Source organism: Tinamus guttatus, unplaced genomic scaffold (assembly GCF_059628265.1).
Source record: "Tinamus guttatus ecotype Peru unplaced genomic scaffold, ASM5962826v1 Tinamus_guttatus_pri_ptg000048l, whole genome shotgun sequence".
NCBI classification, from domain to species: domain Eukaryota; kingdom Metazoa; phylum Chordata; class Aves; order Tinamiformes; family Tinamidae; genus Tinamus; species Tinamus guttatus.
Genome location: NW_028288582.1, coordinates 13,524,298 through 13,596,386, shown reverse-complemented (window position 1 = coordinate 13,596,386; position 72,089 = coordinate 13,524,298). Strand labels below are relative to the sequence as shown.

Sequence of the window (72,089 nt, the reverse complement as noted above, 5' to 3'; positions counted from 1 at the left end):
TGTTCTCCTTCCCATAAGGCTGCTATGCTATAAAATGTGTGTCTCTCCTCTCACTGCTGTAAGACTATTTTATTTTAGCAGAAGTCACAGATTCAGCTCCATTAAACATAATGGCATCAGACTGACATGAATGAGCTTTTCAGTTATCTGGTAAGTGCAATTGCCTTTGAGCAGGGGAATCCTCTTTGTAAAAACATCCGTGCTCCATGTTGTGCCAATGGATGGTCCTGGTAGCTGCCATGTAGCTACATTTGGGGGGTGGGAAGGGGGCTCAGAAATTGCTGTTCCCTTCTTGGCCTGCCAGCCCCTACCCCAGCTCCAGAGCTCTGCAGCAGAACTTAAATTTTCCTCCAAAGTTTAAGGAGATCTAGAAACTTGGTAAAATTACGCAGAACAGGGCTGTCTTTCAAGCATCACTAGCTTATTTTTGAGCAGTTTAATCTCTGTGAAAAGAAAGCAATAAGAAACTGCATCGTAGCATGTTGTGAGGGTCACATACGTTGTGGAGCAGCTGGGGATCTGGGGTGCAAGGTGAGCAAGGCAGGGCGGCCCCAGGGCTGTGAGGCTGCTCCGTCCACCCCCCGGCTTTGCTCTCCCAAGGCTCTCCCTGGCACCGGTGCGAGCAGCGGCCGCAGAGCAGCACATAGGGCTGTACCTGTGCTAACTCCTCGGAGCGATTTCCGGAGGTATGGAAGAGACAGAGGTCTGGAAATGGCTTCAGTGCAGCCAGCCCTGAAGCCCTCGCGCAGGGTGGGAGTGTCGGCCCTGCGCTGCGCTCCAGTGTTGCCTTAGGGTCACTGTCCTTTGGATGGCCAGTTACGAGGATACTTCTGCGGCACACTGGGTGCCCCTGTGCTTTCCTTGCAGTGTAGGGGGATTTGGGGATCGTTGCTCATCTTTCCATCGTTTTTCTCTGCAGGGTTCAGTTACCTCCTGACAGACTGCATGAGATGCAGAGGGAACATTTGAAGCCCACTCAAGTGATCGCAGGGAGCGGGAGCCGGGGGTTCCTGACTGGGAGTTCGGAGATGTTCTTTGGAATCGGGAGCAGGTGACAGGAGCTGCGGCGTTTGCTACCGACCTTGTTTCAAACATCCTTCCTGAGCTCCAGACAAATCAATAGGAGCAAGGTATTGCTAAGTACCACAGAGCCTCAGAATGTCTTTGACATTTGGTTTGATTTCAATTTTTCATTCTTAAAAAAGAACTAGTGTAGTTTTCATTTGATCTCTTTCATTTGATCTTAGAGATTAACATGCACCACTTGTGCTAGGAGCTGTAGACTTAGTAGAATAGGATAAATTGGTAGGGTATTAATTAGCAACACGCCCTGTTTCTCTCACTTGTGGATGCGGTTTCTGGCTGTGGCTTTGTATGAGAAACCAGATTAAATGCCAGTAAAGAAGCTGCTAGAGTTTTCAGTCAGAAGTTCTTGGGGGAGAACCTGTGAGAACCAACTAGTAGCACAAAGGCAGCACCAGGCCTGCAACAGCCACAAAACCGTATGTTATGAAGGATGGGTGCTGTTCCAGGGAGAAAACATTCCCTGGAATTCCCTATCCTCAAGAGATAAAAGGATGAAAACCCCAACAGAAGGGTCAATGTGAGGAGCTGCAAGGAAGGGGCTCGCCTGAGCAAGCCCACGCATGTTCATTGCATGCTTGCCTCAGGCTGCAGTGACCAGCTCTCCTGACTCAGGTGGTCCCTTACACTTTTGGAGCTTTTTGGAATATGTTACTTGCTTGGTAGCTCTTGATTTTAATACCGAAAAGTATCAAAAGTGCAGAGAGCTGCTTGATTCTAGATTTACATTTCCTGAGGAGAGAGGCCTGGCTGCATCTGCAGCTCTGCTCTGAACTGATGCTGTTGTGACATACGGGAGCACTTATCTCACTGCCTATGAGGTGAAGGGACCAGACCACTTTACCTTCTCCTCATAAACCTGCACGGGAGGAGCTGGTGTTATTTTTCCTCCTTTCTTTTGTGTAAGTACAATGTTTTAGTATGAAACCAGGCCACTGGGGCCACAAAAGCATTTTGTTGCCTCCTGCCTCATGAGTTCTGCACCTCGAAAGACATCTCTGAATCCAAGGACATCTTGAGGCTTCCTGGAGTCCTGGAGACTGCAGAGGCCTCACTCAAACACTGCTTGCATCTCTACTCCCAGCGGTGGAATAACGTGCAAGAAATCCAAGAAAGCAAATTAGCAAGCTTTGTTTAACAAACTGCCCAAGGTGAATTCCTGAAGCAATTTACACATTAGGTATATAGCGCTAAGGAAGTAAAAGTTCATGTTAGCTCTTTATCAGGGATAAAATGGCAGGAGATTTGTAACAAAGAGGAAGAATGACTTGGTAATTAGATAGGAAACAAATAACTGAACTAAAAGCAGAGTTCAGATGATCTGAAATAGGCTTTAAAGAGGATTTTTCTATTAAGTTTAAGCTGTTCAATAACACAGTCTTCAAGCTGCATGAAAAGCTTCTGGTCTCATTCACGTAGGCCTAGCAAAAACAATTTACATGAATGTAATGAACATGTACTTTTTTAAGTGAGGAAACTTCAAATATTTTTATGAGTGCTGCTTCTGGAGTTTCATCGAAGCCCTTAGCACTAGCCATAACTTGAAGACAAAGCTCCTACTCTGATCCCTGGCTTAGGCTTGCTTTCAGCATGTTTAATTATCCTAATATGCTCTTACATGCTCTAGGGGTCCCTGCTGGAGCAGGGGGGTTGGACTAGATGATCTGCAGAGGTCCCTTCCAACCTTAAGCATTCTGTGATTCTGTGATTCTAACAGCTAAAACCAGCTCTGGTTCTGAGTGTTGTCTTCATGCTCAGGCAGTGGTGGTTTGTTTTCAATTATCCTGTGTAGAGAAAGGACTTGAGAGCCTCTCCTCGGTGCCTGGGGTAATCTGGAGTTGGCAGAGAAGACAACTGGTAAACAGGACACGGTTCCAAGCAGGTTCAATGTTTATATACTAAAGTAGATGCTGACCTGACACCTTCTATGGTCTCACAGCCAGGGTTGTGAGTACCAGAAGGAGAGCTCATCTCCTTTCTCCACTGCGCACCAATGAAAATGTGATCAGGAACTGGTACCTTTGTGCAGCAAATGGTCCAGCTGTACATATATGCATGTCAGAAAGGTTAAAAAGGGATAAAGTCATGAAAATCAACCCCTTCCTCACGTTTGGCAATGCAGCACAAGTGGGGATGAAATCCGTCTGTCTTCCACATGTATAGAAATCTTTAGTTATCAGACCAGTATATTCAACAATGATGCATGCATGGAGAAAGGAAGAAGCCTTCCTGGTGTGTCTGCTCACTTGGCCACTCACTTTCTCTGTGTGTGCAACACTGTCGTTAGCTGCCCCAAGGGAACTGCAGAGCTCCTCAGAGGGCCCGTGTACCCGGTGGTGCCTGCGCGGCTCCGCAGGGGCTGCTGCTGTTGGCCGCAGGCAGGCGCCGGGTGTCAGCAGGACAGCTCACCCCAGAGCTGAAAGCTGGCGGATCCTTCGTCTTCTTTAACGTCTCTGTTACCAGAGGAGAAATAAAATTGCTTGCAGACTTGAGACATTTTAACACTAGTTAAAGTTACAGCTTTCTCCAGAAATATTATCTTCCTCCAAGGAGTCTGACAGCATAGCCAGACAGAGAAATCATATCCCTCTTATATTTATTCTTTTCATGTCAGATCTCTGCCTGCCCGACACTCCTTTTTTATTTGGGGTACATGTAAACTGTCTTTCCAAGGTTCCCTCTGCAGGTAAGTGATGGAAAAGAAGCAATGTTTGTTATATTTGCTGTTAGGCATCACCTCTAGACTGCCGCTTTCTTCTTTTGGAAGTTCCTTCTCTGGCAGCTGGTGACAGGATTTAATTGAAACCCGCTCCTTCCTCAACCAGGCACCAAACTGCCATAAAGCTCCGCTCCTGCCGCACGGTTCCTCGCTTGGGCTATTGCTGGGCCTAGCCATGCTTTTCTTAGTGTCTCATCCATGCTTTGCAAGGTCACCACTTTGCTCCTGGAGTGGTCAGTAATCATCACTGCTGTCACCACTGCTGATTTTATTATGTACTGAGGATATTGAACACTTTCCTTGGAAATCCCAGGCCCTGCATTACGGTGATCCAGTAGCACCTCAGCTTTCTTTAAGACAGTATGCTCTCATGCAAAGAAAAGCTCAAAGAGGCTCTGGTGCACTCTGTGGGATTACAAAGCAGGAGGCAGAGAGACCATTAAAATGTGTTTTTAAAAGTCATAGAAAAAATCATCATTCTCATTTTGTTTTTTACAGCCTCGCTGTGGGATTTTCGTTCGGCAGTGCTGTGAACATCACACTCAAGCCCTGCAGCCCACAGTCGTTAGAGTGGGGTTGGGCTGTCAGCAGCCTCCACACACATACCCTGAGGAGGTGGAGAGAACAGAAAGCTCTGGGAAGCTTGCTGAAACCCGGGCTCTGCAAACTGACAGGAAGGGAAGGTACCCCGAGCTACAGTCCTGTAGAGCCTGCAGCCAGTGCTGCCGGCTGCCCTCACTGGAGACCGCATTGCCCCGGGCCAAAGCCTTGGCCTGCTTGGCACGGGGTGCTGGTGACTTCTGCGTGCTGCAACTCGCATCTGGTGGCTGCCCAGAACAGCTGTTGCACCAATCTCCCACGGCTGGTCCAGTAACTGAATTATTTCACTGCAGATTCAGGCCAGATACCTCACTTAGTGATAATCTAGCTCTGCTATTTTACCTCACGGGGCTGGACTCTTCACCAAGTCTGACTGTCACTTTTCACAGCAGCGTGCAGGACAAAATGACAAGAGAACTGCCGGTACGGACGTATTCAGAGCAAGAAAAATAGGTGAAATGATAGTTTTCTTGGAACTGCTATTTTGGGATGCTTTGTGGCCTTTTCATTTGACAAGCTTAATAAGAAAGTTTATGTCGTACAGGAAATCTGGTTAGTCTCCATGAATGGACTTCTCAATTGTTAATCTCATTTGTGCCAGAGACTGAAATCTGGCTACCATGATTGTTTCAGCCCTTTGATCTAATATTCGTAATCATATCCGTAATTACATAGGCCAATCACTTTTTAACTGGCAGTAGGATCTCTACAAGATGGATCTGGCTGGAGAAGTAAATCCACCTCCTCAGGAGACTCCTGCTTCCAGTTTGTCTTGTGCGGTGTTGAACAATTTCCAGACTTTCAATGAAATCCACACAAGCCAGTGCTACCATTCACTCCACACATTTATCATTTGTATACTATTTATTTTGCACCATTTATCTGATTGTGACATTACCAATAATCTTTGTAAAGTTAGTCATGAAGTCAAAGACAAATCAGCTACCAATTACCTTGGGGAGACATGGAGTGCAGTTAGTTAATTAAAACATACGCAGTCTCCTTACAAAGCAATGAATCATTTTAGATTCTACAAAAATTTTCTTTTATTTTAAAGAGAGCATATTAGTAGTTGGAGATCGAGCATCAGTGAAAAGGACTGCGGCTATACAGGCTACAGATTATTTTGACTAAAGAACACACAATCTCCTAAGAATTGTAGCTAATTATCATAATTATGTGCAATAACATTTCCAGTTCTTTTTTGCCTGTATAATATTTGTATTAGTTTGTATTAGTGACTACTAGGCAATTTGTAGTTGCTGTCAATACAAAGGCCATAAATCTAGATCTGCAGAGGAGCACAGAGGGAAATGTCAAGTTTAGATTCAGACATCCACAAAAATCTTCAGAAATGACAATTTCTTGTCAACTGCTGGAAATCATGATATTGAATTAGGTGTGTGTCAGGAGAATAAAGGCAAACAATGTCTGATTATCAAGTAGTTGTAACAAAGAGATAACTGAATGTTATTTATTATCCATATGGTAGAGAAAAACAGTCCATCTCCACCAGAAGATCTCTTTTCAGAGTTGAGTGGAGATGGAAATCAGAAACAATTGGAGAAGGGTCTAGGGAAACAGCAGTAGTTGTCATTTAATTGCTATAATACCAACTTTAAAGTACTTCTAATTTACGAAGTAGTTCTTACCAGTCCAGTGAAGCTTCAAAGCTTGTATTGGGCAGGAGAATGAAGTATGAAGCAGGTTGACAGTGTTGGTAACAACAAACATCAAATGCAGTAGGTTCCTCTTGACTCATGTTCTTTGACCCTCTCCCTCTGTTCAAGGTTGCACAGCTCTTATCCCTGGTGCAGCCATTCAATGCCAGGCCAAGAATGTGACTAACAGCAAGTGCCCCCAGATTTGGCCCATTATCCTTTTAAATATCTTTAGGATATAGATTTCCAATACTCTTGTTTGTAAGACTCATCTCTGCCTATTTTTTTCAGGCAGTAAAATTACATCCTCCTTTCTGTCATGACAGTATTCCTAGTTAAATATCACCTCTCCCTTCTTTGGGGCTGTATTTTTCAAGTGTTTGCAAACTATTATTCTGCTTTTCCCAAGCCCCTGCCACACAGATACCCAGACATACTTAGACCCTGCTTAGTTATTTCTCCTATTTCAGTATTACTGGGTTTTGTGATGTTAATTATTTTCTCCTTGTTGATTTGTATTGTCACCTCTGCTGTCATTGTTCAGTCTCTCACGTTAATCATGTAGCAAGGACGGTCCAAGGCTGACCTGTATTTTATAAGGGTCTCAAGTTTTCTGTGCCGCTGTGACTTTTCTATTTGAGGAGACAGTTTACCTGGATTGTAAGGCTGCTGCAGAGGTCTGCACTGTCCGTAAGAGCACATCAAACAGTAAACGAGCAATGACGAGGACATACATGAGGAACAGGAGGAAAGCACATCTCTTTGCGAGGACAGACACACAAAATCTCTGCTGGTGAGTGCTATTTGAGAATCGCTGGAAGCTGAATGAGAGCCTAGAACTTTTAAACCATTTAGTTAATTTTAGTTCTAGCCCCCCTCTCTCTGCCCACCTTCCCTGAAAACTCTCACCTGTGTCTGCCAATGCTGGACAAATATTGTCAGGTTGTCCTGGCACTCTTTCTTACAATGCATGATTTGTTCTTAGTGCTGTTTTCCTACCATAATATAGTGCTAATCTAATTTGGAAAGTCTAGGCAGTTGTTTTCCATTGCTTCCCTAGCAATACAGAGCCTACTCATTGCTACTGTTTTCCCTGCTACTTGCCTGCCATGAGCCCATTCTCAGATTCCACCCCTGGGCTCTCCATTGCACAGTTATCTTATCTTTTGCACACATATGCACATATTCAGTGTATCTGTATGAACTGAGTTATTAATCTTTCTTCAAATCAAGTATTTGGATTTTTTTTGTCAGAATTGTCTTTGGTATGCCAAGTATAAAATGTTGTTGTCTTTCAACTCCATCTGGTGAAAGTAGAAGACTAATCTTACAGACAGATCCTGTCCTTGATACTTCCAGATCTTGTTTTTATTCTCTACAGCATAAAACAAAAATGTATTTGGAGTCAATTAAGGCTGTTGTGATAGACTGGATTTGGGAGAGATGTAGAGAGGCATGGTACTTATTTTACTTTTGGCCCTGAGCTGAGTTTGGAGCCAGACCTTCAGGAAATTCAACAGAAGCAACTTAATTAAATCTGACATTCAAAACCAGACAATTTTCAAAATGGCAAATGCTTTTCCACTCTGAATCCTTCCTCACTAGGCTGATGATACATGGTAAACACCATGTTATCTCTGAAACTAATCTTGGGGAAGCGGAGGTGGATAGAGCACGCAAAAAGACAGATATTGAAAAAATACTGTTGGTGAAGGAAAGACATTAATTTTCCAAATTAAATTACGCTCTTAGATCCAATGATAGATCCAGTCCTGTGTAATTATTTCCAATGCTGCAACACGTTGTGTTTAACCATTTGAGCTGGTCTTCTCTTAGCTCTGCAAAGAACTGCTGTTCCTCGGAGTGGGCATCTGCTTTGCTCATTCTTGAGCGGGGGAGGCTGGGTTTACTGAGGGCTAACGAGCTCTCCTTTTGGGAGCTGACAGCAGAATGTGTTGACATTGCTAAAACCTATTATCCCTGTTTCATGTTTAATTAACTGAAACCTTTCCAGGAGGTGTCTGCAGCTATGGTGGTTCTGTGATCCTATTGCATTTCACCTGCCAGTGTGCCTGGGCTAGATCATTATGTGGATATGAGACCTCCCAGCAGCAGAAAGTTGCCATTTGGTGTTAAGAGAGGGATGAAAGGAGCAGGACAACAGCCTGGAGAACTTTGCATCTTGCTGCTGATTCACATGGAGCTTATGTGAGTAAAGGGTGAAAGAGCTCACAGAAAAGAGACTGGTTTGAAATTAATTGTAATACACATTTCCCTGAGTGGAGATAACCAAACCCGTGGCCCGTGGCAGCAGGTTGTGCCTCGAGCCCTAGGAGCAGCTCCCCGGTGGCACCGGCTCCAGTGACACTGGGCACGTCAGCCTGGGCGCTCTCACAGGTTACCCCACATCTACTGCTGACATGTTAACCAGCCACATCCAGCTCTTTCTGCACATGGAGAAACTGCTGCAAAAAGTGAGGCTCTACTACCTTGGCTTGTAGAATTTCTTCTAGCCCTTCTCTTTTGCTAGGGGAAAAATATGCAAATCCTGCAAAATGATCACAGCATAAACTTACGTTCCTTGTGCTGATGTGGTGCAATCCTTGTGGACATGAAGAACTACGGACATCAGCCACTTGCAAAGGCTCTACGAGCACTTCATGTTCCCATTCAACAAGCCATTAACACAACAGGCAATTCAACGTGTTTCAAACAAGGTTAAGAATAAATTGCATGGCTTTCAAAGAAAAATATAATGAAAGTGTGATAAACAAAATGCCACAATGTGACCCCGTACTTTGGTGTTAATGAAAAGCAGTGAAAATGAAAATCCTAGAATGTATCATCCTGATAGATGTAATATTTAAGTACTACAGTGTGAAGGAAACCGAAGTGGAAAGCTATATTTACAGGACAAAATAAAGATAATTACACTAGCTACAAACCTTTTTCTGAAATCGTTGGCCAAGGCTACCTTTAAATGGAATCTGCATCTGACAAAGGTTTTTCAACAGGCTTCTTTGTAAAAGACAGTGCAGCCTCAGAGCCACAGCAGCCCTGCCTGATCCTTCTGCGCCTCTTGAGCTTTTCCAGATGAGACTGTGGCATCTCCACATAGTCTTGCATTAATCATCCTGCCCATTACTAGAAAAGGCCAAATGAAGCAATACCCAAAGCAAGCAGGAATTCATGCACTTCGCATCGCTCACTATAAAAAGCAGGACCATATTCATTTCACTGAAACCAGTACCTTCTCCAGCTGTTTTGGATAGGCAAGAAGCTCTGTGTTGTCTGTATAGTAAGCACTAACATTTCCAGGGTTTTTAGCTCCTGTGTGTGCAGATTTCCTTCAATAAGACTAGCCTTTCAGAGAGTGAGCAAAGTAGAACTAGAGAAAAGAAAAAAAACTTTCCCAGCAGCTGAAAAAATTAGCTGTTAGAAACTGCTGCTTGCAAGCGGGGATGACTGATTCGACTAACTCAACAGATGCCATTTGCATTATTAAGAGTAAACATAATTACATAGGTGTATCTAACATAGCTTTGGAGAGCACTGCAATTAGAGACTGATTGAATAGACAGTGCATCATGAAACTGAAGCCACAATTATTCAATAGAGGACGTGAACACGGTGAGATGCCAGCGCTGTATTAGATTACAATGTTGCAGGAAATGACAGACAGGAGTGATTATGTTTTAGCCAGCAGATTAATGCAGAGCCAGTGCTTCACTGGGCAGCAATTAAAGCCAACATATTTTCAGCTTAATTACAGTGGCGAGGTGGTGAAATTACTGACTCCTAGCTATAAGGGGCATGATAGATATCTCAGGCAATGCCTCCTCATGCTTCAACACCAGTTCTGTCCGTTCTCTCCTTTCTGCTGCTTGTTACTCCCCGGTGCCTTCCGTCCGCTTAAGCTCTTCATTCTGAGGTCCAGCCTTTCCTTCCATCTGCTTCAGTGAGCTTTGGATCTGTCCCCACGTGCTCTCTGACTTCAAGCCGCTTGTCAGAACTGCTGTCTTTAATGAACCCCTCACGGGTGTGTGTGAGCAATGTGCTCTGCCCGCTTCCTCCCGCCTGCAGCCGTCCGGGCCGGGAGGATATAATTCCTGTGAGCACTTACACTTGGTGCCCTGCACGAACGCTGCAAAGCGGGAGCACTTACAGCACTAGATAAGCAATTACAACAACTCTGCCCTTTCAGGGAAAAAACATGCACATCATTAGTGGTTGATAACTAAATGGAGCACACAGACTTGGCAAGCAGCTGTTACTCTCGAAGAATTTCATGCAGCCTGAGTAGTGAGCACAATTTTTAGAAAGCATTCATATGTGTCTTTAGAAATACTACTTTCTGGGAAATGAGGGAAAAGAAGATTTCATTTTTTTCCTCTTTCTATGGAGATTATTTCACTGTCTCTGTTCGTCAGCATAACTGAATTGTACAAAGTGGCTCTGGAACAAACTCAATTTATGTGGATGTTGATGCAACTAATGAAGAAATATTCAGTTTGTTAAAACCATCCTAGACTAATAGTGTTATCAGGGATTGAATCTGAGGAGCATGGGCTGCAGGCACCTTTGCAACATCAGCAACAGGCCAGGTGAGGAACTCTGCACTCTCTTTAGTTTACTTCCCTTCATATTTCATCAGTTCTTTTTTCTCCTTTCCCCAGATTTGGCAATTTTCTCTGCCAGTAGTCCTTTGTATTACCTGTTATAAAACTATCAAAACCCTAAAAAATATAGATTGGCAAGTATGTAAGAATATATGAACAAATCAATTGGTCATTATGCTTGCCTGCCATACAAAGGTCACCCTAGCAACATAGTTCTTTGCTTGCTGCTGAAGTACAAAGCAGCTTTTCTTACAGAAATACAAGAGCTAATAGCACAGAACACCTAGTATTTTGCCAATGACTGTTTCAAACATGTGGAGCATTTTATTTTTGCACTCACTTTTGGCTGGATTTAGAATGCCACTCTGATCTTACACTGATTTAACTCACTTAGGGGCAAATGCTGCCATTGCTTTTGGGAAGGCCTTTGCCACCAGTCAATGGGGTAATTCTGATGTCACTTACACTAAGTGAGAGCAATTTCACTGCAGCTGTTTGATGATAGGAGCGAGGTGATCTCCTTCACCTACTTGCCTTCTGCAATACTAGAGGTTTAACTTCATTAGGGAAGTGTGCTTTGAGGTTATCAAATGAGAACATATAAAAACAAAGTATATTACAACCAATATTTTAATATAATGATAGTCTGCTGTATTCTAAAAACATGTACGAGCAAGCTTTCAAGGTGCTTTCCAAGTGCACTGAAAGATACCAAAGGATTTTACTCCCAGCATTTTCTAAACCTTTAATTGGATATTTGATCAACTCCTGGTTGAGTTTCAAATCATTCTTGCTTCAAGAAGTTTGGTTTCTGGTGATACTCAGACTTTACAACATCAACAGATACCAGTGGGAGCTGTGTGGTGGAATAGTTGTTGAAGATAAGATGATGCAGATGGGCTATGCTAATTGAAAGGTACTCCACAAAAATATACTTAAAAATATCAGGTGCAACATGGAGATGGAAAGGGACTAATATTTTACACATGGCAGCCCAGTTCCACTCCTAGAACAGAAAAAGGAAATTAAAAATATGGCAACCTGCAATGAGATTGCCATACAGTTAATCCAGTACCTGAGAGCAAACATTTGCCCTAATGTTCACCTGTGCTCTTGATAATTAGTAAGCTAAAAATGAAACACATGCATTTATATTTCTTTATGAATCTTGTTCTTCAGTTGTGGATAATTCTTCCTTTATTCTGATCCATCTCTCAAATATACACATGTAAGTGGAATACTTTCTTCCCTCTGTAACAGTACGATTGGAATGACCTGTAGCCTTCTCAACTTAGAAATTGTTCCTCTTTAGTCCATTCCACTTGGCATCAAGTAAGTGCTGCCCTTCAAATAAATCTTTAACATGCTCAGTTGCCTTTTTGGCTACAGGAACAAAACGAGCTTTGCCCAATTTTAAACATATTGTTGATCTGGAAAAATCAACCAAGTAATCACTTATTCCTGGAGCTGGTTGGGAATGTCTGGGTAGACATTTTGTTTTGGCAAGTAAACTTTTTAAAGAGATAAGACTGTAGAAAAGGATTATTTCAATTAATTTATTTCCTCAAGAAAAACCTGGGGAAAATACTAATATTATCAATTCATTCTAATTGGCTTTTTAAAAGGAAAAGTGTTTTATTAATGCCTTTCTATTCCTAAACTTTATTAAACTTATGCTCTTTAAAGAATCAAAAATAAGGATAAAATGAAATATAATTCTTCATAATTTTTCTTAACTTTCATTCAATTTACCTAATTTATTTTTATCATTAATTTTATTAGAAACAAGAAATAATCTAAAACCTCTCATATTTCAAAAAACTTGTCATAAAGCAACCTGGAAATTTAAATGTTTAATTAGGTCCTTAGACATCACAACAGGTTTTCTCTGACTAACAAAAATTGTGCATTTTAAAATAGATCTACAGCTTCCTAATGAAAAGGAAGTTTTGGCTGGCTAACAACACCTTAACTGAACAGAATGGGGCAGGTTAAGGCAGACTATCAGCCGTTTAGTAGCACAAAAATCTTTTTTGAATTATAAATGAAAGACTGTGAAATGGAAATTCATGGTGAGAGTGGAAATCAATTTTTTAATAGAATTCTTCGATCTTAAATCTCTAAGCTGTTTACTGCAAAACTTAAGCATATATAACTTTATTACCTGCTTTTAAAGAATGCTTTCAGTAACCTTTCTCTTTCTTCTAAACAAACTTTAAAAATCAAAGTTTCAAAGGGAATCTATATGGAATGCTGTCAAGGTATTTAATTTTTAATCTATTTATATATTTCTTTAATGTGATTGTTATTGAGAAGTAGAATGTTAGAACAGAGAACTGAGCATAATGATGTTTACAAATACAAAAAAGTGCCAACTCAAGTTGTGCGAATGGAGGGCTTTGTATTTGAGAACATGGACTTCACCCACATTGTTCCCAGCAATGCAGAGAAAATGTGATTTTCTGCTTCTTTGGGAGGTCAGACTGTAAGGATTTCTCCTCTATTTTAAGGAGACTTCCCAATGCAGTACAATCTATCCACCTCAGCACAGCAGGCAAACAGGCTCGCTAGAGTCCTTGGGGAGGACTAATTAGTGGAAATAGTGGGAAACACATTCACTAATGTTTTGGAAGGATAAGTCTGTAGCTCCCCTTACCTTTCTTACACTAAGCCAGGGTTAAATTAAAATTTAATAAACAAAGTTCCTTATTCACAGAAGTGAATTCTAGAGAAAATATGAAAGAAAAGATATCATCAAAGCAAGCATCCTACTGACTGCTCTAAAATGAACGTCCGTTTTATGAGTGCTCTGATCTTCACACTGAAAACTGTAGTAGATGTAAATATATTCTACCTGCTGGATATACATCCAGAGGTGAGGTGGAAGCAGAATATAGCTATTTTAGACTATACTTTCATCTTACTGAAAACTTTCCTGCTGCTAGTGTTAGTCACCAAAAAAAAAAAAAAAAAAAATCTTTCATATCAGCTCCCCAGACAATCATGCAAAACCTTTTCATGAGGTTTTCACCCCAAAGAAGACAAAGTACGTGAAAATCCGCGATGTTGTGAGTGGGCCCTGCGGCCGGCGTGCAGGGAGCCAGAAGAGGGGTTTGGCTCTGGCTTGGTAGGGCCACGTACAGGAGCGGGCAAAAGTGACCCCTGCAGTTTCACGGACAGGGTTGTGCCATACTCGGGCAAGGGCACCGTGCCGCCCTCTGTGCACGGCTTGTAAGGGATGAGCACCCGCGCGTGTGCGCTCCGCAAGCGCGGCAGCACTCCGGGAAGGGCTGTGTGAGCCTTCCCCAGGAACGCTGCGTGTGCGCACAGCTGCTGTGAGCAGTAAACGCTGTTTGCTGGAAGCGTCTGTGGTGTTCTTAAACAGCTCTCCGAGGAGGACAGGAAGCATCAGGTCTAGGAAAACAAAACAAAGCAACACTTTAAATGAAAGTCACATGGAATATTTGTCAGTCTTCCACACCTAAATGAACTTTTGGAGGAAGAGCTACTGGGTTTTAATTCACATAATTGATTCCTGTTTATCTTGTTGGAGCATCGAAACGCGGGGTATCGATACGTGGTGCAACAGAGCCGAAGCGTTTGGGGTTTCCTGCCAGGGAAAGCCCATCGCTTATCGCGGCAGCGCTTATACGAGGTAGCCCGAACTGGCAGGATTAACGCAGATTTATTTTTCCGGGGATTCAGGACTTTCAATTAATACATCGGGAACACCGTAGTGCCTGACTGCGAGCGTTGACACGTGTCACCAGCTTGTTGCAATGCGCGCGGGCGAGCCGCGCTCCGCAGCCGCCACCGAGGCGGAGCGGGGCGGCCGCCAACGGCCGCGCGGCGGCGCTCGCGCCTTCCTCAGGCCCGCGCCGCGCGCCGTAGTGACGTCGCCGCCGCCGCCGCGGCCCGTTCCGCCGCGCCGGGGCAGCACTTCCGCCGGCGGCGCAGGGCCATGGTGAGCGGGCGGCGGTGCGGGTGGGCATGGGTCGTTGCTCCGGCCATGGCGGCAGTGGCGGCAGTGGCGGCGAGCGGCGGTTGCTGCCGTCGCCGCCTCCGGCATCCTGCCGCCTCCGGCCGGCGTTTTGCAGCGTCACGGCGCGTGGGCGCGCCGCGCCCCTCCGGCGGCCTCAGCGCGGCCGTTAACGGCCGCTCGGGACCGGGCGGGACTCGGCGGCGGGAGCTGCGCCGCGGAGGGGCAGCCGTTGGGGGCGGTAGCGGGTTTGCGGGAGGCAGAAGCCGCTTCTCGGGGCGAGTTGGGTTTAGCGGCGCTCGCGAGCCCTGGGCCGGGCCCGTGAGGCAGCGGCAGAGAAATGCGGCCTCCTGCCCCGCGAGGCTGCGCGGCCCTCGGCCTGTTCTGCGCAGTACAGCGCGTCTCATCGCGGCTGGCGACGGTGCGGAGCGGGGTCCTGCTGTCAGCGTTCACGGAGCTGCGGGGCTTCTGTCGGCAACGCTGACTTCGGTGTCCTCCTTACTTAGGGTCAAAGTCAGAGCGGTGGACACGGGCCTGGTGGTGGCAAGAAGGATGACAAGGTAAATAACAAGAACATGGAAGCCTTTGCTTACTGCAGGTGTTCTCCAGAAGCTTGCTGCAGTGGGGTCATGTTACTTTTTTTATTATTATTTCTTGTAATCTGAGCTGCACAAAAACATAGTCCTGCTCTTTGTCATTGTTGTTTTTGAAATGCCTTTCTTCAAAATAAACGTTGGAGAAAACAGATTGATGTTGAAAAAAAAAAAAGTAAAAGGGACAGTATTTGACAGTAGTAAAATAAAACCAGAAATTTATCTGGATTAGAAAACATTAGGTATCTTCCAAGCATCACTCAAATAACTGTTTTTGATGAAAGTGACCCTGTATTTGCACCTATGTGAGGTTCCTCATGTTGTGGATCTGCAGAGGCCCTTTTGTTTTCCTTTGGAGACAGCAGTGTAGTGCTCTGTACTGCAAACTGTGTATGAAATAGAGAACTGAGTGCATGTTACCTGTACATTGGATCTCCCCACTTTTGGGGCTTTTTAATGTTTTCCTCATCATCAGGTCCAATTTCCATGCATGCTTTTTTGTGTGTGTGTTTGTTCCTGATTTACTTCAAATTGCAGCCTTGTGTGTTCTTTATTCATCAGAATAAAGAAATCTTAATTAAAAAGAGGGGTGTAGAACAAGCAGGTGATTTTTTTTTAAGAACCTTCTTTTTGGACGTTTCATTATATATCACAAAGGAGATGGAAACAAAACTTGCTTTTGTTGTAGACATTCAGTTTACATTTAGCTTTGTCCTAGTCTTAGTGCCTGATGTCTTAGTGTGTGGGGCTTTTTTTTTTGTTAGTGGCCTGATTTTATTTTTATGGAATTCCTCTCTTAAAAGGATAAGAAGAAGAAATATGAACCTCCAGTTCCAACCCGAGTGGGGAAAAAGAAGAAGAAGACAAAGGGACCGGACGCTGCGAGCAAACTGCCCCTGGGTGAGTGCTTGTTCTGCGGCCTTCACCAGCAGGAGGACAAGCTCCTCCTCCCTGGACGTGCCTCTGCATGGGGCGCAAGCCCCCCATGTTTTGACCCTGAAGCCAAGTGTAGTTTTAAAACATGCACAGTTTTTAAACCTACAAAATAAGATTTTTATTGTTCAAGATGCATTCCATACATATGGGTTCCCATATAAGGTAGATGATAGAAGCTGAATGAGAAGAAAAGTAGGGGAAATCTTGTTTAAACAAAATGTTTTCAGTGAAGAATTAGTGGGATATATAAAATAGGGACCAGTCATTTCACTGACTTGTATAATCAGTAATTTCCCCTACTATCTATTCCCCCTATCTGAGCTATCAGGTTGCAATAGATATTTACACTGATGAATTATTAGTAGACTTTCCTCTGGAAATGGAGTTGCATAGTTTGAATCAGATTATTATATCTCCTGTGTATTTGGATAAACTTGCCAGGAAGTGGTAAGCTTTTGGTTTGCTGGAGCCTTACGCTAATTATAGGGACTTCAGCAAGGCATTGGGCCCTATAAATCTGCCTAGAAAGTGATATTTCTGATGAGGTTTTAGCTTTATCTGTAGATTTTACATTTTTCAAAGACTTTTAACCTTACTGTAAGAATGCATATGCTCTGTTAGCTGGAAGTAATGTCTTTAAAACAATTACGTCTGATTCTGATCAGTAGAGATCTCAGGCTTAGATTTTGGCCCCCTGCCTTTGGGATTTTCTGCCTGCTGGTGTTGGCAGAGCCTAGTGGAGCCCTACACAGCACCCGTGGCTCTGCTGCGGGCCTAGGAAGGGGAAGTAACGTGGGGCTACATTTGCTTTGGGGATGGCTACAGCTTCCAGCTGAAGAGCTTGTGCTTCCCAGCAGCCTTGGTGACCTTGTCCCCCTTCCCTTGTGATGGCACCAACCCTCTCGGGGAAAACCCCAGCAATTCATGGCTCTACCAACAATTGGCTCTCGCGTGCCAAAGCCTCTTCCCACAGATAAGACCAATGGTGTGGGGGGTTTCCTCCAAAAAGATTTACTGTGTTTAATTAGCATTTTTATAATTGATGTAGTAAAAATAAAAAAACTTTATTTTAATAACTAGCGCTTCAGAATCTACTACTAAAACTTCTTTTGCAGCTTGTATAGAAATTACAGTCATTCAGAATTTTTTTTTTGTCTTAATGAATAGTTAGACTATGTCAAGCTCTCTAAAATACTGAAATTCTACTTTGATTACAGTGACTCCTCACACACAGTGTAGACTCAAATTGCTAAAATTAGAGAGAATTAAAGATTACTTGTTAATGGAGGAAGAATTTATCAGAAATCAAGAACAAATGAAACCTTTGGAAGAAAAACAAGAGGTGAGTTTTGAGTGAACTGTTACTTCTAATATTAAAACAGGTGCTGTAATGTAAATTACTTCATACAAACATAATGGGCATAATGCCATGAATGTGTTTGCCAGTTTGAACAAGTTAGGCTTATTGTGGTTAGTCATTAAGCCTCAGTTACTGTACAGAAAATAAGATATTTTTCTCCTAATTAATTTATGTGTTTAGCTCAAGTATAGATTACTTCAGATTAGGCAACAGTGGCTGTGTTTTTTTTCAGTGATCTGTCAAAGTGGAGCTTTGTGTCCAGAAGCCTAAAATAGTAGGGGTTTTTGTAAACAGCCTATGCTTTTGCTGCCCCCTAAAGCTTAAAACAACCACAGCAAAAGCTCTTCCTGTGCTTTCAGGGTTCTTTTTAACTGTGTTGTATTTAGCCAGAGTTTGAGTTATTTCTTCTTCCTTTTTTTTCCCCCCTTCCTTTCCTAACAGGAAGAGCGCTCCAAGGTGGATGACTTGAGGGGAACCCCCATGTCCGTGGGAACGCTGGAGGAGATCATTGACGATAACCACGCCATCGTGTCTACGTCGGTGGGCTCGGAGCACTACGTCAGCATCCTGTCTTTTGTGGACAAGGATCTGCTGGAGCCAGGCTGCTCTGTCTTGCTAAATCACAAGGTAGGTCGTCTCTATAGAGCAAGATGAGAAAATGAAGTGCAAGTTCTTGTACTGTTTTTGACTGGCTCTGAATCTCAGGAGCACAGGCTCTGAGGATTAATACTGCATATGTAATGAATCTGTGCAAATGGTTTTGGGCTGGAGGATTTATTAGAAATGCCGCTTGCAGGTGTCTCTGACCACTCTTGATGCTTGAATTAGGTCCATGCCGTGATAGGAGTCCTGATGGATGACACAGACCCGTTAGTTACTGTGATGAAAGTTGAGAAAGCGCCTCAAGAAACATATGCTGACATCGGGGGCCTTGACAACCAGATCCAGGAAATCAAGGTATTCAGATGCGCTGATTCACGCAGTTAAGTCAACTATCCCCGTAGCTATAGGACTGAGAACTTCAGTGAGTAACAGCAGCACCCCCTCCTGTGCGTGTCATTTCTAGACAGACACATGGATTGAAACAGCTCTCCTTGAGTAGGGCACCCCTTCATATACCTAGAAACCTTTCCCAGATGCTGTAGAGGGCTGAATTTACAAACACCCTGCAGTGACATGCTATTGTGTAGTGTATCATTTGTTGTGAATTTATTCGTTTCCTAGGTGAGAGATAAATCCTAACAGAGTTTGTCTTGAGTGCCATTCAGTCTAGGAAAGTCTGGAGGAGGTGGCTTGTGGGTTGGGTGTGGGTGTTTGGTGGTTGTTCTGCTTTGTTGTTTTTCTTCCAGTAGTGTTCAGTCAGGACCCTGTGGTAAATAGACCTTTTGAAATGAGGCAGGCTGAGCATTGAAAAATCACAAATACTCTTAAGATGTTCATCTGTAGTATCTGGTAACTCATGGTGGAAAGTGTTATTAAAGGAGGGCTTTTCTCTCTTTTTTGTGGTGTCTTTGGTTGGGGTTAGTCAGCATGGTACATCCATATTAGAAGGGGAACACTCGCACTCTGCTTCTCTTTCCTATTTCAAGTGGAAACAATTACAGTAGACCTGTTCAGAACAGTTCTTTTTGGAACATGAAGTATATTTTTATCCCCAGATGTTTCTCAAGCTCTCTATCTTCATGTTAGGTTCTTTTTGCCCTTACTTACCTCTGCTAAGTTCTCCAGCTCCTTGCAGCTTCTGAGGAGAGAGCTGTTTCTAAAAATACCATTTCATTTGTTTCCCAACAATGCAGGAATCTGTGGAGCTTCCCCTCACCCATCCTGAATACTATGAAGAGATGGGTATAAAGCCGCCCAAAGGAGTCATCCTCTATGGCCCTCCTGGCACAGGTATCGCGCGTACCGCAAAACACGTGCTGAGCCAGCACTGCTAAGTTGACTTACACTTGACGCTGTCGACTCTGTTGTGAATCTTTCTAGACACACATTTTTACCTGCAAGCTAACTACGTTCTTTGTGATTGAAAACAGGAAAGACTTTACTAGCCAAAGCGGTAGCAAACCAAACGTCGGCCACCTTCCTGCGAGTTGTTGGCTCGGAGCTGATACAGAAGTACCTGGGCGACGGCCCGAAGCTGGTGCGTGAGCTGTTCCGCGTGGCTGAGGAGCACGCGCCCTCCATCGTCTTCATTGACGAGATTGACGCCATCGGGACCAAGAGGTGCGGCGGCGGCAGCCGGGCTTCCGCTGCGCGGGTCGCGTCCGTGTGGCTGGGGCAGCTGGTGGATGTTGCTTGTGTCACACTGAGCTGTGGCTCAGCCCGTATTCGGGCCATGTTGCTTTGGAAAATCATGAGGCTCAAATCAAAAGATGGTTCTACTTGAGTATGGGTAAAGTCCCATTGAGTTTGTATTACCAGAGCCTCACATAATTAGCATTCTGTTTCAAAACGGACAGCATGCCAAAGATAAGGACATTGAAAGTGCTTTTAAGCTTACAGAAAAACAAAAAAACTGTCTTTATCACAAAAGCATATCCGTTCATGCTACTGCACGGCTGGGAACACTGAAGCTGTAGAGTGAAGGCAGCTTCTGCTCCATAAACGTCAGTGTATGTAGTAGGGATTGGACTGAGGGTGAAGCACATAATGCGGGAGAATTCTTTGTAAATGTTGATTTAAATTTTTAAAGAGCGTGTGAGTCTCTTTGGGTGCAGATTATGTAGTCTAATATTGACCAAATGAAATGACTAAACCACAAATGCAGCCACTGACACCTGTAGTTAAGGTGCAGAGTAAAACCGGGATCCACATTGGTAAGGACAAAGGATGCATTTATTGAAATGCAGTGGCCTTATTTTTTGAAGGGGTTGCATTCCAAGTTCGTCTCAAGAATTAGAGAGGGTGGTTGTTGTTGTTAATTATCTTTGTTAGGAAGAAAACAATTGTGCAAGATGACCGGGAATGATTATAGAATACATCATAAACCTGGAAAAGGGACAAATTTTCTTCATGCAATTACCATTACTTTCCATTGTAAAACAAATTTGTTGTCCTTTTACTTAGCTCTTATCGTAATCAGGTTCTGAAAGCCTACCTTTGAAAAAAAACCTAGGCTTTTGTTTTCTATAGGTGCACGTTAAAAAAGCAGTATATATAACGTAGGTGCTTTAAAAAGAAGATGCTTATGTGCTTGGTGTAGTATTTGTGTTCTTAATAAGTGTGTTCTGAAATGTGCATACCTTATCTTCTGATTATATTGTTTTTTCTCCAAGGTACGACTCAAATTCAGGCGGTGAGAGGGAGATCCAGCGTACGATGCTGGAGCTGTTGAACCAGCTGGATGGCTTTGACTCTCGGGGGGACGTTAAGGTTATTATGGCCACAAATAGAATAGAAACACTGGATCCAGCTTTAATCAGGCCAGGTAAGATTTTTCCATTGGGTACACTAATCAAATACCTTTTATTGTAAAAGGGCATGTCACAAGCTCTCAAAAAGATGTTCTGCTGAAAAGAATGCAATTTATTGATTTATATCTGTTTACTGTCTCCTCAGTGTCAGTGCATTTCTTATCAGGGCATCTGTTAAATTGCAGCTGATTCACAAGCCTTTAAATGATACAGAAGTACAAGCAAAAAAACTAGAGGAGAAGTGCGATGAATCTTTTATATGAGAATAACTTGAATATTCTTCCTTTGTATTCAGATGGCTAAATACACAGCTATCTGTTAAGTAATCATGAAGGTTAAATGTATAGAAGACAAGCAGATTTCAATAACCTGTCAGCAGCAGCTGGGGCAGGCAGGGCAGTGTGTTTCAGTTTGGCAGATGAACACTGGGGTCCACACCATCAAAGTGAAGTCTTCAGAAGGAGCTTAAGTGCTTGAGGACTTTGAAATGTTGCTCCTGGTCATTGTGAAGTTTAGGTTTTGATAAAACGCAACCAGACCGGTTCCCTTAACTACCTGACACTGCCACTTTTGTGAAGGAGGAGCAGGGAGTGAAGAACAAGTAATGTCTTATTTATTTACAAATCTCTATATAATATACATATAATTTAAATAATAAGATTATTTGTATATATAATGAATATATATATATAAAACAAAAAATAAGCCAATGGGTATGTATGGACATGGGTCCATTTGAATGGACGTGAGTAGTATCTTCAAGTGGCAGCTAAAAGACCTACCACAACAGACAACCTACATGATGGTGGGGGGTTTGCTAAAACAGAATCTAGAAAGTAGCAGAGACCTCAAGGAAATCCCATTACTGTCCTCAAGTAAATCACTTTTTAGTGGTTTTTAAATTTACTTGATCTTAAGTATGGAGGAGATGATATGTAAAGATACCTGTCTTTTCTTATAAGGTGATAGAGCAAAGATCATCTGAGATAAATTTGGTAAAGTGCTGCTGGAGCAAATCCTCCTCCTCTGCACAGTCACTGTATATTATGGACCCAAGACATTTATGAATGTCTCCCTAGTATGAAGTAATTAAGTTGTTTCTTGCCCCTCCAAATCAAAACAGCTGCTGTTGGAATACAGAGTATTAAATACTGTACCAAAATTAAGACAGGCTAGGATGATCGGAAATAATTTTGAAGGAAACTTTATCCACCTACCCCACAGGTAAATTATTGCTTGAGCAACCAAAGCAATTTTAGCAGCTTGCTAGGCTAGGCTACAACTATTGAGCTCTTTTGGAGGAGTTACTGTAGAACTAGAGAGAGTCATGAAAGATTTGGAGATGGAAACAACCTGTAAAAAGACTGGTCATTAATTTGGAACCATAAAGGCAGGAATGCTGGATGTTCCTACTAACCGAAAGGAAATGTAGTAGGAACTGTCAACAGGAACTTTTACACAAAACACTTCTTCAGTTGAGTTAAACAGCACTACACATAATCCGATTAAAAAGTGACTATTTTCAGTGAGGAAGGATTCTTCGTGCTGCCACAAAGATGCATTCAGAAGTACTAAACTCTGTGCTTTAGAGCTAAACCTGATCCCAGAGCAATATGATTTTTTTACAAGAATGTAAGTACCTGATTACTTTCCTGGGGTATGATAAATTGCTTTTCCAGTTAAATGAGATTCAAAGTTGTAGCTTTTTGTGCTTCTTAACTACAATTCCTTTACGTGCTGTTTTACAGAGCAGCAGCATAACTGTTTGAGCCATAACAACTTCATGTTAATCACAGGCAGACTTGACTTAGATCCCACTTCCTGCTCTAGAACAAGGCTGATTGTGCTGCGTAGAAATGGCTACTGTCAACCCAAACTTGAAATGTACTTACTCTGTTTCCAATTGCTGCAAGCAAAAAAAAAAAAAAGTCTGCAAACTTTTCTCTTGCACAGGACGTATTGATAGGAAAATAGAGTTCCCTCTACCTGATGAAAAGACCAAGAAACGCATCTTTCAGATTCACACAAGCAGAATGACCTTAGCAGATGATGTGACTTTAGATGAGCTCATCATGGCAAAAGATGATCTTTCTGGGGCAGATATTAAGGTCTGTATATCACCATTGCTTACCCTTCAAAACACAAATTCATTCCCCTCTTTCTATCTGCCAAATACTTTTTTGAAACTTCACACTGTAGCTGTGCTTACAGTGCTGAGGGTTTTAAAACATCTCTTGGGACAATGCCACATATCCTTTTATCAAAATGCTAATTCTCAGATAGCTTCTGTTGACAAAAGTGATGCTACCTGAATATGAATGTGAGAAGTAGAATATTTATGCAAGATCATGTTAAATAACTATTCAAGAAACTGCAGGATATTTAGCATTTTAGAAACAATGTTGTGAGCAGAAATAAGATGAAATTGTAGCTGAAGTAGTTTCAGATACATAATGTCTACTTTTGAAAGTGGACAGACTTTGCTACAACTGTGGCATGACTTAATTTACCAAGTGTAAATTTATCACCTGCTTGCAAAAGTGTAAGAGCCTCCTGCAATCTGCTCCTTAGCAAAGTGTTATTTTAAGGCTGCCTTCTCTTGTCATGGAAGTGTCGCATTCCCTTCAAAAGGACATAAGATTCTTTTATAGCCTTTATAAGGCTATTTTATATACTTCTGTGCTTTTGAACAACATCAAACATGAGATTTTTAATGTCACCAACATCCTTTCCTTACTGCAGACTTAGTTCCAGTGCAAGGCCCCTGTCTGTGGGGTGGGGGTTTGAGAGGCTGCAGAGAACCAGTGATTTAGGTTGTGCTTTCCCTTTTGCAGGCGATTTGTACAGAAGCTGGATTGATGGCTTTGAGGGAACGACGAATGAAAGTAACAAATGAAGATTTCAAGAAATCTAAAGAGAATGTTCTCTATAAGAAGCAGGAGGGAACCCCTGAGGGGCTGTATCTTTAAGTCAACTCTACCAGCCTGCAGGCTGCCAGCAGTGTTAGGCTGGTTTGCAGACAGCCTCATGTACAAAACCAAGCTGTCTGGCTAATCCTCATTCTGGAAATACTAAAATCCTGGGGTGGTTGTGTTTTTTGGTCACTGTAAATGCTTCATTTCCCAATAAAATATTTGTTTGAATTGAATTGTATTGTTGGCAAAAATGCTACTTCCACAGATTTTTTTTTGCCCTGTTGCTGCAGACTTCCAGGGTAAGTATTTAGTGATGTGACTGACAGGGCTGCGCTTATTGATCCAAACCCACTTCTCAGCAAAGCAGCTACTCTGCTGTAACTGCTGAGGCATTGGGTGATCTGCTTTTCAGAGAAGGCGGCCTAGTTCCTGAGCACTTGAGTCTCAAAGAGGGAGATGTTAAACCCAGTCTTTTGCTTATTTCAGCAGCTCCTGCCTTACAAAATAAAAATATAATGTAATAGATACTGTTAAGTTGTTGCTACATTTCTTATTCTCCTTGGGCCATGCCTCTCTAAAGAACTTAAAATTCTTGAGTAAAAGCTCCTGTCAAATGGTCATGCATTGACTATTCTGCCTTTTCTGGTGAGAATAAAGAGAACCACCCTCTACTTCCCTCATGACAATTATCTATATTTGGGGAAAAAAAAGAGAATAATAGATTACTACAACTTCTTTAAAATATGCTGCTTATAGAGCCATTATAGATAAAACTTCAGTTAGAATTAATTCTCAGACCCATTAAAATTGAGAAACAAACATAATTCAAATTTCAGCCAAATATAAAAGTATTCCGGTATATTTTTTTATAAATATTCATCTTAAAATGGTCATTTGTCAAAGCATACAAGTCCAAAATAGGTAGGAGTTTATGAGCAGCTCTCTGCTACCCCCCCACACACTGAGCTGAAGGGAGGTGCTGAGGCCAGCAAGCTGCAGGACAGCCCTGCACCCCTGCCCAGCACGTTTAGTCCCTGTGCTGCTCCCCAAGTCAGAGCTGGTGTGTATGGAATCTCCACTGAATCCAGGGAACGTAATTTCAACCAACAGAGTAAGAAATGTGGGCAATGTTCAACAGGAAAAATGAGAAGAGTATCCTGTAGTGGAAGCCGGCACTACTTCAGAGAAAATGGATGCATTTTTCGTGGGCAAAATGCAGTACTTGATTGCAGTTTAATGTGTAGCTAATAAAAAGCAAAGTTTTAAGTACATAGTACCTAAATGCCAACAGCGTTCGTGGTTGAAAAGAGACAGTTCTAACTGCCAGATTTGGCACTAGCTTCTGTACTTTTTCTTCTATTCACTTCCTTTAAACCTCCAAAAGCAGATCCAGCTCTTCCATAGGCACCCGCACTCTTATTTCTTTCTCAGTCATTAGATCAACTGCCTCTTGCAGCTGATCAGGGAAATACTCTATTGCATCCATATAGAGTACCTAGAAAACAATGTTAAAATGAAAACAGTTTACCATCTTTATAGCATAATGAGATACTTGGCAACAAGGAAAAGTACACACACACACAAACAACTCTGCAGCATGAATGCAAGAAAGTGCCATACATGATTAAAGTATAACACAGTCAATTCAGTACTTTTACAAGGACAGTGATACAGACGGTCCAACTGGTCTTTACCAATTTCTTGCTAAATCTCTACATTCCAAAGACCAAAGGTAGGTCAAATACTGCAGCGTTTGTAGCTTACACAAACTTCACTTGGGCTCCCGAGTAATTTCTTTATTACCTAAAAAAAAAATACCTAACTTGCCTACTTATTTTCACTTCCAACAAGCTTATAACAAAATATGTTCTGCAGGACTTAGTCATTGCCAGATGCTAGAGGGACAGGCACTTACTAACTTACAGAAGCAGTACAGTACCTTTCTGTTCCAAAAGCCTCCCTTTGGAATGCCCTAGTCTCCCTTTGGAATGCAGCTCTTGCTTGCAAACAAGCTTATACTATTTTTTCTTTAGAAAGTGCTCCTTTCATTTGAAACTCATTATGGTAACTACTATTTTTTAAAAAATATATAGAATTACAAAAATCAAAGCGCTGACTATAGGTTTATATCTTTTTTGTGCTTACCTTTGCCCAAGGGCAGTTTTGAAGGGCTCTGTAAAATAATCCTTTACTTTTCTCTGTTTTTCCTAGTGAAGCCTGTATGGGGAAAAAAAAAAGTATTCATATTTCAATAAATAGTGATAGCTGAAATCATACACATACATTATCTCCAATGCACAGAAATTAGCTCTGAAAAGCATTCAGTGTTGCTCTGGGAGGGGTCCTTCTCACTACATCCTGCGAGAGCTGCGCGCTTCAATCGCTTTCACTGGTGGTGCCATCCCTGTAACAGAGGGGGCTCTGGGATCTCAGGGTTGTAGTGTCCGAAGACAAGCACTGGAATAAAGACTGGCACAAAGCTCTATTTCACTTAAAATCAGTCCCTTTGCTGACACTTGACTATTATTGCAGTGAACAAGAGTGCAAACAGTGACACAGGTCTTAATTGCACCAGATCCGCTACAAGAATAACACAAGATCTTTTGACAAAGTGAAAACCTTCTTTCTTAACTGAAACACATAAAACAGCTAAGTATTCTTGGACTGCCATCAAGTTGTTATCACCTTCCTTCAACCCTATTTTTCAATAAAGCACTCTCCATTTGCAGTTTTAGGTTGCAGTTATTACACGTTTATTTAGGCAAAAACATAACTATTTAGGGGCCATTATTTCCCTTCTCGAGAATGCTTGCATGTACAAGACAAAACCCAATAGTGCAGGTGGTGCTGCATTATTTTGTGCACTGGTCCTCAGTGACCATTCACAAAAGGTTCACATTCTTTTTTTTCAATTTCCTGACAGACCTTTCATCTTCCCTAAGGCTCAAGGAGGTGGGCTACATCATTCTTGCACTGAAGTTAATCCATCAAAATATTGAGCTGGAAAAGTTTTTACAATACAGATAAAATAACAGAGAAAAACAAAATATTTGAGAAGGCCAAATAAAATAGTGCCTTCTATTAATACTCCTTATTCTACCATAACTAAATAAAAAAAGGAGGGAAAAAGTCAGGTGTGGGGGGGGAAAGGGAGTGAAGAGGAGGGATTCAGACTCTGATAGATTACAGATTCCATAAATCAGATCTGAAAGTGATATAAATCCAGATTTGCACTTGACAGGAAAACTAAAAGCCTTACAATTTCCTTACAGACCTAGTACACCTGAAACTAACATAAATGCAAGATGTGTTTGTTCATTTTCTTAAAAAACAAACAAACAAAAAAACCCCAGAATCCTACCTCTCTACAATTTGCTTTCTCTGTTGTTAAACTTTGCTCTCCTGCCAACTTGTGTTTATATTGTGAGTAACCCCGGACAGAAGCCCCCAAATTCGCAGATGTTTTGAGGAACTCTTATTATGTAGTTTTTACCTACACAGAATTAAAGCACAATATCTTCCATGTATCTAAGCTAAAACTATACTGCCAAAAACCAACTCCTCCTAACCCACACGAATTACATTTTCCCTAATATTCCAAAAAGGAAGGAGTGTTACAACTTGCAGATGCATACGGCCTTCCCAACCATATGTACGGTATGCAGTACTCCGTATTCATTTGTTTCATGGTATCATATTTGTGGTCATGAGAAATTCCAAGTACTATAAATGCAGTAACGCTGATGCTCTCCTCTCACCAGAAAGTGCAAATACATCCTCCACAACAGTGGGCAGTGGGTGCCATTTTCACTCTGAACTGCGTGTTCAAACAGAGCTATAATCCGGTTTGTTAATCCAGTTTCAGGAATAGTAGCATGTACTTCACCAGCATCCGCCCTGAAAGAGACAAAGAGAAAAGGAGAAGCACCTTAAGCACGAGCCAAGGGGCCACATCCAGGTGAAAGAGGACGAGATGGAGTGGTGTCACCATTCCCGTGGTACTGTGAATAGTCAGAGTTTCAGACTACAAGCTCCAAACGTTGTAGAAAGGTTTTCTTGCACCCGCTACGTTTCTAAATAGGAAGCATCAGTTCAAAGAAGCTAAATCGGATATTTCTGTGAATACTGTTTTTCCAACATGCTGAAAATAATGCTGTCCAAATGGAGAAAGTATTTCTCCTTGAGTATAATAACCCGCTACAACACAACGTGGAGACACTCAACCCAGTCTTCAAGCAAGCCGGGGCAGCGCACGGCGCCCGGCCGGATCGCGGACGAGCCGAGCTCCCTCCGGCAGCCGAGGGCTGTGCCCCGCGGAGCGCTGGGGACACAGGGCTCTCAGCTAGGCCACCTCCAACGTGCCTGCAGGAGGAACCATTTGCTTGTTCATCCAGCAGCATAAATGCCACAGGCTGAGTGCATAATGCAAAAGGAGGATGCTAAGAGCATTCAGCATCCACTGAAGCGTTGCTTTCTATCCGCAGCTGAAGCAGATCAGCCTAATCCTGATGCTCCAGTCACAGGAAAGAGCGGGCAGTGCTGAGGGCAGTCGCCTCTGCTGCATGTGTCCCCCTAGCACACAGCTTGTCCCAGCGTATCTCTCACTTCCTGACGCACCTCTCGTTCCAAAGGCTTTTGAGGGTGTTGCCCCTCATCCTCACCTTAGCCATGAGGAAAAATGATGTCATCTAGTCTGCACGAAATCAGGATTTAAAGCACTGTACCTCACACTGTTTTATATAAACTACTGCTTAGTTTTTATGTTCATGTCTCTAATTCTATGCACCTAAACAAACAAAAATAGAAAACAGATCAGGAAACAGCTACATATGTTACAGACATTCTCCTAGTTTGTCACTGCAGTATAAAACATCCTCTTTATCCATGACTGATGAGACATTTATCTTTCTTTTGCAGCAGTGTAGCTCTCTGCTCTTGCAATACCCGACTGTTGCCAATACAAATATAATCTACAGGAAAAGCTAATGCCAGCAGAAGACAACTGTAAAAGAACTAAATACTGCAGAGAAAATCGCCCTTCCATATTTTTACATAAAATTCTAGTAACAATCCTGAAAACTTAATCTAGTATTGCTATTAATTACACACCGACACTAACTGCACTGTATCAATCGTCCCTGGCTCCGGGGGCTGCAGCATTCCTGCTGCAATCCAGGCTCCCATCGCACTGACAGCTCAGCAGTGTCACCCCCCTACTGTGCTGTGCCTGTTGCCAGGCTCTGGCAATCAAAGCAGAGCACCACCATTTTGAAGTGTATTGCTAATTATGTCATTTCATCAAGTGCTAATACTGTAAGCTTGCGGCAAGGTGAAGCTTCATGGTAATGCTTTTCTAGAGATTTCTGTTGCTGCATGCAGGACACAAAGAACAAAACTGCCTTGGTGAGTAGAGATATGTAGAGGGAAGAGGTAGTTCCAAGCAATGGCTCCACACCATCAAAGACACTGCGCCTTAAGAATGAACATGCACCTCTGTTCTCCACACCCCCTACTTGCTCCTTTTGCTCCTGGGAAAGGAGGAAAATGAGGAAAATTTGCTGAGCCCAGACCACACTGTGAATTCAGGAAATTTCCAGGCTCTTCTACATAGCAACAGCTCCATGTAAAGATTAAACTCTCAAGTAATCACTATGGAAACAGAGAAATCTGCCACAATTGTATTCTGTGATCCAGGAATAAAACAGGGCAGTGGGCCCAGCAAGAAACTGAAATGCAGCTCTCTATTACACTCCTTAGCTCTGTGGTACTAAAATTTCCAAGTTATTAATATCCACTTTGGTCCTCTAAGCTGACGGTTATTTTTTTTTTTAATTATTTAAAGAAATGATATCCTGATATCAGTGTCAAGTAATCAAATCAACAAACTAGGAGAAAAACTGAGCTAGGAGAAAAACATGAGACTATAATCGTGGTCTTTAATTCCATTCAGGACTCTGCCATTTACTCACTGTCCAGGATTGAGCAAAAAAGTCTCCCCTAGCTGCAGTTTTTTCTTCTGCAAAATGACAACATTTTCCCTTCTCTGTTAAGGGATCAGACAAACCAAAAACAAAAACAAAAAAAACGAAAAGGAAAGAAAAGAAAAAACCCACAAGATGCTAAGGCCCTCCCAAGTATTACCTCTGGACAGTCTCAATGAGCGTTTTTCTCATCTGCTCCGCTCGGATTGCAAACAGCCATGGCTCTAAAGAGCAAGTGGACCTCGTGACACCATCAAAAAACCTCCGTGCTTTGCTCGCGCTGTGAGACTTCCTCTGCACGTGGATGTAGGACCTCCAGAGAGCCTGGTTACGGGGGTGCCGCTTCAGAGCGGCCGCGAGCGCCTCTCGCAGCGGATTCAAAGGGTAGACACCGATTTTCATGTGGAACCTCAGTAAGTTCGTGTGCAGCACTGAAAGGTCTTCGAGCGCCGCAGGGAAATTTGGGACACTAAGATTCTCTCCAGGATTATCACAGTTCTTTGGATCAGGGGCTTCAAGCTTTTCCAAAGCTCGTGTATATATTTGTACTGCAGCATCAATCCCAACAGTCAAATACTGGAAAAGTGCACAACAACCAACCAAGTTAACCAGGTGATTAGAGTCACTGACCTGATCCCGATTAGCAGCTGAGATGTTGTTTAAATAATCTTGCACCTCATGGTCATATGTCTTCCTAGCTTTCAAGATATTAACGGATACTACTTGTCCACTATAAGGCACATATGGTCCATTTTCAGCCAGTTTGGTCAATATATGAACAGCCCGTGACATGACGGCCCCTTCTAGACTTTCTAGCAGTTCCACTTCCAGCTGAGCATAGAGCAGACTCAGGCTGCAGAGCTGGGGGTTCTTCACTCCTCCTGTCCCTGCCGTGCTAAGAGCTGTATCAAACACCTTCCTGGCATCGTCGACGTTCCCAAGTAGCCATTCCAGGTAGGCATACAGCTTCCAAAGGGAGAGGTGATTGCGGTTGTCAGGTGCTTTAAGGAGATTCTTGGCCAATTTTTTACTTTTCTTCCCTTGCACTTTCAGCTTCTTCTTCCTTTTTGTTTGGAGACACTGAATTACCTGAAGAAGAGAATATACAAGAGACATGAGAAAAAAAAGAAAGAAAACAAACAAAAATATCACAGCATTATTTGATTTCATTTGTTTGTTTTTGTATCATTCCACACTTCACCACTGGTGAGATTAACCACTACTGAGTGTTGTAAGTTGGCAGAGCTGCCTGTTTTCAGCCATAAGCCACTACAAGCAGATTTCTGAGCGATACTACAAAGAAATGCTTACTCTCTCCTGAAATGTTCCATCAACTTCTTCCAACATATCCAAATTACACAAATTTATCACTCTCACTCCTAAAACTGTCATAAATAATAAGAATTTTCACTCTTTAAAAAGAGACCAACTCCTCACATGAAGGAGTTGCTAATCGGAAATGGTTGAGAAAAATAAACAACATAATATTTAAGACTGCAAGAAATATTTTATTATTATGAAAAAATGTATGCCATTGTGTAACATGCACTAAGGAACGGAGTTTCATTTCTTTCCTGATATAATCTTAACTAACATTTCTTTATTTAAACACTTGGCCTAACCAGACTTAACTTTCTCAGCATCTATTTTAATTAAATATAAACATTAATACACAAGAAAGCCACACATCACGAAAACAATTGAATGAAAAATCCACAATACCTTAGATATTTCATATTGTAACCAGCAAGCAGAGAGATTAGATTTTTCCTTTCCTGAAAACAGCAGGAATAGAACTTGAAAAACATTCTGTATGAACTCCTCTCCTTCCTTATAGTGGCCTATGTGATGTCTTCTTCTCGGCATCGTATCCATGTGACCAATACTGTTGAATCCAGAAAGTTGCAAATCAAAAGAAGTCAGTGGCTTTTCATCAGAAAGCACACTGTCAAAAATGTTATTTTCATCCATGGCGATGTAGAGGCTTGAAGGAAAGAGTCTACTTGTACATGGAACTCCCAGGAATTGCAGAAATGAGTACACTAACTGACGCTGAAGATCGGGACTAGAGAGCTGAATTAAAGATGGTCCAAGGTCATCAAATAATACCTGAACACCAAAAAACTCTGTCAATTGATGCAATCAGATAAAAAGCCAACATTAAATGTATGTAATTAACTGAAGAAGTTTAAGTCAATAACAATTCATAGTTTCTATTAAATGATGAGAGAATTTCATTCAAACTGACAACAGACAGGCTGAACAAGCAAAGCATTCTTTCACTCAGATTCTAAGGCTGTTAAAAAGATATTTCTTTCTTCTGTATCACTGAGGACCTCCAAAGGAAGCTTACACAATGAGGCTAAATGATACTACTGTTTATGCTATTTGACTCATTTGTATTTTGAAATCAATACCTGATTGGACCTGAATGGCAATACATCCTTTGCTTATTTAAAGCAGGTATTTTAAACACATGCAGATGAGATAAAAATCACATAACAACAAGGACAGACCATTTGGTCACAGCCCTTTCCAAAGTTCACCAAGACCCTCCCACGGACTTCAGCAGTCTCAATAGAAAGGCATATATGAAATGGGAATTCCAAATAGAAGAATTATTTGTCTAACATACCCACTGGCAATGAAATTATATATAAGGATAGTTTGTCTTATCTCCTATTGTTTTGTTATATAACAATAACCTGTCTTTCTGGATCTTCACAGTCTTCTTCAGTCTGCTTTTTGGTTTTGTCTGGCCTCCAAGGTAACCATTGTCTTGCTTCACGAGAATATTCAATATCCAGCCAAATTTGCCATTTTGGTAGAGTTTTATTCTTTATTTCTTGATCCTCATCTATCTCTTCATCATCATCATCTATAAACAAATCAATAGCATCCCCCAGCAAAATTATTAAAGAAAAAAAAACTAACCCACTAATTCTAAAGACCAGACTTAGTTATGTTGTTATAACAGACATGAGACTGTACTGAAAATTTGCACATCAGAGTTATAAATTTGATACCAACTCTGTAGAAGCAGGAGATTTTCAAGCTTTTTAAACCAGTGGATCAGTGTCAGCACTCAAACCTCCTCACAGAGCAGAAAATAAGCCCCCAACTGGCTGAGACTACTTTCTCAACTGCTGCTTGTAAGCAACAACCAACAGCCAGTCATCTTTTTATATAACTTAACTTGCCCAGGTATGAAGAACCTATTTCATATGTGCTTTATGAATATTATTGTTCATAAACCATTTTGAAAAGAAGAACTCTAAATAAAAAGTATTACTATGATATTAAGTATCACATAGTAAGATTGGTAATCGTGCTTTAAACTACCCAATATTTTCAGCAACATCATTTTAATTACTATGCCATAGGATCAACTAATGAAGTTAAACATACAGAAAAAGAAGTGTTTAACTAAACTGCACTTTTATGATAACCCATTTTAGACTGTTATATGCAATTAGTGTATTCTTCCTGTGACAGCAGTTTACTCTGTGCTGAAACTGATGAGCTCTTACTGAAAAATATCTAAGCTAGTAGGAGGCACACAGAGACTTTTCACACTTTTTTCCCTTGCTTTCAGCAAAACTCCTCAAAATTCATGGTCAGCTAAATATTTTTTGAAAAAAAAAATCATTCTTCTGATCTAACAAAGAAACTCTTCAGACATATATTCTTAGAAACAAACTATCCTTGAGGAAACTATCATCTATCACTGTAATCCCTACGGGGCTATGAATATGATGAAAAAGACCTTAGGGGATAAAGACCCTACCACAGCAGACAGGCACAGGTCTCAATGAAGAGCTCACATTTCTAGCCTTTTCAGAACATGCCATCCTTTCCCTCCACTTTTAATTGCTGGAAAGGACAACAATATTCCATGAACAATACTGAACACAGAACATACAAAGCAGATGTTTTTCCTCCCAAGTGTGACTCAGTTTATTTTCATCTTCATAAATATTTTTGAAAACTTGCATGCAACTTGCATGCACGAGAGGGGAAAAAAAAAAAAAAAGGAAAAGAAAAAAACCAAAAACTTTTATCATTCTAAATAAACTCTTTAGAAGAACATTTGGAAAACATCTACACATACTGATGTGGACATACCAGGCTTGGTAACAGCTATCCAGCCACCCTTTTCTTGCTGGTGCATCCATGCGTTCCAGCCTTTGGCTCCTTTTTCTCCAATTCGAGGTTCTCCACTATCCCAAAATGGTTCAAAGAATTCCACCTGTTGTATAGCAAGGAAAAAAAAAAAAAGCAAAGCCAAGCAAAACAAAGCAAACAAAAGAAAAGCTGTCACATATAGAGTAATCATTCTGTACAAAGACTAACTGGGTCAACTTCAGTTTTCCACTACGTTGTTTAATGGACCCTAAACCAGAACATTATTTAAGGAATCCTGAAGTTACTTAATTTTCTGGTCAGATTATCACATCAAAGTGCACATGTAGTTACGGATAGTAGAACTTGAAGCAAGTCCATGTGCGAAAGTCCACACAAGATAAAGAGCTTGAAAGTAGTGCATCAAGTATGAAGTGAAGAAAAATGAATTGAAGCAGTGGACTTATAAAGTAAAGTAGAAACATTTAATGAAAACATCCAATATAGCAGACATCAGTTCAACCAATATAGAAGTGCTGATTTGACAGCCAGCTGATTTTTTTCTCAATCTTTAATTAGTAAGAAAGAAGACATGAGATGACTGGTTATCACACATTATATAGAAAAGAAATGGACATTTGACACTACAGAAACTTTTCTCTGCAGTGGAAAATTGCAGTGGCTACTGTGAAGAACCCCAAAGTAAGTTACAATTCAAAATGTAATCCCTTGTCCTTAAAAGTTCGTCACCAGCTCCTTTTTTTTTTTTTTTTCCTCCTTACTAGCATCCTTTCTAATGCACAAGGACATAAACCCATTTAAAATGAAATTGTTACCTGTCCCCTTGTTGGCAGGTCCTTTACACTGTCAGGTTTAAAGAAAGTGAAGTCAATCAGAGCCTGAAACAAAGACACTGCTTTCTCAGAATGGCCAGCCTGTCTCAGAAAATGGCACTGCTGAAGAAATATAGCTGTAAATAAAGGAGACAAAATATTAAAGCTTCACCAGAAATTCACTATGTTTTATTACAGTTCACAAATATACAAAAGACATGCATGTTCTAGCAAGAACTGCTGTGGAGCTTAGCTGTCCTGGAATGTTATTGAAACCCAGGACTCAAACATGGAATAACTGTCACAAATGCATGTCAAAACTTTCAAATCCTTCACTTTATATATGTGTCCCAAATTCATGTCACGCATGTACTGCACGTGTCAATGAAAACAAGTTATATGTAGGAATCTTGACTTCATTTTATCCAGCATCTGTCACAGCATCTTTAGAGATGCTGGTATTATTACAATTCACACAGTAAATCAGCGCAACAAATACTTTTTGCGTCATTTTTACAAGAGATAGTTACACTGGCAATATATTTGGTAATAAAGCATTTTCCTTCCAACTGTCATTCCCGTTTTCTTTCCATTTAGGCAAAATCTCAGTTAAGAAAAGACTGGTCTCTTGGCTAAAGCATTAACACTTGCAAGTAGAAAGGCCAGCCCTGTCCTTCAACAACATATTACTGTAATCACTTCTGTAGCCCTGCTACACATAGGGCCTCAAGGCCCACTCTACAAAGGGAAACATGGCCCCAGTTTACTTATTTATATATTCATATATAAATTCAATTGATTGTGATGACCATCTTATTTTTCTATACATGCAAATGGCAAATGTTGTACTCTGGTTACTATGCATGAAGACTGAGGTCAGATGCGTAGGCATAAAAATTTCAATTCACCTGGAACATGCAAACTAGGCATTTTGCTAGTGTCTCCTGCAAAGTAACTGTTTTTCTTCTTCGCTAAGTATCAGAGAGATTTTCAAAGGTATTTAAAAAACAAAAGTGCGCATAAGCATTAACTTTATAGCTACAAAACCTAGTAAATTTGAACTATTAAATCTCAAACAAAAATTTTGAAATAAAGACTGATCTGGACTTTTTAAACAATTTTTACTTGCTTTCCTGAATTTCATAGTTTAAAAATGACCCCTACATTTTCAAGAAGGAAACGTATGCTGCTGAACACTAGATGGCACAGCCTACCACTACTGAAAAGCAGCTCTTCCACTTTGTAAAAGGTTCAACATAGAAGCCTACCATGCATTTACAATACCACTCTGTAACTAATTTGCGAAGCACTTCGGGGATTTAATCTGAGTGGACAATCTGGTAGTTTTCCTAATAAGTAAAAGGACACCATCAGTCCAGCTTTAGCCCAGGAGTTACAGATGGTGGAAGTACTAAAAAACACCAGACAACTGGAAGTTTCCCCACTCCTGCTATTTCAGTGCCGGGGTGGGTGGGGGGAAGAAGTATGTAAATAAATCACTCTTAAAACACAAAAAGAAAGTAAGAGTGAACAGAAACAAAAATGAAAATCAACCTATACATTGTCAACAATTATGTTTACTGTTTGATTGACGTTTTTTGAAAAATGGACCCTACTGAAAACCAATATTTAAGCAAATCAACTACGTTCCCCATGAGGAGAAAAAAAAGAATCCTTCCTGTTTGAGAAATAAAGGCTCAATAATACATTTGCCCTGAGAAACATTCACTATGGTGTAGGAAGTGAATTAAGTGTCAGAAATTAGAGAAGGCAGAAGTACTTAGAGAACATCAGGCAGTCCAACATCCACCTGCAAGTACAAGATTTTTCCTTTACAGCACATTTTCCAGTGGTTGATCCAAGATGATCGAAAAAACATCGTTAAGATATCGCACTTCAATTAGTTGGTAATCCAACAACTCAAGTCTTTACATCCACACTGGATATCACATAATAGCTATTATATCACTCAAACTGAACAGATTTCTTGGCCTACACCACATATAAAGAAAGGTCAACTACCTCCTCCTAATATTCTCCCATAGTTTTAAAGCAAATTTTAAAAGAAAAAAAAATCATACTTATGGCGACACCACTACTTCCTCCCTGAGTGTTTTTTATAGATTAATAACCACAAGGACCCTTTGAGGCAGAGAAGTCCAATGAACTGAAGCACAACAGGTTAAGTCATCTAGCTCCAAATCAATTTAAAGCTCGTGTCAAAACCGAGCATGAACCCAATTTCTTTCCTGGATGTGGTCCAGCATCTTAACCATCTGTCTTATTTTCCTTCCAGAGACAATTATAAATTATAAATTGTAGATATATGTATATAATAAATACAAAAGACATCATCATCTGTTTCAGAATTCTTAATCTGCTGACAGAGTTTATCAAGAAAATTTCACGCTAGACTTTCCATTACCCTTTTCTTCTCCAGATTAAGGAAATTAAGTATGAAACTTCTGAACAAGAGATAACTGTCTCTTTCACAAGCCAACTATTTTTTAAATCATTTTCTAAGATAAAAGCACATCTCTGGTGTTGGCTGCAGTTCTCTAACCTTGACATTTGTACTGTAAATGGTGCAGCACATTAGACTTTTCTGAATGTTATATCACAAAGTCTCCTGGGGAAGGAAAGCATCTGCTATATCCATATTTGGTTGGAATATTTGCTTCAATTCTCAGCTCAGGAATCAGGATACCAAACATTTTGAGGAGAATAAAAATCTCCCATAATACATACGAAAACCTTTTTCTATAGAGAATGCAGTAAACTCCTATAAAGAGCTTTATGACCATAACATGAAATAAATAAAAAGAACCTTACCTAACATAGCTTCTTCTGTGCCAGGCAGCAGTGGATGTGATACCATACTACCATCATGTACAGCTGCCAATGTAGTCAAACATTTTCCATAGAGACTATTGATTTTTGAAACAGAAAAAGTACTGAACTGGCTTTGACAGAACAGGAGATATTTCTTCCACAGTTCTGGATTATTGGGATGTAAGAAAATTAGCTTCTGCCATTCTTTGATCACAGCTGGTGGTTCCCAGAACTCTGTGCAAATCTTCAACCTGGCGAGTTTCAGATCAACGTTACCTGGATTGCTTTCAATAGCCCTCTCTAAAATAGCTAGTTTCTTTTCCAATATTAACTTCAGTGATTTTCTTCTTACTTCCTGCTCTCCCTTACTGGCATAAGGGCTAGGTCCTCTCATTAATTCGTCCTTAAAATAAAAAGAAATCATGACAACATTAGGAAGAAACACCACAAAGGGAGGTTGTCATTTGTGAAAATGAATCAACAGCTCACTCTTTGCCATTAAAGCCACATAGTTCTAAATAAATGAAAATATAACATTATTTTACTTGATTACTATATTGTGAATAATCAGATCTATCAGAAACATACCTGAAAAGAAACAAACTCCATCCAAGCATGAATATCTCTTGGGTTTTCTCTGACCTTCTTGTTATGCTCTTCCACTTTGGACATCAGAATGGAGCTGGTATTTATCCCTGGCTCTTGGGATGCCTGCTGCGTTGTAGGCTCGAGGCCTGTATCTTTGCACCCTTTCCCTTGCAGCCACATTGTAGTAGACGGATCATAAATCCCAAGAGGATTTACCTCTGTTGAGTCAGGAGGATCATCAGTTTCAATTTGGGGAACTGGTATAAAAGGAGTGGTGTCAGATGAAGAAGTTTTACTGTAAACAGGAATCCCATCTGTGGTCAGCATCTTCACATTGTTCTTTGTGAAATAGCGCTCAGGCTGCTTCTGCGACCGCTTCTTTTCTGATGCGGAACCGGCCCATGTTATACGTTGTTTCTTCACATCTAGGCCAAGACAGGATTCTCCTTTCCTTTTATATCTTGTATGGAAAAAAACTGTTAAATCTCTTAAAACACATTTAGAAAAGATATCTTCTTTTCAAAAGTAAGCCTACATTGAGCACTTCAAATTTACCCATTTAATATATAAACAGAGATTTAGTGTGCAAGAAAAACTTGGTATCTTTTCCTTATGCAATGCTTCAATTACATGTTTTTTAGTACCATCAGAATTTTTATTATCATACTACATTTCCTCTGACTTAAATAATGTGTTAGTGAAGATCTTCCTCTTATAACTTTAAGCCATTCTTCCCATTTAGACAAACTTGGAGAAGGCACAGCAGATGGAATATCATTTAAGACTTCTATTCATATTAGATGAGTTCAATCAGACACCAGTAGTTCAGTCCTGTAATATCTTTTTGTATCCCTAAGCTTCTATCTATCTTAGATGCCAATAAAGGGAGGCAGACAGTGGCATTGAGATGAAAAGGGAGAGGAAGAGTTCAGAAAAAGAGTAAAGAGTCCACAGTGATCCTAAAGACTGACAAATGAAAATATTACCAAAAATGTCATTTCAGTGACTGAACCAATGATGTGCAATTCTAAAGCAATACTTTCCATCTCAAGCAATAGGCAAGTCTGAAGGTGGCACAAAACTGAAATGGACTGTAAGTAGGCTATTGTACTGCAAAGGTACGGACACTAAAATAAGCTCCATAAATCTCCTCTTTGCAAATAGTTATTTTTTTATACATAATAAACATTTTTCCCCTGAGAATATCAAGAAAAAGGTGGGCAGAAATAATACACGAGGCAAGGGTATGTTCCCTTAGATGGGCATCTCTGCTCTTGCATGATACCTGTATTCTGGGGTCATAATACCAGTATCCCACCAAAGATGTTAAATATGCAATTTCATCTAATATCACTTGAAATACAGCAACCTGTGCAAGGAAGATACCTTTTTGGCAAACAGTCTGGGTGATCTAACACAGAATCCATTTCCTAAGAAAGTATTACACCTTTCAGGAAAGGATATCTAATCCTGCAAACAATTAAATCTCACAAATACAGTGTGCAATAATTATCATCTTTATTTTCCTCTTTAGAGACTAAACAGGGCAATAGAGAAATCAAAAAGGATAATTACCCACACACTGGGTAGAACAGAACAGAACCTAGAACTTTTGACTACAAACATGTGTTTTTATATCTGCGCTATACAGCCATCTCCAAATGCTAGTTCTGTAAGTTTATTTACTCTGTAGTAGCCTGCAAGTATGTACTTCTATAAAAATGAAGGTGATGCACTTTATTTTTGTTATTTCATGGTATCTTTTCACTTTTAAAATATTTCCACACAATACAAAGTTAAATTTTGGTTTAAACTATTCAGGTATTTGTTATAATCTCTCATTCTCTCATTTTCAACATAAAATTTAAATTTTATAGCTTTTCACAACCAGACTGAAGTAAATGACTCTTGAGATAGACTGAATTCCAGTACAAACCAACATACTGCACCTTGCAATATCCCCTCGATATAGAGATTTGTAGGCCCAGTTTGCAGGATCTGATTTCTTGTCTATTCTGAACGTTTCTGATGTGAAAGCCTGGACATCATCAAGCCAAACAAAGCGATTGCTGGTAAGATTTGATGTTTTACTATCTTGACTGAAAAAAAAAAAAAAGAGAGAAATATTTTCTAAATATTTGTGGAACATATTCAGCATCTACAAAACCAGAAACAGCTGCATTTCTGTAGCTCATAGTAATTTACTCAAAGTTATGGTACATGAATCATTATTGCAAAGTTAGTCACATGATGACAAATTGGCAGTAAAGGGACCATCAAAACAATTAATATCAATAATAAAAAAGCATACACTCATTGCTTTTCCAGGACTTCCAGGATTATTAAAGGCAATAATCAGGTTTAACCACTTAATTTGTTGGTAAACTACAGTCTAAAATTGTGAGCCTCATTTTATCAAACGCATGGGTATAAAGAACTAAGAACTATGGACACTTTGAACTCCTCATCAGAATTAATGTTCTAAATATGCAACCAGATTGTTATAATCTTGAGAAGCTTTCTAGAATTTCACATGACTTAACTGCACTTAAAAAGATGCTGTGAATCAGAGACAGAGCAGCTGATACTATTCAAATGACAGGAAGTAGGGAATCAAAGAAAGGCAGAACGGCTCCTCAAATAAGGAAGCATGATGAGAAACAGGGAAAGGTGATTTATATGAACAGTGGAGGAGAATTTCCACTAATCCTCACCCAGACTGGGATACTTCGAATGAGATGATCAAAACCCAAGTGAATATAAAAAAATGCAGGGCTACGTATGCCAAACTGGGATAGTCGGTACATTCACACAACCTCTTTCTCTGATCAAAGATGACAGTATCTACTAGAAATCTATTTCCTTATTCTGAATAGGAATGACACCTTTGCTAATTACACGGTATTTTACAGCTCCTGGAATCAACAAACAAGATCAAATAAAACAATTTCAGACACTCAAATACCCATTTAGATGTAGCATGAACAAGATGTATGAAACGTGCAGCATATATCAAAAAATAGCTAAAGGCTGGATGTAATAAATAATGCTAGATTCATACAACTCTTAATATGGGGGAAAAAAAAGGAAACATTAAATCTGTGAAGAGAAAGGTATTATTATAAGAGAAAATAGCTGCCTTTTAAGTCACTGGATGAAAAATAATGTTAAATGTAATACCTCTCCAATTTCTCTCAGTTAATCAAAGGCCCATGAAAGGAAATAAGAAGCTTACGAAAATTTTGAAATAAGTCTCTATGTCTTTAAACATATGTTTCATTATTGCCATTCCCTGTTTTGTTCTGAAGAAGGACAATGCCACCACTGGCAAGAACTTCATTCACAAAGTTAAAGAAACATATACAGAGTGAACTTGCATCTGGCACTATACTAAGTACATACGTGGTAGTTGCTTCTTTTTCACGACTTCTACCACTTCCTGTAGATTTGTCCTTGATGCTCTTAGAGTCCAGGTCTGATTCACTGCTACTGGAGTCCTCTCTGGTTTTCCTTTTTGTTTTCTTATGGTGGTGATGCTTTTTCTTTTTTGTCTTCTTACTTGTCTTGTCTAGATTTTCATGTGTATCGCTTTCCTCTGACAGATCTGATTTCGAAGTATTCCTAATAGGAAACAATTCCTTAAATACTTTACTAGTAAAACTGTAAAAAAAAGTTTGAAAGAAAGGAAGTTTGCAGTCCTTTTACCCTCTATCTTGATTCTCCTTACATTTTTGGAGATGAGAGTTAACAGCAACATAAACTATATGTGTGAAATGAATCAGCATTAAATGAAAATAACCTTTATTCCCCCCGCCCCCGAATTCTGGAACTACTGAATAAAAAGACATTTTGATGTGTGAACTGCATCAATATCCATCTGTTATCATCATCAAATTCAAGCATGACTTGATTTTCAACCCAATACGACTTCCTAACTCCTTCGTTAAGCCAACTCTGATCAAGGTAGAAAGATCGGAAAACTTTCTGGATAACCTTGAAAAAGAGAAAACGTATCAACTCCTTCCCCTTCTTTCTTTATGATTTGCTTAAGAAATATTGGAAACATAAAAAAAAAATCACTTTCAGACTGAAAATTCAAATCTTATCTCTCAAGGAACCACGGTGGGTGACTTCAGCATTAATGCTGTCATATAAAATAATGTAATAACGAACACTACATGCAAATGACAACTAACTTATCAAAAAGTGAAAAAAGGGAGAGTTATTTTTGGCAGAAAGCATGCATTTCATTGTATGCAATACCTGCACACCCATACTTAATGATCAGCTGGAATGACATATGTCTTTCCTTAAGAACCAATATATCTAACTCCTTTACTAAGACACAACCTCATTTTAAACCGTGTCTGAAATTGTCAGGAATATTTCAGTGAAGAAAAGGAGTGACAAAGCTCAATATTCATAATACATCAGCAAAGAATATACGTTGTTTCAGAAACAGAGCACATCCAAAGAGAGCCTTGCACAAATCAGTGTCTTTATTTAAATGTACTAGGAAAAAATGGATGCCGCAGGAGAAGCGATAAGCGAACCCTACACACACTCCGGTGGAGTTACTGCTCATTGAACTGAGTGTATGCTATTAATAGACAAAAAGATAAAACAAACAAACATATTCCTCTGTGTACGTTTTCTGTGTCCAAACTCCTTTTCAAAGATTAAAAAAAGGCATTTTTATTGTAGCATGCTATTTGAAGGACAATTTGTGAATTTCTTAGTTTCATAATATGAAAAACCTAAAAATATTTGAAGAAAAATAAATTGCTGATTACAAACAGTTTTCATTTGCACAATATGTGTATACCTAAACGTAAAAGGCATATGGGAAGTGGTATTCAGCTGTGTTTTTTTGTTATGAATATATTTTCTATTACTACCAGCAATGGTCAACATAAACAGATGAATTTGTATCAAATAAAGCTGGATTAAGGTTCTAAACTTTGCAATGACGGCAAACTCCAAAAATGGATTAATGGCTCCGTTAGTGACTAAGTCTTGATTATAGTCAACAGAGTCTTGAATACAGATACACAGAGAACACCTATTCTCGTGCAGGTTGCATAATACTGCCAATTCTTCAACAGTTGTCCGCTTAAAGCTTATTTTTTGTAAAAGAAAATAGTCAGCCACTTCAGTGATCAGCATGTTCTGCACAGCTGCATGTTATATATGCAATATTTCATTAATTCACATATTCAGCTAGTTTCATAAAAGTAAAAAATTTCCTATACTTCACTGCAAAACGGCTGATTGAATTGGTTTTGAGTATCAAAGATGATACTCAATCTTTACATTATTTCAAGGGTCACTTAGGGCATTGAAAAGCTAATGAAGAATCAGGATCACCAAGTCCCCGCTCCCTGCGAAACTAACCAAGATTTAAATACAGCTGTGTGAAAAAAAAGAAAATGGGAATGTAATTATACAAGTATAATTTCTCATTATTTTAAGTTAAAAGACATGGAAGCATTATTCATACTGTTATACATGACTCAGTTCAGGTCTTTTTAGTAAAAATGAAAACTGAGCAGTGAAGTGAAAAGCAGCACTGAAAGCTCCTGAATTTGGTCACACATGACAAAAGATTGTCAGGCCATAATAATGAGGCTATTTACAAAAATATTGAACTATATTCTACCTGATTAGTGGTGATTTTTCAGGAGTGAGCTTTGCAGCTTCTGTAGTGTGCTGATGCAGTCGTAGCGCATCCTCTGCTGAGAAGCTTGGGTTACTAAGCCAGTCTAATTCTGCAGATAAAGAAAAAATGTGAGATAAATCCAAATGAGGTTGCTGTGCTGTCTGAAAGTTGGAGATTCATCTAGTCAGCAGACAGCAAAATTCACAACAAATGTCACTAAGTCATTTGTAATAGATGAGCATTTTGGAAAGCAGTCCATGAAATTTCCAATTTAGCAAATCACTGAGTTTCAACAAAGTAAAACAACAGGGAACTAGAATCTTTACATAACATCAATCTAAGCTTTAAGTTTTTTTTTTTTTTTAAATACTACAGTTTATGTGGTAAACATTACAACAGGAGAGATTTTGTTTAGTAAAGATCCCAACCTGCATAGTAAAACTGAAAAAAATACAGAAAGACTTAATTAACCGAAAAAAAATGTGGTTAATGAATGCAACATACCTTATGCAAATTTTAAAAATTACAAAATATACTGTACTGCCTGTATGGGAAATATTTTTAACACAATCTTATTGAGAATTCTTACCAATAATGGGTATTCCTATCAGCTTTTCTTTGCATATAGGTCACAACACAGAACTAGATTCTCAGTTCTCTCAGCATCGAAATATCATTAACCTTTCACACAGTATTAAAAAAAATAAATAAAAAAAATAAAGAGCTAACTGACATTAATTTTGACATATCGGCCAGCATTTTACATTTTACATCTAAACCTGATGCTTTCAGTCATCATCCAGATGCTGATAGGGTATGGAAGGATTTTTTTGCTAATTTGATCTTGATAATTTTACTGATACCAAAACATCTACAAAAGACATTTTTAGAATAAGTTTAAGTATGTGCAAGTTTGTAACAATTTTTCTGCAGGCACAAGGAATGTGATTTAGCTTAGGTATAGAATGTAACTGCAGTCCGTCAAGTGTCAAAGTGCTGGAGATGACAACAGGAAGACGCTTTGGCTCCCTGGTGGTCCCTCATGCTGCTTACTGCCACCTTAGCTCCGTGATCTTCATGCCACACACTGGTCTTTGTGCCTTTGACTACACTGACCTCTAGCCCTTGCACAGCACGAACTCATTGCCCGTCAGGTCAAATCTCTCTCCTCCTAGAAAAGCATTTATTTCAGAAACATCTCTTCATACTCAAACTTTTTGTCTCATCTGAATCACTGTTCACAAATGGAATTAAAGTAGAGCAGGCTACACAACAGCTTGCTACTGTAGTTTAAACCTACAGTTTAACGAGAAGCAAGAAACCCCAAGCAAAGCTCTAGCCCTTCCAAGGGACCATCCCAGCTCAGTGAAGTGACCTTCCCTGTCTCATGTGAACTTGGATGTGAGTGCAATGCAGAACCCACAGTGCAAGGAATGAGAACTGCCAAGGACCGAAAGACACTTCCCAGAAAGTGCCCCAATCAATACACTACAGAACACTACCAAGCAGCACTTCTCATCAAAATAGGTAACGTAGACCAATAAATAAAAATTCAGCTGTGTAGCTTCCATGTCCTTCTGCCCAGCAATCAGAGTGGACATACCTAGGGTAAACACATTATTGTCTCTGAGCTGCAAATCATCACAAGAATCATTTTGTGCATCAGAAAAATAATTTAAAGATATGAACGCAAAATTAGAATTAAACTGAGAACCTAAAACCATGATTCTTACTTGCCTATTTAAAGGATAATTAAAAAAATATCAATTTAATGTAAAATAATCTATCCTCACACAGAACCCCTCATTCTAAGTGTCTTTTTAAAAAAATCTATAAATCTACTGTAGAACATTCTTCCAAAGCATTCAGGAAATTTAAAGGTTGAAAATTTATGCTGGATTATTTCCAGGCAATATTTGACTCACCTGTCAAAAGAATTATTTGCTCTGCTGGAGAATAGTGGGTTGTTCAAGAATAAGCTAATTTCTTACTGAGTTCCTGTAAGGCATATATTAAGAAGCAACCTAAAGGCTGAATTATTTCTAAGAAGAATTGTATTCAGTATTTTCCAGGAAATATCAACTTGCATTTCACAGACGATTCTGTAGCAATGTCACATTCAAAATACATAAAAATCAAAAAATTCATATACTTGATAACGGCATAATCCTATCAAGTTAATGATTCAATAAATGTCACAGTTTTACGCAGAGTTCTGTCTTATACCTGAGACTAATGTGATTTTGATTAAAAATAGTAGTATCTTCCATAAATTATTTCTCCTCATTATCATGAGGAAGTGGAACACAGGAGCTAACTGTATTTCTGAAATACTGTTCTCATTAAATGCACTCTTGTCTTCCTTAAGAAGAGATGAACTCAGAGCAAGTACATTACTCCAGATATACATAAATGCAACTAAATTCAATATCTGTGCATATGGGCTTTTGTTTATTTACAAAAACAAAGTAGAACTTTAAGACCCTCTACAAAATAAGCTAGCTTGAGTTTCTTTCTTACTTTTTTTTTTTAAGAAAAAGCTAAGCTAAGGCAGAATGAATTTAAATAATTGTCTTTAAGTTATGTGGTAGTGACAAAATTCAAAATTCAGAATTCAATAGCTGCAAATTTCAAGACATTGGAAAAGAACTTCCACGTTAAGTCTAACATTTAAGACCTTGATTTAAAGTCTTGTAAAACTCTGTAGGTGTGAAAACAGGCTTTTAATTGATTTCAGTAGTATAATATTAGGTCCTTCAAAGATTAATGCATATAAGGATATTTTTCTATATTAGTTGGCATCCTAAACACTTAAATTAGGACAGAACAACTTAGGAAAAAAATTGCATACCAAAGAACATATTAAATTTTTTAGCTTTCAGCCTTGAGGCACTACAATTCCAAAGAATTTCCAAATGGAAATACAGATCCTTAGCAGGACTAAAAGCTTCAATCTTTTAAAATTGCATAATAAAAAGCACTATTTAAGTTTCTCTTTAAAAAGTTCATCATATTGATAATAAACAGGACAACAATAAAGCTTCAGCTCTGTCAGAGGCCACAACAAAATGTGGGGCTGATCAACCACATGAACTTCCCCAAGACACAAAACCCGTTGGCAGCCTACAGGCTACCCTAAACAAAAGAGGCTATGCTTGAACTGGCAGAAGAGCAGAAAGTTACTTTCTCCGTCTAGAAGGCTGTTCTAAGACAAGAACCACATTCCTAGACATATATATATATATATATATATATTTAAAAAAAAATAGGAAGAATTGGAAAAATATTCAATTTCCTCTCCCTCAAAATAAAGTTAACAAATTTATCCTGCAGGTTACAGAATGATGAAGCCTGAATTTGCATTGTGTTCTATATCCTTTATACTCCATTACACTGTAGCATCTTCAGGTATTACCCAAGTAATCTAAACCACTGTGTAGTACTTTCCAAAGTCCTTTAATTTTTCGTGGGGCAAGAGGCAGCCTGTGCTGTGTCAGGTTCGGATCTTCAAAGACATTTATTAGCTGGCTAATGTGCATGCACAAGCCCGTCTATACCGACAACAGTTCAATTCATGTTACAGCTCCTCTTTCAGCAGTAGTAGCTACTTCTTTATTTTTTTTTCTTCTAAGGGAATGGAGAATTTCATAGACAGTCTTTATTTTTTCCACTTTTCTCTCTCACCCACAATAAATTTGAAAAAGCTAAAACTTCTGAGGGAGAGATGTTAGGAAGTTGACTGGCAGACAGATGCACAAGCAAGCATGCGCAAGATTCACTTCCATAGTAAATCTGCCTTAAAAAGAGGAAAATAACATGCATTATCAACATAATCTGCTATTAACAAACTTCTAAAATCTGGTTTTGTCTTAAGTTTACCTGACACTATATATTACTCCCTTACACAGGTGAAGTCGCTCACTAAACTCGGTACAATATGCTTACAGTAGTATGCTTACACAGGCTGAATAAGGTTCATTTGTGATATTTTCATTTACTGTTTTAGGTCCTTAGAAAAGGAAAACTGACCTTGAGGGATGGAGTCAAACATGAATCCCCTGGCTCTGCCTGTAGCTTGGTTCTACCTGGGCTGCTAAGATCAAATTGCACTTTTAAAACACTAAAGAATCACAGTGAAAGCTCAGTCATGAAGCTTTTGCGAATGCATGTGGGAAATGTTTAGAATCCTCCAACTACAGTATTTTCTGAACAATTTAATCAAACTGACTTAATACTCTGGGAAGAACTGGACTATTTTTCCATTACGCAACATGCAAGTCAAATCCTCCTTGTAAATAATCTTCAGTGAATCAGTTAGTTGAAAACAAATATTTCAAACATTAAAACACATTCCCAATTTTAAAATTTTACACTTAAATCATTTTTCCTTGTCAAATGTCTAAAAAAGTTTAATATTTGCAGAGACAGGATTTACATTCTTAACGATCTTTTGTAATAAACCACATGTATCATTTGCTTCTACTATCCACATCCACAAGTGCAACAGCAGCAGCCTTCCCAAGCCAGGAAAGATTTACAGTGCACATCCACAGAGGCAGCTTTTAAGATTTGCACCTTCTCCTGCCCTTCAGAACCCTGAAAATCTGCCTTCACTAAAAAAACACTGCATCATCCTAACTACATTGTAATTCAGATTGTAAATAATGCTGTGCATAATGCTTAGCACTGTCAGGGAGGCAGTTATTACCATTGCTCTGTTCTGCAGTGTTACTAATAAATTTGTAATTCAACCCTTACCAAAAACTAATTAAGCTTGACAATGGAAGGAAACATATGTGAGATTATTTTGCACTCTACAGGTGGCTGCAACTAGCAGGGCAGCAATAGTGTTCAGCAGTACTTGTTTCAGATATCACTTAATTTATATTTGGTTTAGGAAATTTTGTAAGAAAAAAAAAACATAGAAAGAATGAAACATGGAGAGAATATTATTATCCCAATTTCCATAACACTACAAGCAGTCCTCAATGACTGCAAAGGCACCTCAATTTTGCATTAAAAACAACATGATCTCTATCTCTTGTGGACTTTGGCTTCATATCAACTCTGAGAATCATCTAGCAGAGAGATACCAGAGTTGCCAGTGAAGTTCTCAAGTTCTCACAAGCTGAACATGTGAAATTTGATATATGCCACTATAAAAGCAGTTCTAAGTTAACACTTAATTTTTATAACTTGCACTGAAGTGTGGTAGTTAACAACAAAGTGCAGTATGATCTAAAATGTAAAATGAGGCAGAGATGTTCCCTAAAGTTTTGTCCATGATACTCTTGTAAAGAATTTTCAATGCACTCCCCTCAAAACGCTCAAGAAACAGAGCTAAAAACTGGATCTAGATCTGAAAGTCAGTCTTAACCTTTTTTTCTGTGACAATCTTCCCAACAGGCATTCTGTGCTAACACAGAATATGTATAACAAGTCTAAAGGCTTAATTCCCAGATTTTTAAAATATAAGCAGAAGTCACTATTGCTAGAGAAGTCTGGCTGTACCTCTGCTTGGCACAACAGCCTCTCTCTTCCTACAAGCTGTAATGTGGCATCTTCTTATTATCCACTTATCTACCATTCCCTGCACCAAGTACCATTACCAGAAAGGTCCCCAGCATCGCTAAAATGTCTCTGTACTGCCAGGGTAGGTATCAACAGCTGCAATACCACCCCTGGCTACCACAAACCTGGTTAGGATTCGGGAGGTAGCAACTACCACCCTGTTATCCTGCGGCTTCAAAAACTCAAATACTGAGAGGGGGCCAGATGCACACACAAAAAAATAGCCTATTCAAATATTAGCTTATGTTGACGAAACAGAGGAAGGGGTGGTAGAAATCAACAGAAATCTACCCAACAGAAATCAACTGGGCAGATACCTCAGAGTTTGGTTAACACACAGCGGTTCTTCATTCATTTAATAAGGTATAACTTGCTAGGAAGCAACCACGATAGCTGTAACATGTTTGCGGCACACAATATGTATGCCCAAGCGCATGCATAGGCGCACACACGCATGAATGTTTACTGCGTACGAGGGAGGCGAATCCCAAACGGCAGCCCTTACGTAACGGCCCCAGCAGCGGGACTGCACGGACCCAGCCAGCCAGCAAAGCCCCAGAGGCGGAGCCCCAACGGCTGCGGCCCAACGGCTGCGGCGCCTTCCCGCGCGCGGGACCGGCCCAACGGCGCCGCTCACCCCCGCCCCACGCGCGGAGCGAGCGCGTCACCGCGCGGGGGCGCGGCGGCCGCAGTGCGCAGGCGCGCGGCGGGCCGAGCTGCCCTGTCCCCTCCCGGCCCGGTCCGTTCCGTTCCGTTCCCGCTGGAGAGCGGCCGGCAGGGCCAGGCCCCTCAGAGCGCACGCCAGGAAGGCGGGAGGCTCGCGGAAACGCCGGCCCGGTGAAGGAGGGCCCGCGGGAGGACGAATGGCTGCGAAACGGCCTCCCCAGTGCCGGCTTCCCGCCCGCCATCCCGCGGAGCGCTGCTGGGGAAGGGAGGACTCCCGCGGGACTTCACCTCTCCGGGAGCCGTCGCTGCCGCTGGCCGGGACCTCCCCGGGCTCGGCAAAGGCCGGGAAGAGCGCCATGTCCTAGGCCGCCTCCGCCGCCCCTGCACGGCCGCGGAAGATGGCGCCGGGCGCCGAGCACGCTGGGAGATGTAGTCCCTCCGCCCGGCCCCCAAAATGGCGGCGGGAGGGCAGGCTGCGGCGAAGGAGCCTATGGCTCACGGATTCATGACTAAATTCTAAAAAGAGAATTTTAGAAAGTGTTTAAAGCTTATCTTGTCATATTCCTTTTTTAATCTTTTTTTTCCCGAGAAAACTTACATACTCTGCGAGTGAATGTTTGTCGTTCTTGCTGTCATAGTACTTTTACAAATCATTAGCAATTTCACCCAAATTTAGCAAGAGGGTAGAGGTTGTTACATGTGTACAAATTCCATGAAAGCAGCGATCAATGTAGAGCAGGATTTTCAGAAAGGGGAAGACTCCAATGCAGTGCTTCCTGAACTCATCAAAAATCTAAATCAAAATATGAGAGCCTAAACCACTGGAAAAGTTGAGTTAAAGAAAGCCTTGTTCTTCCCGTTCATGGAACTATTTGAAATAATCCTATTTGAACAGGTACTGAAATACTTAGGTGTTTCTTCTGTAGGTGTTTCTTCTTTCTCAACACTAGGAAAACTACCACCAGTCTACAGAAAATCCTTTTCTTATAGGAAATGGACACAAATCAATGAGATTGACACTCTAGATGCTAGATAAACTAAGTGGATTTCCTGATAAAACCATTCACTTTATTTGTTGAAACGTCATTATTCACAATGTTTCAGGTATTCGTAATGATGGTATCTAAAAAATTCTCAACAAAATACAGAAAGAGAAAATGTGTTTTCTGTGAGTAAATTAAATGACTAGGGAGTTTTTAAGAATCCTGAATAAAGACCTGCATCCTGAACATTAGCCATAACTATGAATAAAAGAGAGGGATAAATTAACTAAGAGTTTTATTGTTTTTGCCATGCATATTTTATTATGACATCAAAAAATTAAATACATATTGAATACCACTAGAGTCTTCATGAAGGCAATATTTCCCATTATCAGAAGCAGAGTTAATTTTGTGTGAAAATTGATTATAATATTTTTTTTTGTTTATTATTTATCATTGGTTAAAATCTGGCCTTTGAAATCTTATGTGTTGAATTTCTCTGGCTTACTAAGTGAACCATGCCCGTCTTGAAGAAAAAGTTGACTTCAAAATCTTTAATTACACATGTAGCAAGCTTTATTTTGCAGCTTTTGTCTTATAACCCTGCAAAACGCATTTCAGTAATATATAAATATTTTATTAGGCCTTCATAGGCAAAACGTACTATTATAAATTAATGAAAATGTTGTTTGCCTCAACTCAGTTGTGTCAAACCTGTTTTTTCTTTTCTTTTTTTTTTTTTGAATCTTGTAAGGATCCTGACCAAAACACCTTTCAATGTCTGTCACCTGAAATAAAGTTAGCTGAAACACTCAGCTTTGTTACTGCAGTTCTATCCTACTAATGGGAAACCTTCAAGCCTTTTACAATATCTACAGAAATACACAGCAGCTGTATACATGACTTACTCCTAATAACAAGACAAGCTCTATAATATCTTATTAAAAAAATGCAGTTTGCCGTTAGGGTATTCAACTCTGTTATAGTTAATATCAAACTTATAATATAATTTCTGTTCTTTGGAAAGTCTTATTGTTGCCTGATGTACGTAGCTGCTAAGAGATGTAATTGTCTAAGTTACTCTGATACTTGTGAAAATTTTACTGAAAATTAAATGCTGGTGATAATTTTTGATTGATTTGGAGCCTGATTTTGCATGTGTCTGTGTTTTCTGAATTTTTGAATTTCTGGATGAAAAATCATTCTGAGGGCAAAAAATCTCTCACCACTCTCATTATATTATTACAATAATTGTAATAGTTATTTTTGAGTGTGACTTTCAGGAACATGGTGGAGCTTGGGTCCCTCACCAGGGCCTGAAGGGCTACATGCAGGCCATTTAGTTCTTGGCACCCGACAACCGATTTATATTCTTCACGCTCTCCATACCCTCACCATACAGCCCATGTTAGTGTCTTTCACTTCTTTCCTATTTTTCTTGTTGCTTTCTCTGTATTTTGTACTTCTGTAGTGAAGTAGCATTCTTTCTTACATGCTGAGTTGTTCTTTCTTACATCTAGGAGTCCATGGCAGGATTAGGTTTATCTCACCAGAAGATAAAGAGAGACTGTCCTCTTTACAAACGAGGACCTCTTTTCATATGCAAAGGCTTACATATGAATATACATTCACATACAAAGGCTTACAGCATAGGCCTTACAGTGAAAGTGCTGTAAACATTGTAATCATCATACATTGTGGTAATCTTGAACAAAGACACTGGAAATAAAGGCAACCTTTCTGAATACAGGCTGCATTGAACAGATTAAAAAAAAAAGAAAAAGTACTGTAAAAGTTTGGAAGACTGCAAGAGCATTAGGTGCATTAAGAACAGGAAGTGAATGTCGACTACAGAGCTAGAGAGGTGACTTAGTGTATTTCCATGCACTCTCTTTGGCTTTCCTGAACTAATACTTCTTTGGGATAGGTGAGCAGGCTTCCCCTTTTCAGCTTCACCAGCCTTCTCAAGACTCATTTAGGTACCGTTGTAAGAATGGAGAAGGTAAGTGGTTTCAATACGTTCAACAATGAGAGAAACTGGGAAAATGTAAAAGGAGGGCACTATAATTTTATCTTTCTGCAGTGAGGTCTATGGGACACAATGAGGTTTCTAATAACACAAGTTCCTTTTCTGAGAGTGTGCCAAGTTTCCAGCCTTCCTCTATGTTTTCCCAGTCTCTTATCAGGTTTCTTTCACTGGGAAATCCTTTTGTCTGTGCCAAGGCTGCTCAGATGCATTGAGATCCACTGAGCAATTTTAATAAGGGCAAATTTTTTATTGAGACCCATTGAGTAAGCAGCAATGTCGGAGCTCCAGTGTCAGCTCCAACAGGTCCCGCACAGACCTGCGGTCAGAGTGGTAACCGCGGCCCCATCCCGTAGCAGACCAGGCCACCAGGACAGTCGGGAAGAGAAGCTCGCCTGCAGGAACACACAGGACCATCACGAGTTGGGGCCTTCAGTGATGCCCTGATGGTCCTTGTAGCTACTCAACCCACTCCATTCTCCCTCAAAGCTCTTGTTCTGCTTCCCATGCCTGCCCTTGCTGCCAGGGGAGGAAGAGGACCAGACCTTGCTGAACACAGATGTGAGCCACAGTCACAGCTCCCGCAGAGCCCGCTCTCCTCCCTTCCTCTTTTCTTTCCCTAGGCAAACATATTCATACTGCAAGCACCAAGTGTAACACAGCTGGAACGTTTTATAGAGCTCACCCACATCTCACACTTTTGCTGTTTTTTTTTCTTTTTTGCTTTTTTGACCGGTGCATCTCAAGAAGATAACTTCCAAGAAAAAAAAATCCTCTTAAATGTTTTGATATTGTTCTTTCAGTCCTCAAAACTGACAGATCAAAAGTGAACATAGTTTTTATGCAAAAGTATAATAACTTTAAATCTGTCTTTCAAGTGCACTTCTGTTGTATTTTTAAAGAGAAGGGACCTGAGTCATCTTTAGCAACAAAATCCAAATGCTCAATTTCTCTTCGTATTTTAATTATGCATTGTTTGTATGTATATATTTAATATAGTAGATGAGCATATTGTATAATACTGCTATCGCGTTTGATGTGTCGTGTTTTACCCTCAAAGTAATCCCATTTTGAAGGTCAGTTTGTCATTTCTAGAGTCTTTTATGCAGAGATTTTGAAAAGTCATATTATCGTTCATGAAAATACAGTATTTGTTGCTGTTTTCTTCTTACAGTGTATTAAATAATACATGAATAAAATCCTAGCAGTCTAAATCATTAATAAAATGGGTATAAAATTTCATGGAAGTGGTACATACATTTTCCTTTAAAAGAAAAATTATATAGAGAATAATCCTATATAAGTTGGTCTTTGTACATTCACGATTGCTAATATTTTTACAAAGGCTGTCATGCAGTTTAGGAATTATCTTCCTAAAGGTTTATTTTAGCAAACCTGGTTCTCATTTACTGTTTCAAGTTCTATCTATAAATTTTTAAGTTATGACAAGCATTGTATCAAATGCCTTCTGGGTAGGTGAAGTATAACAGGTATTTTTGTGATGGACATATGCAATAAGCATTATTGGTTCAGTTCAGATGTGCATTCTGATTCTACACTTAAAATCCCTAAGGGAGATTTTTGCATTGTATTATTCAAGTTGAAAGGCAGTGCTGGCCTTTAACTCTGCATTAAAATCACGGTTAGATTTGCCCTGTACTTGTGTATAAAATATAAAATACTTTTCAATAGAATAAAACAAAAATAATCAAATAAATGCAAGAACTCTCAGCTTTTAGGTCATGATCTAGATAGGCCCGCTAGGTTTTTAGACACAAACCTCTATCTCATGGTTTTAGTTCTGCTGCATATATGTGTATATAGTATAAATGATATATGTACATAAAATTTTAAAAAAACTCTTGATATTACTTTTACAGGGAATTTTGCTGCTGAGAACAGAATTAAGCCCAGAAGAGGAAGGAGGTATTTTGCAGACACAGGCAGAACATTCTGTTTGCTAAAATCCCCCACTAGCATTTTATACAAGTTTTCTCAGAGTGAAAAACAGGACTAGATTGAATTTTAAAAAGTTCTGAACAGTGAGAATTCCCTATAGATCCAAAATGCAATTTTAGCCAGTTGCTGTTTGTAGAGCAACAGAGGCAAGAAGTTTAATTTGGTTCCTGCAAGAAAAACATCCCATCTTTCCAGCCTTTCTATCTTGTACCCAGGAGGCCCACTATCATTCCCTTTAACGCAGGAATAGATCTTCCTGTAAGAAAAGTGCATTTGACATACTTCTTTTATTCACAAATCAAAACAAATTAGTGTTGCATGCTATTCAGACAGAAAACATTTAAATCATTGCACGGTTTTGAGGAGACTTTGTGGCTTCGTCTGAAGCCACGGGTAAAGCTTCTAGATGCCTTTTTTTGTTAGTTTGTTTCTTGTTTGGTTTTTCTGTGCTGGGATTGTAGAATCAGATGTTTTAATATGAGGGAGAGGTAATAATATCCCTGACAAGCCTTTCAGAACGCGGTCTATGAAACACATTTAGCATGTTTAAATAAATGGGCATTATCAAAATGAAAGGATTTTCAAGTTTCTATTATCCATTCATCCTTCAGAAGCACTTGGGAATTGTTTTGGATTTCCCAGAGGTTTCATGATTTCTTACGTGAAATGCATTCTCTTTTTCTCATTAGCCTGTGTTCAAGCAAAATTTATCTAGCCATTTATCCCAAGCATCCAGCCTTTTTTTAACATAGGTCTAGAAGAGATGGTCTGGGTCACTGGGTATAGTACATATACGCCTACATATAAGCCTGCTCATAAATGCCATTTTGAAATCTGCTGGTCTTTTCTACCCACAACTCGTGTGGAAAGAGAGTTCCAGAACCTCCATTTTCTGAGGGTCAGAAGCATCCTGATTTCCTGTTTAATTTCATTCATGCTCTGTTTATATCCATTTGTATTCCTGCCAGCATTGTCCTGTGGCTTAAAATAGCTGTTCCTTCCCCAGAGTGTTTACCTGGATGAACTCTATGCACATTCAGTAATCATATACCACTCAGCCTTTCTTTCATTAACGTTCTCTTCACATAGATTGGTTGTTCAATCCACTCAACTTTTTTGCACTTTTTCTCAGTTCATAATCAGAGGCAGAATTGTACCCTATATCCAAGGCTCCGTGATACTTGACAGAGTGGCATCATACTTCTCAATCTCTACTGAAAATCTTCTACAGAATTGCATTTATCTTTTAGGTGGCTGAATAATACCATGGACTCGTAATGACCCAGTGATCAATTATTACGTTCTGGCACTTTCCAGTCTCTCACTTCCCCTGGATGAAACCTCTATTTTATCAGAAAATTTTGTTATTAATTGTTATAATTTTGTTATTAAACTAAGGATATAGCCTTGTGTTTTCTGTTAAATTTATTCTATTTCTCCAGGCTGTTAGGTCACCAGTTCTCTAGGAAGGACATTCTTGAGACAGCATTTTGTAGACAAGGCCTGTTTTTTGTCGTTGGCAAGTTTAACTAGCACTTTTTTTTTTTTTTCTTTTTGCCACTGCCTTAATAAATAAGATTGGTCTAAATACTGGTATAAGGAGCTCCATTTGAAACATTCCTCCAGCTTCACAGTTCTTCTCAACACAGACTCACTATCATTTCTCTTTTAGCCAGTTCTTTACCCAGTAATTCTGGTACTACTTACCATTTCAAGTAACAATTTCAGAAGCATTGCAGGAGCTTAACTGCCATAAAATCAGTTGGATCTATCAGGCTTCCATCTGTTAAAATTCTATTACTATTGGAGTAGGCACGGTCTACCTTTAGTAAACTTGCATTTACCCCAACTTGAATTTTACTCCATCTTCTATTTATATCCATATCAAATATATCCTATATATCCATATTGTTCATTTTCTTCAAAATTGTTTTAAAGCTCTGTGTGTTATTTTAGACTAGACAGAATAATTGCAAATATATTAAATGTTTTTCAATTTCTCTTGTTGCATAGCTCCACCCCAACATAAGACATGGATTAAAATCTCTACTATGTAAAACTTCATGCACTACTTCTTCCATTAGTCAGTAATGCTCCCCACTTGAGCAAGATGAGCTTTTCTAGTTTAGCTTCCAAGTCATGGTTCTTTTCATTTATAAATGTATACAGATATATATATTCTTTTCTAGCAAAAAAATGCATCTTTGAGCTCTTCTCTACATTTTTGTCCTTCCTAAATGCTGGAAAAGTACTAATTACGCTGGGGATTTACCTTATATATTATCTCAGTGTTTTCCTCCTCATCTCCTTTTGTTTAGTAATTTTACCTATATTGCTTTTTCTTTTGCCTTGCTCTTTTGCAAGATCTAGTTATGCTTTATGTTTGGCAAATGTTCCTTGATACCTGCACCTCCTAGCCTCCAAGCCATAGCTTTCTTCATTCATTTCATTCATTTCATACATTCATTTCTCTTCTCCACTCCTTATAGGCCCTTTTCTTGTTTCTGCTCTCACTGTTGATTACTCATCCTGCTTCTATACTTGGAATGTAAATTCCAGATATTTTTTGCATCTCTGAGTAGACAAATTCCAGATCTCTGTCATGTTTAAGTCTGATTTATTCAGTCCATGCAACTACATCAATTACTATGTATACCAAAATTTGCTCTTCTGGAATGAAAAAGCCCTCCAAAGTTCTAATTACAAAAGCAGCTTTGTTTATTCCTCTGTTTCATTTGGACTTATCATCCAAGTGGAGATAAAAGGGCAACTGCTCTGTTTGTTCTATAAATGCAACTATCTCCTTCCCCACTTTTGCTACCTACTAAAATCAGTCTAAAATAGCATCAGTTAGTGCTCAGTGAAAAAAAAAAAAAAAAAAAAGCTTTGTCACACGCATGAGTGTCCACTGATTATCTGGTTAGGTGTATTTTTGAATCTCTTTTCAACTTCAGAATTCTCCCTCATCCCCATGTTTCACCAACCATCAATCTGAAATGCTTGTGGAAGATTTTCATTTGTACTGTCTTTTTGCACTGCAAAACTAATTCCATTAAAGTAATTCCATTAGTTTAGCTGTGAGTAGGACAGCAAGCCTTCCTCCAGAAACTGCTAGAAAATTTCACTTTTGTAAGTAGTATCACTTTACTGGTAGTAAGAAGGTTTAATACCAGATAATTTGTATAATGCTTGAGTTGTATGGAGCATCCTCTCCCTGACAGAATGCTGACAGTTGATATGACCCAAATTGAAACTAGTTGATACACATGCAGTAAAAAAAAAAAAAGAAAAAGAAAAAAAAGGCCTGCAACATAATGAACTGGCGTATTGCTATCCTGAACTATTATACTCTCCCTTCAGGACAAAACATTATTATGCCTATAAGAATGTCAGCTTAATATACCTAAATTATTGATGGCACCACTAAGTTGTGATAATATATTAACTAGGACTAATCAATTATATGTTTATTAAAAAAGAAATGCCCTTTATCTGATAAGCAGTGAAAGTGCATTTATACTCACTGCAATTATTCTATTAAAGTGCATCTACTTTAGGGATAGTCAACAATAGGCTGTACAACCTTGAGAATAGGAGAATGGGTAAGCAAAGGAGAATGTGTAGGCAAGTGCACTTGGTAAGCAGTATAACAGCATCTGGAAATCTAATTTTCATATAGATAAGACAGGACATTCATTTTATTTTTATGATCTTTCCACAAAGGCACTATGATGCTTCTTCCATACACTTCCCACTCACCTTACCTATCCCTCAATGTATTTCTACACCCGTCGAAGTGCATAAAAGCCAGTTCTTTTGGCTCAGAAGGCTGAAAAAAATGCTTTGCATGCATGAAACATTTTAGGACAAGCATCAAGTATGATGGTAATTCTAACCTAATTCTTAATGAAATAAAATAGGCTAGGCCTGACTAATTTGAATGTCGATATACTTTCTGCGGGGTGTTAATTGAAAATATATATATGTGTGTGTTTATATACTATAAACCATATTTTATGGTATGTAAACCATATTTGATAATACATAATTATTTTCTCTCAGCTTATCAGTTTTGTTCAAAGCTGCTGAGCTTTTGGGAACCCTGGGACCATTTTTGCATCTTCTGTTTCATTATCTGAAACTCTATCTTCCATCTGGCCATAAAAAAGTCCTTTTTGCTCAGAGGACTTGTCACCTTTTCATTTAGAAAAGGATGCTTGTAGCAGTCTTCTAATTTTAGAGAACACTATACATTGGTATTCCAGAGTATTGGTATTGGTCCATCGGTATTCCGGATTTGTAAAAGTAATTAATTTTTTATTGCTGCTCAGTAAATAACTAAGGAAGGCAAATTAATAAGATTAGTAGTTAGAGACAAGCCTGGAGATAAGTGTGTTCCGATAATCAGCACAGTATGTTCAGTGAGGTGTCAGGGACATGTATGACTTGGGGGAGGCATGGAGAAGTAGTAGAGGAGGAAAGGGAGGGCAGAAAGCAATGAGGATGGCCAGAGTTAAAATATGGGAGCTGCTGGATGCTGTTTTTAAATTAACAGCTCTAGCCAAATGAAGGTTCCTGGTAATAGAATTTGTTCTACTCCGGTCAGGAGAAATATAGTCTTTCCAGGTGCTCTCTGATATTGAGGGATCTCTTCCCTTGGCATGCCAGCTGTGTTGTGATAGCCAGATTGGGTGAGAGGTTTCTCCAGCGACAGACTCCAACATCGTTCCTGCCTCTCTGGGAAGCAGGTCAACAGCCGGCACTTCCTCTGCTTGTCAAGGGAATTTCCTGATCCCTAGCAAAGCTCCTGCTGTATATTTCTTCCTTTCCTTTGGATTTCTTTCCAATGACATTCTCTGCACATAAGGTCACTTGCCCTTTTAAGGAATGGCTAGAGCTATCCAGACGCCACTCCTTGAGTTGACCTTTGGAGCCTGATGATCATCTTTTTCCGTTTCCTCCTCTATTCCCCCACCACCACCCAATCAATTATTTTTCCTCCACACGGGGAGCAAAGCAAGAAGAGGAGGAAACAAGGCCGAGAAGGGATTCTGCCACAGTTTCTGGCCCTACAACCTACACTGTATCTGTGGGGCAGAGAACCCCCCATGGCCATTTTATTTGCTTTGCTGAAGTCGTTGACAAAGATGAGTGAGAAAGCCAAGGTTCCCTAGTGTTTATTCCAACCCAACATGAAATGCTTTGTGTCTGGCTGAAGCCATATAGTATTTTGGAAAGTACCACACTCTGTGTGGTTTATAATTTTGCAAGCCTGCAAAGTGGCAAATATGTAATAAAACAAAGATAACACAGTTTTCATGCGCTACAAATAAACCAAAGAAACCATTCTATTTATTAATGCCATCCCTAATTTTAATTTTGAGGGTGATGGGGGGAAGCCTTCTCTCTAAAATTCCATTACCATCAACTGTTTTTCATTTTTAACGTTTCACTTGCACAGAAAAGACATGTTTGTTGATCTTGGAAGTAGTGCTTCTACTAGTACCGTGGGACCGCAGTACACCAAGGAAGCGGCGGAGGTCTCTCCGCATGGCGTGCTGCAGTCGCACCTCTCTGCTTCCCTCAGAAACACATCCAATCCAGGCGGGCTTCGGGCCAGCTGGAGCCAACTCCATGCAGAGACAGCTGAAGCGATCCCGTCACGCAGGATTGTGGGAGGCCTTTTAGGTCAGGCGAATACGATACGCATGCACGGATCCAGTTTGGATATCTGACCCAGCAACCTCTCCTAGAGGGAACTAAGGAGATAGATAGCACTGAGGCATCAGCAACAAGCCAGGCCAGTTTCTGGAGGGAAGCATGGGAGCAGAATGGAAAGGCCAAAGTGTCATAGGTGACACCACTAGCAAGGCATTTACACTACAAAGTGTTACTTGCAAAAGAAAACAGGAAACATTACAATGACAAGCAGGCTGTTCAGAGCCTTCCATCCCTGGCCCAGCCCCAGGCCACGGAGCTAGCTGACACTCAGCATCCAGCTGAAGCTGTGAGCTGCTATTTTTTGGTTTCCGCTTATACTACTACTCCAAAGCTCACAAGTACTGTAGTTTCCTACAAGCCATAATGGAGCTATCAGCTCTCACGGTGGGAATATATTTTAGTGTTAGATAGTGGCTTTGCAGCTGACTATTCTGCATTATTTATACTGCATCCTAAATGTGTTTATCAGTATAAAATATGAACAGATCAATATAAAAAAATAAAGATTCTGCCATCGAAAAGCAAGCCAATTTCCTTGGGATGCCTTAGGTTTAGGTTAATAGAAGTTAATAGAAGCAATTCATTTACCTTTAGCTCCCAAACTCTGTCAAGGTAGTTCTATTCTAAAAAACTTTTTTTCTTTTTTTTCTTTTTTTTTTCTCAGCATTTACGATGCCACACACAGGATCACAGCAGCCTTCAGATTGTTCCCTCAGGTCAGGAACCGTTTCTAAATCCTATGACGGCCAGGTAGGCTGTCTGAGCCTCCTACTATCTGTACCCGCATCTGAACCAGTATTAGTGCAGCTTCTTCTCCTGCTTGGTATTTAAACTGAAATTACTTTTAATTGTTCCTTGTGTATTCCGAATGGAAAGTGGCTCACACTTTCCACAAAATGGCTGAACTGTCCAAATCTCAAAACAGTAAAATGTTCTTTGCACTTCATTTTTACATACTGTCAAACAAATCCCTTTAGGATTGCACAGAATCTCTTTGCTTAGCCAGATATCGCAGGCAATCCCATGTGGCTATCCAGCAAAGCCAAGAGAATTACTGCAGGGATGGATTTGGCAGGACAGCATTTTTAACCGGGTTCCCTTAAGCAAGAAATCAGCACAAATGTACAAATCTGGCTGGGTTTGAAGGTTCTGTTTTGCAGCCATCTGTGCAGCCTTCTATCGTTAAACAGGAGTAACACAAATTCTGGACAAAATGATATTCCTTTATGTATGCGTTTATGTAGAATAAAAATACACAGAATTAGGAAAGCTGTAAATATCAAGAAAAAAATGTTTTGAATGATGAGGAAATGCACAAAATAGTACACATGACTAAAAACCTAAGCATCCAGCTTAAGACATCTTGACTTTGCAATTGAACTTCTGAATCCTGACATGATGTCTTAAGCTAAAAGACACTGTTAGAAATGTACTGCGTGTACATTTTTCAGAAAAAAAAAAAAGTATATATAAAGCTGAAATATTGCTTCCTTTACAATGATACATAAAAAATTTGTATCATTTTTGTAGAAGTGGTAATGTTCTCCGTTAGTGTTTGCCAGATCAATGAGTAATTACATGGTGGAACCACAGCACTGCAGAAACCCACTGAGGTCAAGAACTTAGTAAATTGTAAGAACGTATGTAAGTAACAAAATGCTCAGAGCTGTGGTTACTAATTATTTTGGAAGGATTATTACATTTCATGCTTCACATTTAAGAAAATGTCTTTTTATCGAAGATCAGGATTTGATCTTTTAAAGGGACAGACTGTCTCCTGTTCGCAGCAGTGAGTAATTCTTGCATTCCCTCTGCAGCACCTGATCTTGCCATAGCTGTAGAAAGATACTGGGCCAGAGAATCTCCAGTCTGATCCAGGATGGTATTTCCTGTGTATCGACCTCTAAGCTTCCCATGACATTCTTGCTGTTTGGGAGTTAAAAAAAAAAAATAGTTACTACTTCACCATTTTGCTTTATTAGTAACATTTCAAGGAGGATGTGTGTAAGCTATGGTACCAGTTTGTGGATTTGATCAGCACACCAACTCAACTGTTTTTTTTAATCTCTGCAGTCAGAGTTTTTAAATGCAGTTTCACACAAAAGCTGGATCCACATTCTGCTCCCAGTCCTGTTGGGATCAGCTTCTGATCAATTTATGTAGTGGAATAAAGTGGGGGTTTAAGCACACATTGAATTATCAACTGAGTACTCACAAATTCAAATAAAATCAGTATTTCTGTTTATTAGCAACCCTTCTTTTTATTTTTTTTAAACTCCCTCAAGATCTACTTGTGGTCAGTCCTTTCACAGCTCCTTCTCCCTTACCTGCACATAGATGATCCCTTGCAAGGAGCACCGCGAGCAGAAGATACGTACACCTAAGGAGTGGTACCAACTTACCCGATCGTGGCAAAAGCCCTGCCAAAAAATTACTTACAAGCAATAACTAGCCCCCCATGTTGCAAACGCTCCCCATGCCTCTGGTCTGCACTGAGCAGCACTGGAATAGTGAAGGGGAACCCACCCCTACGCCAGGAGCTGCTTGTGACAGCAAGGAAATGTGGAGGGAACAAGGGGATGGAGCTGACTTCTTTATGTGGAGACGAGGCAAGCAGGTTAAATTTATGGTTGGGATTTCCATATGAGATGCATGGATAGAGTTGCCTAAGTGGTACAAGTAGGAAGGGAGGTGTGGATGTGTATTTCCTGGAGAGGAAACTTTTTTGGTAAGTGGGAAAGAACTGTTCATTCTTATGAAGACCAGTTGTGCTAGCTGTGAACTGTGGTGCGGTGGAACCATCCAGTTCAGTTCACAGTACGTGAAATGGCATAAATGGCAGTTTCCACTTAGTGTTTTTTTCCCAGCAAGAGTATCAGGATAGATGTGAATGTTTGCAACGGTGACTAAGTGGAGAAAATAAAGGATTTGAGTGGAGAAGGTATAGCATAGATTATAGAGTAGAGTACAGGCAAAACTAAGTGAAATCAGTGAACCTAACTCTTCAATTTTCAAGAGCTACCAGGTTTTTCAACAGCTGTGAAAACTTTGCAAAACTTTATTCAATACTGGATCTGGTTTAAGTGCACTAGTATAATAACTGACAATATCACAGTCACTTAAAACACTTCCCTAGCTCATCTCAAATTTTTCAAAAGCAAAGAAACATGGTCTTCCTGAGGAATCCTTTCTAACTAAAAATAACTTTGTATCAGTTAAAGAAAAAATATTGTATATGTTCTTGGCAATCCCAAAAGTTACTTAGCAAGTTTATCTGGCATCAGCTTATATTAAAACACAGAACAAAAACAAATAAAATGTCATCATTTTTAGCAGTTTTAATGGCTTTGCTAAATCCTAATCATGTGGGCTGGAAATTTCCATGTAGATTGTCTGCCTGGGCCTGTATAAACTTCCTCCAAAATTGCTTTTTTTTTTTTTCTGAGAAGAGTAGAGAAATCTGTTGGTGTTTGCTTTGGAGGCTTTTAATACTCCCAGCACATTGGAGTAGGGCCTTGAAACATAATTCAGAACAATCTGGGCAAGGAGTCAGGGAGAAAGAGAGAGATGTGGGAGCTGCAAGTAAAGAACAAGTCCTGGGTAAGTCCCTGACCATGACCATGAGGAACGGGTATGGCTGAGCAAGAGGCAGCAAGAACCTGCAGGGCAGATGAAAACAAGCTGGGAAAAGGTGACAAATCTAATGTGGAAAGAAGAGAAGAGATGCCCCAAGTCTTTGTTCCATCATGGTCAAGTGTCCCCTGTACTCAAGAAGAGAGTAGTGATGCCATTTCACAGAGCAGGCCTGTTGTGAAAAAGCATTTGTGAAGCCTCTCATATAACAGTACTAACGGCTACAGAAAAGCCCATAAAGAAATTAATACCTTTGTCTTTACAATAGCGTTTGACTGAACTGCAGCAGGGTCATGCTCTGAGCAATGAGGCTAACACAAATTTTTGAACAGCTATTCACTATGTCCTGAAGGGAAAAAATAGCACTTGATGTTATTCAAGGCTGTCATAATGTAAACATCCATTAGTGTTTCCCAGACTTTCTATGCTTGAATTTGCAATTGTAAGAGTGTTTCTATTTCACTGTGTTTATGTGTTTGCACTTGCACTGCATACATAGATGCAATAAATATACCCGTGAAATAAAAACAATGAATCAAATGATGCAAGTTCTAGAAGGATTCACTGAACAGGCAAAGTTCAAACCAAGTTTTTTCCCAACACGGAATTCCCTTTTCTGTATATGGTAGTACCAGTTGGGCTCCATAAGATGGCAGACCTGCATATGTTTAACAGATGTTAGTGTGCTGGTCCAGCTCCAAGTACATTGCTTTAAAATGGTTGCTTTAAATGCTTGGTACATGTTTTTATTCAGGATGCTTCTACTATAATGTATTTAGAACAATAATGAACTTTCTATATCACTGTTCCTATGTCTAGCAGTGGCTTTGGACATAATCCACATGAAGCACATGCATAAAAATAAAATGTAAATTACCACTCAATTTGGAACTACCCGCATTTGAGCAATGTAACTCTTCTTTATAAACATATAATTGTTAATTACTCCCATTGATTCATTCTAGCAACTCGAACTTAAAGTAGGTTAATTTTTACAAGGTAATTATTATCATAAGAGAACACCTAAAAGCTCTTGAGTTTATTTTTTAAACAGAAAATTTCAGTCATCTGCTATACAACTTTTCAGTTCCTTTTGCAACTCTATTGAGGACTATAATGATTTAAATGCTGCCCCTGAAGTTACTTCCTATTAAAAATTATGATGTCACTTAAAACCGTTTCTCAAGTCCTCTGACATTCAGTTAGTTCTATTATTTTAAAAATCATTGTGTTAATTTAAAACAATTAATTGGTTTTATGACTAATGCACAATTTTAAAATATTGTTCTAGAAGAGAATACCAGTGATGCCTTTACCAGTGCTTTATACTGCTTTCCTTGCCACTTGCAATGACCCCACACTATTTTAAACCTAGAATTTTAAACTTGAATATCCCAAACATGGAAATGTTATAAATGTTGTTATACTTTAAATGATCAAGTAAGAAAGGGAATGAGCTTGCAGTCCTGCTTTTATGTTAGCTTAGCAAAACCTCATTCATAAATGTTATAATTATAATTACAAAGGCATATAATTTTCCCATAAAGGTTTCACTCTGTTTGTTCCACTTGGCCAGGACTACAAGTAAATGTGCCTGGATTGTTTTTAATATTTTGCAAGAATTCTTCTGGAAAAAAAAAAAAAGGCAGCAAGAAGTGTTAGTGCCAGCAGGAAAGTAGTTTGCATTCAGGAAGGCCGTGAAAAGGAAATCACAATAATTTTAAAATAAAAAGTGTTCTACTTCCCCGTGAGCAAAGGAAATAAAGGAAATAAACTGCTATGGATTTTAACTCAAAACCCTTACAAGAGCATATCAGGAATATTACCCTGAAAACTGCAGTTAGGGAAAAAAAAAAAAAAAACTCCCACTAAAGCCATGAAAAGGATCCATTAGGGTCCATGTTCATGCTCGGAGTTGCAGTTTTTTTATGTAAACATAGTCTTAATGATTATTTAGCCGTGAAATCTTAGTTAAAATACTGCTCCCTGACACATTCACAGACTTGTTGCTGACTCACTCTTTAAGAATGGGATTTGGAAAGAGCAACGAGGCATACCAGTCACAAAAATATTGAAGAATTGAAGTAATATTCTGAGTGCCTGTTAACCTACTTCTGCACTTAGGCACTAATTCTATCTAGCCTTGCAGATGTGCCAGGAAGTTTTTTTGTTGGTGGTGGTTATTTTTTTCCTGGTTTAGAACTCGCCATCATTTCTTTATGGTTTAAGAGCAGTTTCTCTCGATGGTTCAAAGCAGGTTTTGCTGTTGGTTTGTTCGGTTGGGGTTTGTGGGGTTTATTTCAGCACAAACGGCACTGGAGGTGCAGCAGGCCGTGGCCCTGGGCTGCAGCGCCTTATGCAACGCGGCGGGGCTGGAGCGTGACCGGGCCAAGCCTGGAGGCTCCCAGACACCCAACGATGTCCAGAAGCCTCCAATGGAGCCCAGCCAGCTTCGCCTTCCTCTGCTGCTCTTCGCTTCGGGGCTAATTTTACTTGCAGGCGCATCTCTCCACGCTGAAAGATTTTGCAGTGTTTCAGTGAGATATTTAGGAGATCACTCATCACTTCATGGTGCACATCCTCCTCCAACTGCCACTCAAACTGTCATTTTGAGCAGCAGCTCTAGGAACGCTGCTCACACTGAGAGCGCAGGGGCAGAATGAGCACATTTGTGCTGCCACATTTTCTAACTCTGGCGCTGTGTTTTGCAGACAAGGTAATGCGGGGAAAAAGCTTTGTCTTTCTGCTGCTTTTTGATACAGACACTCAGCTTTTAAGATGTAACCGACTGCAAAAAGCCTCTTCTTGCCAGCTCTGGCTCACGGGAGCCAAGCAACTGCTATTGCTGCAAGCTGCAGCATTATGAGAGGCGGCTAGGGCAGTGCCGGGGCTGGCAGGGCCGCCGCGGCAGGCAGACAGGCAGCGCCGCGGGGCGAGCAGCAGCCCCGCCGCCATCGCCGCCGCGCCGCCGCTGTTGCCTCCGGCGCCCGCCAGCACACGCGCTCCAGCACCGCCGCTTGACGCATTGCAGGTACAACGCAGCCAATCGCGGGCCTTGGCTCTTACCAGCTAAGCACTGCGGAGTCCCAGTAGCCAATCAGGGAGCCCTAGACAAAAAGCCGCCTCGGCGGCCGCGACGCGCCGCGGGAGGGTAACCTTCCGCGCAGGGATGTAGGCCCTGCCGCCCGCTAACGCGCGCGCGAGCGGCCGTGGCTGCGGCGGCTGCTCCCGAGCGGCCACCGACGGCTTGGCCGCCGCCGCCGTCCTGGCGCTGTGGCAACCGCCGCTCTGGCACGGTCCCCGGTGCCGCGGGGCCGGCTTCTGCCGCGTACGGCGCGCTGCGGGCCACCCCCGCCCCCAGGCACCCAACGGCAGCGCCGCAGCCTTTGCCAGCTCCCGTGTCCTCAGGAAAGAGAAAAGCAAACAAACAAACAAAAACGCCTTTTTTTTTTTGTCCCTATAGTAGCACACAGGAGATGCCGGCGCGGAGGAAGGGGGTGCAGAGTGATGTGCTGCCCGCAGTTCAGGCCGCTGCCGTTGGTTACATCAAGCGCAACGGGCGTTAGCAGCAGTCGCAGTGCAGGACATGCAAGCCTGGAGTCACCCAGCGTGCAGCCAGAACCTCCCTTGGGTTTTGGCTTAAACGTCCTCAGGAAAGCAGCAGAACTGCCAGTGTCCAGCTCGAGCTAGAGACAAGCTGAAAGATGAGCGTGGCTTTCGCTCAATTTCCAGTGTTAACTACAGGCTCCCCTAAGGGAGGGAATGTGTCCAGTACTGCCTGCAGAGCAGAAAGCACCCACGGGAGCAGCTAGGCAGAGGGATAGGGAAACTGTTGGTTTACTGGATTTTTTAAATCCAAATTAGAAGTTCCCAGTACATTTGACAGTAATCCTGATGCATCTCTCCTGGTGGTTAAAGCCCTGCCTCCATATATGCCCCCGCTCCGAACAGCAAATGCACTAAAATTTACATAGGCTCAGATGTAGGTGAGCTTTGGTGCCAAGGCAAGCAGTGCTCCTGTTGTGGCTGATGGGTGTCACAGCAGTTTGAGGTGCCACTTTCTGGAACATACAGCTGCAATAATCTGCACAAGGCCCTAGGAAGGGCACATATGCAGTTATCTCCCCAGAAGGTTCCTCTGGCCCCACTTCAGGTGGAGGGATTCATGTAAGAACCTCAGGCCTGGTGAAATGCCCAAGCTGGTAATTTTGCAGGAATTAAGCTAGATGAATAGATGGACTTCTCATGGAATGGAGTCTCTTTTTTTGTTTGTTTTGTTTTGTTGCAAAAGCCTGTGGACCAGCAGCATGTCCCTGAAGAGAGAATAATATGAGGCAAAGCAAAGAAGTGGGAGGAGGAGTAGGAAGGTTATCTGCTTAAGTGACTTAACCCTATAATAATAACAAAATAGTCTATTTTGAGTCTTTTCATTTTTTGCTTATATTGTATTTTGTTTTAGCTATATTTTAGTGAAGGAGATTGGTGCTCTGTAACACCTAAAATAGAATATGGAGATAGAGACAGCAGAAGCAGAATGGATGCCAAAGTGAAATGATCTGGAGTGCTGAGCACTGCATCAGCCCACACACGGGCCCACCCCAAGGATAGTGATGCAGAAAAGCCTTAGATGGTACTCCCTGCTTGGAAAAATGATGTCAGTACTGACAGACCCAAAACTAAACCAAAGGCTAACCAAAATAAACTCATTAAATGTACTTCCCTTCTGTATAGCATAAAAATCCCATTGCCGCTGCAATGCACCTTTGTGTTAGACATGTGCTTTATAACAACGCTGCTGACAGCTTCACAGCCAGCACATAACAGTACACTTACTAAATATAAGTACTTCATTAGCATCTAGCATACTTCTGCTACAATAAAAATAATAACAAATAGCCATACTATGGGGAAAGTCGATGCTGCTTGCCAGGAAAGGTATGCACAAAGTGCTGGATATCTGGGACAGACCAGAATTTTAGGCATATTCTCATTTCACAAAAGCTGGCAGAGTAAGGCAGGCAGAATAGAGATTTAATTAGGTAGCTGTTGTGAACTGCACCCTTACAAAAACACTGGCAGGAAGAGCAGGCCCCATGAAACAGCTCTGTTTTGGTTTATGAAGAATGACAGATTTTCTCTTTTGGTGCTATTTCTGAAATTTCAGCAATGATCTCAGGTGTTTTAAGATTGGGATGCCCACATATTCTGAGGGCCTGATGTTTTAAGAGGCAGGATTTTGCACATACTGCTCGTGTCCCCAAAGGTAAGAACCTCAAGTTCTAGACAAAGAACTGAATTGAAGGAAGAGCATGGATCAAAGAAAATCCTTAATAGGGAGATCAGAACCTATATTCTGGAATTGCTGTCATTTAAAAAATGTTTTCACTAAAAGATTTTTTTAAAGATGCGTTTTCAGCAGAGGATTTCCTACATACTGCCAGGCCAAACACCAGAGGAGAGGTAGTCTGTTGGTTCTCCAGCAATAGGCTGCAGAGATTGGAGTTTATTTCAATAATCTCTAAGAATTCATAGTAGAAATTCTTTTCTCTTCCAGGTTGTTGGAAAGCTTGATGTGTGCCCTTTACTCCAGAATGGTGAGTGGACTTTTTTTTTTCATTATCAAGTAGGTTTATTTATTATTGATGTAGGCACAAACAACATAAAATAGCTGTCTAAAGAAGTCCAAAGATTTCACAGATTCTTCCCAGCCTTAGACAAATTAAGTGTATGACCTGTCAAGGATTCTGGCTGCCAGCATCTGAAATTTAGGATGTATGTATAACACTCCTTGGGTCAGCTCCGTAGTATGGTAGATTAGAGTACCAGATGTCTCTTGGCCTGCAATATTTGACACGCAAGGTGGATTTGACATCAAAAAGGTGGTTTTAATCTCTTACCTTCTTACCCCAGGGAATCTGACAAACTGATAGAAACCCCTTCTTTTAAGTATGTGAGGAAAAAGAAAGGAAAAATAATTTTTAACTGATGCAAATTAACATGGATTTATTGACAACAGGGCCCATTTGCAGTTGCTGGAAATCTATATCAGATATTACAATTGTGATTTTACAAGTATGATCACATTTGAACTGTGTATTTGAAATAGCTGTATTTTCCCCTGTATCTCTAGCAAGTTGTTTTATGACAGCCCTTCCACCTTACCAAAAGGGATAAAGTATTATTTATATTTACTACGGAATTACATGAGGTTGAGTAGGGAAAACTTGTCTGTGAGAAATAATATTTGTGGACTTTGCAGATTTGTAGAATCTGTGGATTTTGTCATATACGTTCATATTGGTTTGCCAATGAGGTATTCCAAACAGCAATTTTTCATGGAACATTTTTACTTACTAGTGGGTCTGATTCTGCAATCATTTAGTGATAATTTAAATGTACTATTACATTACATATATTCAGCTTACTGAAATAATCCTATTTTTAAGAAAAATTCCTCATTAAATTCAACTGTGACTTTTATTCCAAAATTCATGTGCTGGTTTGACCCATGAGAATATTCAGATGAAAATAAATTAGTCATGGACAAAGAGGATGTGTTAAAAACAATACAAAAGGCTCATTTAATAATTTCTGTTATGTAAAAAAGCAATCTTGACTAACTTGGACCCTTTTCTTCCTATTTTAATGTTAAATAGGACATACTAAAGTGAGAAAGAAAGGATACTAGAGTAGAATGAACTAATTTCCAGCCTTCCTTCTGAAGGCTGGAAATTCTGAAATTCTGAAACATTATTTATCGTTACTTATTATCCCATTTTGACTTACATATGGGTTCCAAATCTGCAGCTAAAAGCAACAATTGTTCAGCTTTTATCTATTAGTTGTAACACAGAAATTTGAAACCATAAAGTAAGATAGTTTGTGGACTACTTGGTTTTCCAGCATATTCTTGAAAAAAAAGCTAATAAAGCCAATTAAAAACTGTTTTACTATTGTTGTATTGTACCATTTAAAATTTTGAGGGTTCTATGTCTATTGAAATTAGAAACAGATTTTTTACTCTCAGTAGAAAGACCATTTCCATACATTACAGAATATTTTTAAATATACTTGTCATTAAAAAAAAAAAACACCACACCACTTCTCTTTGGCAGATGTATTAACTGTAATGAGCTTCAGAGGGTCCGTTCATATAAATGTAACAAACAACAAAGAAGGATGATCTAGGAAATATTCAGCACGCTTGACAGTGTTATGTTGAAATGTGAAATACATACTTAATATACACGTATACTTCCAAGTATTCTGTCTTCTTCTGCATTTGATTCTTGAAATAGAGTGAATACTACTTGGCTTTTATCCATAAAACACTAACAATAACAATACATAAACAACAGGAAAAAAAGAATGAGTAACTTTTATTGTCATCATGAATCATCCAGTGTTTACCTTTTTATGGAACTGGCAGTTAAAAGAACTGAGAAGGAAAATCCTGTTCTCACATTCTCAAATCTTCCTAGAGAATTTTTCATAGTAGTGTGAAGAAAGATTGTTTTCTAAGACTGGGTTATCTTTTAATTTCTTTTACATTTCAAATGTAAAAAAAATAGAGAAAAGTACTTTGATTTAAAAGAATTTTTGATAATGTTTCAGCTGCAAGATGTGTGACTGAGTTT

General features: G+C 40.0%; 2 protein-coding genes across 2 annotated transcripts; one reads left to right on the top strand and one right to left on the bottom strand.

The window, feature by feature from the left end:
- Window positions 1-14,617: 14,617 nt before the first annotated feature.
- On the top strand, window positions 14,618-24,111 carry PSMC1 (proteasome 26S subunit, ATPase 1). The gene is made up of 11 exons (XM_088539721.1): window positions 14,618-14,646; window positions 15,168-15,221; window positions 16,058-16,154; window positions 17,408-17,532; window positions 17,992-18,177; window positions 18,379-18,507; window positions 19,347-19,443; window positions 19,584-19,773; window positions 20,826-20,977; window positions 22,917-23,071; window positions 23,798-24,111. The coding sequence occupies exons 1-11, from the start codon at window positions 14,644-14,646 to the stop codon at window positions 23,930-23,932; spliced, it is 1,323 nt and encodes a 440-aa protein (XP_088395847.1). The 5' UTR covers window positions 14,618-14,643; the 3' UTR covers window positions 23,933-24,111.
- Window positions 24,112-25,144: 1,033 nt separating this feature from the next.
- NRDE2 (NRDE-2, necessary for RNA interference, domain containing) lies at window positions 25,145-50,537 on the bottom strand. The gene is made up of 14 exons (XM_088539727.1): window positions 50,419-50,537; window positions 43,894-44,002; window positions 41,637-41,855; window positions 40,184-40,333; window positions 38,235-38,694; window positions 37,647-38,049; window positions 34,818-34,951; window positions 33,985-34,108; window positions 32,565-32,737; window positions 31,582-31,968; window positions 30,020-30,948; window positions 27,637-27,775; window positions 26,024-26,095; window positions 25,145-25,373 (listed from the first exon to the last, which is right to left on the bottom strand). The coding sequence occupies exons 1-14, from the start codon at window positions 50,486-50,488 to the stop codon at window positions 25,248-25,250; spliced, it is 3,495 nt and encodes a 1,164-aa protein (XP_088395853.1). The 5' UTR covers window positions 50,489-50,537; the 3' UTR covers window positions 25,145-25,247.
- Between the last annotated feature and the right edge of the window lie 21,552 nt (window positions 50,538-72,089).

Coding starts and splice junctions, on each gene's coding strand:
- PSMC1 (XM_088539721.1), top strand. Junction 17,533..17,991: donor CTTTGGAAGAAAAACAAGAG/GTGAGTTTTGAG, acceptor CTTTCCTAACAG/GAAGAGCGCTCCAAGGTGGA. Junction 18,508..19,346: donor ACCAGATCCAGGAAATCAAG/GTATTCAGATGC, acceptor CCAACAATGCAG/GAATCTGTGGAGCTTCCCCT.
- NRDE2 (XM_088539727.1), bottom strand. CDS start 50,488: ATGGCGCTCTTCCCGGCCTTTGCCGAGCCCGGGGAGGTCCCGGCCAGC. Junction 31,969..32,564: donor GTGAAGATCCAGAAAGACAG/GTTATTGTTATA, acceptor TTTGGTGTTCAG/GTATTATTTGATGACCTTGG. Junction 26,096..27,636: donor GGATGTATTTGCACTTTCTG/GTGAGAGGAGAG, acceptor TTCCCCATACAG/GCTTCACTAGGAAAAACAGA.